This window comes from Pistacia vera, unplaced genomic scaffold (genome assembly GCF_008641045.1).
Source record: "Pistacia vera cultivar Batoury unplaced genomic scaffold, PisVer_v2 Contig66, whole genome shotgun sequence".
Lineage (NCBI taxonomy): Eukaryota > Viridiplantae > Streptophyta > Magnoliopsida > Sapindales > Anacardiaceae > Pistacia > Pistacia vera.
Genome location: NW_022196512.1, coordinates 63,699 through 123,188, shown reverse-complemented (window position 1 = coordinate 123,188; position 59,490 = coordinate 63,699). Strand labels below are relative to the sequence as shown.

The 59,490-nt window shown below is 32.3% G+C and overlaps 4 protein-coding genes and 1 pseudogene across 5 annotated transcripts; all 5 read left to right on the top strand.

The window, feature by feature from the left end:
• The first annotated feature begins 10,477 nt into the window (after positions 1-10,477).
• Positions 10,478-11,548, top strand: LOC116112286. Its single transcript, XM_031398441.1, has one exon. It carries the CDS (start codon positions 10,478-10,480, stop codon positions 11,546-11,548), a length of 1,071 nt encoding a protein of 356 aa, XP_031254301.1.
• A 5,012-nt stretch (positions 11,549-16,560) lies between these two features.
• On the top strand, positions 16,561-22,461 carry LOC116112297 (probable disease resistance protein At4g14610). The gene is made up of 3 exons (XM_031398454.1): positions 16,561-16,702; positions 17,655-17,988; positions 22,391-22,461. The coding sequence occupies exons 1-3, from the start codon at positions 16,595-16,597 to the stop codon at positions 22,420-22,422; spliced, it is 474 nt and encodes a 157-aa protein (XP_031254314.1). The 5' UTR covers positions 16,561-16,594; the 3' UTR covers positions 22,423-22,461.
• A 2,431-nt stretch (positions 22,462-24,892) lies between these two features.
• On the top strand, positions 24,893-27,987 carry LOC116112284. The gene is made up of 5 exons (XM_031398440.1): positions 24,893-25,218; positions 25,402-25,499; positions 25,592-25,851; positions 26,796-27,482; positions 27,838-27,987. The coding sequence occupies exons 1-5, from the start codon at positions 24,893-24,895 to the stop codon at positions 27,910-27,912; spliced, it is 1,446 nt and encodes a 481-aa protein (XP_031254300.1). The 3' UTR covers positions 27,913-27,987.
• Positions 27,988-30,397: 2,410 nt separating this feature from the next.
• LOC116112299 lies at positions 30,398-41,643 on the top strand. Of its 2 annotated transcripts, none has more exons than XM_031398455.1 (6): positions 30,398-31,022; positions 38,623-39,321; positions 39,688-40,486; positions 40,842-40,941; positions 41,221-41,415; positions 41,507-41,643. In XM_031398455.1, exons 1-4 carry the CDS (start codon positions 30,438-30,440, stop codon positions 40,883-40,885), a joined length of 2,127 nt encoding a protein of 708 aa, XP_031254315.1. In that variant the 5' UTR covers positions 30,398-30,437; the 3' UTR covers positions 40,886-40,941; positions 41,221-41,415; positions 41,507-41,643. The 2 variants fall into 2 exon arrangements, with proteins under 2 accessions (XP_031254315.1, XP_031254316.1); XM_031398456.1 differs by having other exon boundaries at positions 41,221-41,424; positions 41,507-41,637.
• Positions 41,191-47,065, top strand: LOC116112283 (annotated as a pseudogene).
• The last annotated feature ends 12,425 nt before the right edge of the window (positions 47,066-59,490 follow it).

Genomic DNA, 59,490 nt, shown 5'->3' with positions numbered 1-59,490 from the left:
CAGAAATGGAAGAGGGGCCTATTCAATCCTTGTTTGTTGATTAGTTACTAGTTCTTTTCTTCATCGCGGGGTAGAGCAGTTTGGTACTCGCCAGGGCTCCCTATAAAATTATTGACTCTAGAGATATAGTAATATGGAGAAGACAAAATTGTTTCAAGCACCAACAGAACCAGAAGCACCCCTTGTTTCAAAGAGAGGAGGACGGGTTATTCACATTTGATTTGATGGTCAGAGGCGAATTGAAAGCTAAGCAGTGGTAATTCTAAAGATTTCCCCGGGGAAAAATAGAGATGTCTCCTACGTTACCCATAATATTTTCCAGTGGAAAAATAACGTCGATGAAGACGTGTAGGTGCACTATTGCGTGGTGGGGATTGTAACTTTCCATGAATTTTCCATTTATCACTCAACAACGTAACTTTGTTTATTTCTTTTTTTGAGGATCCACGAATCAAATGATATTTTTGTTCCAATTTTTGCCTTTTCTTCTCTCTATGAATCAAACCTTTCCATGCCATAACGGTTCAATTCCTATTATTATCAATGATACTTTAATACTTTAAAAACATTAAAATTTGTATTATATAAAATCATTCTATACTTTAATATTTCTTTTCCATGTTTATCTACACAAGTAAAAAAATTAATTTAATTAAAAAAAATTGATTAAGTGATATAAATAATCAAATCAATTGACACAAGACAGATCATGGTCCAATGAACTAATCGTACAGTCAAAATTCAAGCTTATTTCAATCTAGTCCCCCCACATCGTACCAGATTTGTTTACATTTTGGTCAGTAAAAAGAGCACAATAATCATTCTCAAATACATCATCCATATTTTTTAAATGAGGTACGTTTCTACTAACGTGTCATACTAGTGCGCTATGACATTCATCCATATATCATATGGTTGTAAATAATCTTCTTGCATGGCCTTAATATGTGTTGATGGAATTATGTTGCAAATAATCCTTCTTAATTAGCCTTAATATGTGTTAATAACTGATGTCGCTTAATATTAACATTAATAATCATGTGATGTTGTGATCGTCACTTAATATGGGATTGACAACCTATTCCAAAAAAAAAAATGGATCGCTTAAGTGATCCAGTGTTTATAAGCCTTCGTTGCTTAAGTGATCTTGTGAAATACAGAAGAAAGATCATCCAAATATATTGGATCGCTTAAGCTATTTCAGATCTCCCTTAAGCGATCCAGTGTAGTTAGCCTTTAAACGATCACGTACAAGCCAAAATCAAGATCACTTAAGTGATTCTTCGATTTTACCCTTCATCGCTTAAGCAATTAAGTCCAAGGCAGAATCAAGACCACTTAAGCGATTCTTTACTCTTACCCTTAATCGCTTAAACGATATAGGATCACTTAAGCAATAAGTCCAAGATAGAATCAAGATCACCCAAAGCCACGATAGCTTAAGTGATTTAGTGTCTCGCTTAAGCGATTCTTCACTTTTACCCTTGGTCGCTTAAGTGATGTTGGATCACTTAAGCTATCAAGTACAAGGTAAAATCAAGATCATCCTAGATGCATGATCGCTTAAGCGATTCTTCACTTTTACACTTGGTCGCTTAAGTGATCAAGTCCAAGGCAGTATCAAAATCATCCCAAGTGTATAGCCTTTTAGCCAACATCGCTTGGATTGCTTAAGCGATCAAGTTTAAGGCAAAATCAGGATCACCCCAAGTGCATGATCGCTTAAGCAATTTAAGGTCTCGCTTAAGTGATCCTATATAGAAAACCCTATATGTAGTCACTTAAGCGATCATAGGCAACACATATTATTTCCAGCTTTTCTCCTCAATTTTGACAGACTAAAACCACCAACACATATTAATTCCATCTTTTCTTCTAAATTTGACAACCTAACTGCATCAACACATTAATGCCATTTAAGAAGAATACTAAATAAACTCAAAGTCAAAAGAGGGAAAGAAATATTGAATTGCTTTCGTACAAATTTGAAATGTGTCAATTACATTAAATTACAACATTATAAACAACAAATAAATGTCCTATATACACCCAAAATAAAAGCAGCGTCGGCAGCCTTCATCCTCCCTTTTGATCATTCTCTTCAGCCACTTCCCTATCCTCCAAAATTATCTAGCACACCTTCAACATCAATAGCATCAACAGCAATAGCCTCTTCATCTTCTTCTACAGCACCCTTTCCAACATTATCCAGTCTAGGCCTTGGCCACAAAGCATATATAACACCACAACTCAAGTATCAACAGTCGAACGCCTAACAACACCAACTGATCCAATTCAAAACAATCCAATTATTCAAGATAGCTCAATAAGAAATGCATTTCACATAAACTAGAAAACTCTAAGTCCAACTTCCATACCTTTTGACGACGGTATCAACAATGACTTGGATTGGGTACTGGTCAGTCAAAAGGGATCCATATGCCTATGGAAGTACTCAACAACCAAGCGCTCCCGAAAGTTGCTTATCGTATCATCATTCAGCCTACCCATTGAGGTGTTAGTCATGTCAAACTCAATAAATTTTAGTGCATATACCCCGCAATCAGCATTACAATAGGAGGAAAACATTAGCATTAGAATCAGCTTATAGAACAATTGTATTATGTAAGTTTTATACAAAATTTATCTTGAGTCATTTATTAGGACGGGAAGGCACTTGAGTGGCCACTTTCCAGTCAGTAGTTCATCACCCAAGTGCTGAAATATCCAAACGACGGTTATCCAATGCATGTCCTTGATGTTCACGATGTCCTTTAACGTTTGCCCAACTGTTGCCATATTTGGGCCTTTCCCCCCATACATACTGCATCATCCTGTTATCAAACCGAAAATCATCAAGGACACCGTCAAAGTCATCTGTGGCCATTCTTTTCCACTTGCCTACCATTGTTGCACCTCCACCATTGGCCTTTTTCATTAACGTGTCATATGTAGTTACTAGGCTTTGGCCAAAGGCTACATCGGTGATGGCACAATGCGAATACAAAATATCACCATTACTGCTCTGTTGTAGCCTCATAAGTGCCAATACCTCATCAATGTGTTACAACAAATAAAAACAACATGATAAGTATACAGTATCTAATGGAAAACATAAGCAAAAATAAGGAAAAATAAGGGAAAATAACTCACCAAGTCGTCGAGCCACCTGCCCATTGTCAACATCTTTTCAGTCCACTCCTAGTAATAATCCCCGTCTTGCACTTCACATGCCCATCACTTCCAGAATCATCTACTAGCCTATACAAATTGCCCTTTAACTCCTCCATTTTCACTTGCCCACTTCCTTCGCCTTCCTCCTCGCCTTCCTTCATTTTTACTACCCCAATTCTTGAATCATTGTAATAGGCATAGAAGAGTTTTTTCTTTTCCTCATCTACTAGCCTATACAAATTGACCTTTAACTCCTCTGTTTTTCACTTGCCCACTTCCTCCGCCTTCCTCCTCACCCTCCTCCATTTTCACTACCTCACTTCCTTTGTGTCCCGCCTCACCCTCCTCCATTTTCACTTCCTCCACCTTCCTCTTTACCCTTCTCCATTTTTGCTTCTCCACTTTCATGGACTTCCTCATTTATTTTCTTTGTTTTCCTCTTCTTTACATATGTTATTGTCGTGTAAGGAGATTTTATATGCTTACTCTTTCAGCTCTCTCTTTTATGCTCAGGTTACACTTTAACCACTTTCAATACCCCACCAATTTTCTCCACCACCCTACCAATTTTCTCCACCACCCTATCAACTTTCTTTTCCACCCTTTTCATCCGCTCTTCCATCTTCTCAAACCTCTCATAAATGATTGTTGTAAAACTATCAAACATAACATTTATGAGGTCAACCACCTCACTCTCTTGACCCCGACGCCTCGGCAAATCGTTGCTTGTTATATCGGTTTGCCAATTGGGTGGAGGCATACGCACCTCTTCATCCTTCTCTTCCTCCCTCCTACTGATTGGAACTTCATCCTCCTCAGCCTCAAACACATTCTCAAGTAGTGGCCTTGCAACTGCACTCACATGCGTGACCCTTTTTAGGTCCCACATTAGGCAGTCTATCCCTTCATCTGCTACATCGTCCAGTGCTCTAAACGATGTAACATACTCCTCTTCCGCTTCACCCCTAATAGAAGTGAGGAATGGACGGACGACTCCCTGCAATAAGAAAAAAATCAATCAAATTTAAGCACATTTAAAAGCAAGTGCATATTCAAAAGATTAAGCCTTTAATCTTACCCGAGTTGTTTGAATTTCCATTTCTATTTTGTCATAACCCCAATTGGCACACTTCTCGATGTGCCACTGTAACATTTTAGGAAATTGCAGTCACTCATCTGAAGTCTATATTGCCCATGGGAAGCCAAACAAATTTTACGTGCTCAATCTATCCTTCTCGATAGCTTAGCGATGCTTTATCGCTATATCTTTTCCATGTAAGGACTCAATGGTTAGCTGAAATGATAACTGTCCCCATGGATAAGCATTAAAGAAGTCCATGTTGCTTGCAAACTTCACATAATCCTTATTAACGACTTTTGTTAAGTCAGAAGCCATTAGGATAGAATGCACGAACCATACCAGACACATTTTGAACTTCTCTGAAGATGTATACCCTTATTCTCCTAACCTCTCCTCTAAATCGCTTTTGTAATAGATGTATTCTCTCCCCCCCCCCCCCCCCCCCCCCCCCCAAAAAAAAAAAAAAAAAAAAAACCTTTTTAGCCAAGTATCGGCTGCCCTACTCTTTGTTATTCTCTCTTGCTCTTCTGCGTCTAGAAATGCCCTACATCTTAAGCCTGTCATTAGGGCGTATATATTCCATCATCCCAAAATGTAGTGGCTTCCAATCCACCATGAACCACATTTCATTTTTTTTTTTTTTTTTTTTGCTTTTAACTGAGTGCAGCAACATATAATGCACTCTCTGCCCCCAGAACGCCTTCTTCCAATTTTCTTTGATGTCTGCAAAATGACCGAAACAACTATCTTTGAATTGGTCATACCCTTCCTTTGTTTCTCTAAAATCTCCTTTATTCTCATAAAAATTTGTCAACTCGACCTAATTGTCACCCTTACGAGGAAGTACGGTATCTTATCGCTTACAACCTCCAACCCATAGTCTTTATAATTTACACTTCAAAAAATCTACACAATCGATATAAACTAAATATCAGCAAAAATAGAAACCAAAACAACCAATAGGCTGCCAATTTAGGGGATAAGGGCTTCGAGGGCATCGGGGAGTGGGTATTTTTGGCTTTGAGAGGACCAGGGAAGCCAATGCAGGCCTTCCAGAGGCTGTTGTGGTAGGTTCCATGACTGGAGATGGCTGAGGATGGCAGGAGGTGGCAGAATAGGGGGGCGGAGGGCTGCCCTGCATATTGCATGCCAACTGCTCGACAAAACGCCACAACCACCGTAACAATCAAAACCAACTACATATCCCCCAAATTCACACAAACCAATCAATTTTTTTGTCAAATTCAAAACCACCAATAAAAAATGTACTTTTTGTTCACCGGCGTCCTCCTCTTCAAAACCATTTTCCGATTCTCCTCTCTGTTCTTGTGCCACCGTTGTCTCCTCTGCCTCCAGACCACCTTCACTTATTGGATGATCCATCGGAGCGTCTTCTTCGAAAACCTTTGAATAGCTACTGCCGCCGGAGTCTAGGATTTGCAGTGGGGTTGGGTTTTCCTCCTCTTTATGAATATCAGCTATGATTTTGCTTAACGAAACTTTAGGATTGAATATTGATTGGAAATAGGGAACTTTTATTGTCGGGAATCGCAAAGAAATGAAAGATGTTTCGTTGGTCGTTTTTTGGGTATATTGCTCGATTAAGCGATTTTACAATTTTGAAGGGAGGGGGTTGTTTTTTAATTTTCAAAATTTAAACAAATTTCCATTAATTATACTATTACCCATATACGTTTCAATCTTTTCACTCTAGCCCATTTTTGCATGTTTAGTTCCAATTAAGTGTGCCATGTTCGATTTTTAAATTTAAAAAAAAAAAGGGCCTCTATATTTCAGGGTTATTCTTTTAAATCCAAACTTGGGATGTATGGGGAGTTAAATTTCCTCAACATTAGTTATCCATTAAAACTTTTGACACACAGCAATGATATAGCAATGGAATCCCATATTTGCCCTTGTAAATGTGATATTAAAAGGGAAAGACTTAGGGTTAGAAAGGTAATTCCAAATATTAAATCTTATTTTGTCTTTTTGTGTATGTCATTTATACTTTAATCTGTTTTATTCATATTTTTAATCTGATTTTTTAAAAAGTAATTTAATAACTGTAATTTTTTTCTTTTTAAATTCGTAACTTCTTTTTTCTCTCTCTCTTTTTATTCATTTTTTTTAATCTGATTCTTTTGAAAAATAACCCAATAACCCTTTTTTCTTTCTCATTTTTAATTTCGTATTAAAACCCAGCAGTTACAAACCTCAGCCACATCGTGCCCTACCCTAAGGCCCAATCGGCAGCCATTGACAGCTATCGTCGTTCCCATTAGCCTCCCGTGCACCACACACTGCACCCAAATCGTTGCCATCTCCTCCATTGCATCCACACCAAAACCACTGCTATTGCATCCATAACACAACCATCGCCATTGCACCCACACCACAGCCCACCCTTTAGGGCAACACCACAACAGCCACATCAAACCAGATGACAACCATTGCCGCACCCATTGGCCATCAGCGTACCATCAGAACATGCAAAGTGCAACACATCTCCATTGCACCTACACCACAACCCATTACCCCTTAAACAATCACCACCACCAAATTAGCCACAACGAAACCAGATCACCAACCAACTCAACTTCACAAGATCTGCAACAACACCATCTAGGTTTAAAACAAGCTCCCTAGCCAAATTGATTATGAAAAAACCACCCAAGGCGTCAACATTAGGGTTTGAATTGAGGTGAGGCGGCTTCACTCCTCTAGTTTAACAGGAATTTCATGACACACAAAAATTCATTAAACGACAGTTAATAGTTATGGAACCAAACATTGCTTTTTGACTTTACCGGACCTAACTTACTGAGACCAAAATGTAGTTACCTCTCTTTTTCCCCTTTTATTTTTATTTATTTTTATTTTTTCATAATTTTATTCATCTCATTGCTATATATAGGATTATTCAAATAAAAAATAAAAATAAAAATTTAAAAATCTGATAAATTGTGCAAGTATATATATAACACAATATAAATTTTTCTACTAATCAACACATTTAATAGTGTAAATTTTTAAACTTGAATATACAAGTTTCACGTACTAATAAATATCAATATTTGCTACTTTGAGTGACACTAGTTGACCACTTATCTTTATCTTGCTAGCCTCCAATTATAAATTTTTACATAAATACGATTTTATCGATCCTTCAGCAAAATTTGTTACATCTTAAATCCTCTTAATTTCTATTTCTCCATCCTCAATCTTGTATTTTAAAATTAGTTAATTAAAGTGCTTAGCATAATTCCCATTATTTTCAGCCTAAATTCACAATAATGCTTTTGCTATTGTACAAATGACAATGGGTAAATCTCAACATTCTTTACATACATCATTTGGTAAAGAATTCCCATTATTTGGGAAGGAGATTTTCAAGAGAGATTTGGCCAAGTAAAAACTCTTCAATTGATTAAGGATGAATATGTAAATATTCCAATTCAAATCCTTCACAAATTTAAAAGTGCATTTCTCTTTCATTTAGACGGTTAATGTCTTAATTTATAAATAAAATAAAAGTATGGAAGGTTAGAGATAAAGTATTTAGATAAAACTCATATGACATCTTTAGTAAAAGATATTCATAACAAATCATTCTAAGGATCATCGATTTTTTTACTATTTAAGTGATCCAGCGATCTATATTTATAGGTGGGATATAATGTTTAACCCAACTATTAAAATTATGAGGTTAGATTTATTTTGCTTCCATACTAATTGACTTTTTTGAATTGTAAATGAAAGCCTACCCTCTCTTTCTGGAACACTCAGAATTACAATGAGTATTGAGACATAAATAATGTTATTCCAAAGACGCCTGTGTTTTCAACCCTCAAGTACACGTAGGGGTGGAAAAAACCGGTTAACCGAACCGGTTTATCCTATATTTGAACCGAACCGGATTCTGATTTAGGTGAAAAACTGAACCAAAATCGAACCGGTTTTTCACTTAAACCAGTTTGTAACCGAACTGAAAATTCAGTTCAGTTAACCAGTTTTAAACTGGTTTTTTAAAATAGTTTTGACCAGTCGGCCCAATTCAATAAAACCTTCCAATTTGGCCCAATTTACTATAGTTCAGAATGTCACTCACCCACTCAAGACGGTCTTTGATCAGACCAATAAAAAGGAGACCATAGTTTCCTAGGATTTTTCGGATTGGAGGTTGAGTGGTAGGTTGAGATGGTGAAACCAAAGACCAATAAAAGGGAGACCATAGTTTCCTAGGATTTTTTCAGATTGGAGGTTGAGTGGCAGGTTGAGATGGTGAAACCGTGGCTGATGGTGCTTGTACAGATAACTTATGGTTTTGATGATGAAGTTTTATGTGGAGTATGAAACTGAAGTTGCAGAGAAAGAAAAGATGGAGGAATGGATGCGTATTTGCAGAGAGAGAGAGAGAGAGAGAGAGAGAGAGGTATTTAATAAAAGTGAAAGATGAAGAAATCGAGAAAGAGAGAGAGAGAGGCATCTAATAAAAGAGAAGATGAAGAAATTGAGAAAGAGAGAGAGGTATTTAATAAAAGAAAAAGGTGGAGAAACCGAGAAAGAGAGAGTGGTATTTAATAAAATAAAACATGGAGAAACCGAGCAAGAGAGAGAGTATTTAATGAAAGAAAAAAATTATTTTAAAAAAAAAACCGGTTTAGCAATCCGATTCCGGTTAACCGGATTATTTTTTTCTAAAAACCAAACTGAATCCTAAAAAAAACCTAATTTCCAGTCCGATTTTTCGATTCGATTCAGTTTTCGGTTTTTTTTTTTTTTCCACTCCTAAGTACAGGCAGGCAACTTATGATTAGAAGTAGCATAATTTTGTTGGATTTGACCTTAGATTCTCTCGGGCAAAAAACACATAATTCTCATAATTTAACCTCTGAATAATTGAATTAGTATTATGGAATGCCATGTGGTTGGTATTATGGTGTGTTGTAGTAGAAATTTGTTGAATTAAACACAGCTTCATAGCTGGTGGGAATGTCGATGCCGGTTTTCTGATTTCCTAAAACAAGACTGTAATCAAGGACCAAGCCTCATGAGGCCCTGTATTATTGGTTGTACTTCGACTCTGGCTCCATCCAAACAGGTGAGTATGACTTAATGGTTGTTAGTATCGTACGATACGCGATACGAATCCTAGATATGATTCGATACGGGTCACTAACGATACGTATCAAAGGGTGTATCGCAAACCTTTCGATACGTTGATATGTATCCTACGATACGATACCAATCGGTCCGTATCCTTAAAAATATTGATACGGCTTTTTTAATTTAGGCTGAAGGCCCAAAAAAATTTGGAGGTCGGGTTGAAATAGATCGGGTCGGATGCAAGTCACCCGACCCGGTTCACTAAAACCCACCTAAAATTACCCCATCCCCAATTTTACCCTAGCTAAGATTCACTCATGGTGAAGAGAGCAGTTGCACACACCTTAGCCTTTCGGTCCCCACTCCTTAGCAGTCAGCAATTAAGCTAAAAGTCAACAAGTTCAACACGATTTGTTCAGGTATACTACTCTTTTTCTCTTTTCATTTCATATTTGAATTGTAATATAGTATTATAAAACCCTTGATTTGTTTGTTTGCTCATTAAGAATATAAAAAGTTGATTCATCTTTGTTGATTCTTGAATAAAAGTGGAGACAATTAAATAATATAGAGCAATTGCATGCACCATAGCCTGTCGGTCCCCACTCTCAGTAGTCAGTAATTTATTAAACAAATTAAGCTAAAAGTCACCCAAGTTCTACACGATTTGTTCAGGTGTACTACTTTTTTTCTCTTTTCATTTCATATTTGATTTGTAATATAATATTACAAAAACCTTGATTTGTTTATTTGCTCATTAAGAATATAAAAAAATGATTCATCTTTGTTGATTGTTGAATAAAACTGAAGACAATTAAATAATATAATATTAGAATACTAAGAAATTCCTAGTTGCATTGTTTTATGGATAACAATTTTACAAACCTCTTATATATGAGTTTTGATTTGTTTTCCTTATGTTATGCTTCTTCATTTGGTATTTTGCAGCCTCTTTTGGTCCATTAGATTAAGACTAAGATTTGAATCATGAGAAATAAGAAGGGAAAATTAGATGATATTACATGGGAGCATTGTAAAAAAGTGAATGAGGAAAATAGATTGCATCTTACATGTAACTATTGTGGTATACCATATTGGGGTGGTGTAATATGAATGAAAAATCATCTTGCTAGAACCCATATCCAAGTTAAGCCATGTGGTGAAGTTCCCGAAGATGTTAAAATGAAATTTCAAGAGTTGTTGGTAGCAAAGAAAGTTAATAAGGATGATGATGATGATGATATGGTTGACATTTTTAAACAGCAAGATGTTAATCCTAATACAGGTAAAATTGATAGTTTTCTTAGTAAGGGAAAAAAAGGAAGTGGTTCTAACTCTAAGCAAAGAACTTTAAATGAAGTTGTGAAGGATAGGGAAAAGGTAATTCAAGGTATATGTAGGTGTCTTTATGGCAATGCATTACCATTTAATTTAGTTAAAAGTCCTCTTTTTGTTGACATGTTAAAGTTAGTGGGAGATTATGGAAGGGGATTGAAACCTCCTACTTATCATGAAGCAAGAGTTTCTTATTTGAAGAGAGAGGTTGATCTTGTGGAAGAAAAACTTGGAAAGTATAAAAATGAGTGGAAAAAGAATGGTTGCACATTAATGTCAGATGGGTGGATAGATGGAAAGGGTAGATCATTGACTAACTTTCTTGTCAATAGTCCAAGTGGGACAGTTTTTTTGAAATCTATTGATACCTCCGAATTTATAAAAAATGCTCAAAAAATGTTTGAGTTACTTGATAGTGTTGTGGAGGAGATAGGAGAAGAGCATGTTGTACAAGTGGTAATTGACGGAGCATCCAATTATGTAGCTGCCGGTAGAATGTTAGAAAAGAAAAGGAGAAAGCTATTTTGGTCTCCTTGTGTGGCTCATTGTCTTGACTTGATTCTTGAGGATATTGGAAAGATTACGGTATTCTATGACACCATTGCAAAAGCCAAGCAAGTCACAAGTTTCATTTATAGGCATACATGGGTGCTTAATTTATATAGAAAATTTTCAATGGATAAAGAGCTAGCAAGACCGGCAGTAACAAGATTTGCAACATCTTTTCTCACATTGAGTTGCATTATGGATAGTAAACTAGCTCTTAGTCCATGTTTGCATCAGAAGAATAGGCAAATAGTATACATGCTACTACAGTTAAGGGGAAAAAAGTGGTGGATATTATCTTGAGTGATACAAGATTTTGGAAATCCATCCAATTTGCCTTGAAATGTGTGGATCCACTAGTGGAGGTTTTGAGGCTTGTAGATGGTGATGCGAAACCAGCAATATGATACATCTATGAAGCCATGAGAAGAGCAAAGAATCAAATTGCAAAGAATTTCAACAAGTGGAGCATCGATATAGAGAAATATGGAAGATAATTGACACTCGTTGGGATTTTCAACTTCATAGGCCACTTCATGCAGCGGCATACTACCTTAATCCTAAGTAAGTGTTGATCATTTTTTTTAATCCATATAAAAATTGCTTGAAAATTTGAATTTAGAAATCTAATTTATGTTGATTTTATATATTCGGTACCATTATGATCCAAACTTCAATCCGGACAAAAAAGTTAAAATTGGATTATACAAGGTAACTGAGAAGATGTATCCGGATGTGGAAACAAGAGTTGAAGTTGATGCTCAACTTGACAAGTTTAAAAGAGGAGTAGGATTATTTAGAATGGATATGGCCATAATAACAAGAGACAAAAAACAACCGGGTATGTTTGCTTATATGTTTGTTATTTATTTATTTATTTATTTTGGTTATAACTTACTAATGTGTTTATTATTATTATTATTATTTTTTAAAATAACTTTATGGTGGGACAGCTATGGAGAAGAGTGCAAAGAGTTGCAAACACTTGCCATAAAAGTCTTAAGCTTTACATGTAGTGCCACGGGTTGTGAAAGAAATTGGAGCACCTTTGAACATGTGCATTCTAAAGAAGGAATCATTTGGAGCAACAAAGATTGAATGCTCTTGTCTTTGTTAAATATAATCTTCAATTAGAAATGAGGCAAAAGCTTGGGGAGGAGAAAGGAGAGGCATATGATCCAATATGTTTATTGGACATAGAATCCGATGATGATTGGATTATGGAAAAAGAAGATCCTTTCTTGTCGGATGATAATTCATGGATGGATGTTCAAGAATGCTTCAACATAGATGAAGGTGCTCCTAGCAATAAAAGAGCCAGAGGTATATCTTACTTTGATATTAATCTAGCAATTCTTTTAATAAAAAATTGAATTTACTATGTATATTGATGGTTTGATGATTTCTTTATAGGACCAAGGAACTTAAATGCTAGCAACAAAAAAGCTAAAGAAAAAGTTGTTGAAGAAGAAGATGTACTGCCCATTTTATATGATGAAGATGGAGAAAGTGAAGAGAAAGATATATTGCCTATTTTGCATAATAATAATAACACTAGTGGAGATATAGATATTGACATTGATCTTGGAAATGATATAAATGGTTAAAAAGAAATGATATAGATTCTTAAGTTTATGATTAATTTCGATTATGTAATACCATAATTTAAAGCCAATAGTATCACAAAATTTGTTAATTAATCTTAGGGATTATATTAATTTTTAGAAAAAATTTATTATTTTATTATTTAAAAAAAATGTGTATCTTACGATACGATACAATTCGCGATACACGATTCGAAAAATTAGGTTTTCGATATACGATACGATACGCGATTTGACAACCATACTCACTTATCCACCTAATGGGCCTCACTTCAAATAATTGGTTTTCATTGCGAGCGCTTGTTTTTTGAACTGATAAAAAAAAAAAAAAAAAACCCCATATTAAATAAAATTCATTTAATAAAGTAGTATGCACATCATCTTCAAGAATTAATCTTATCTTCTTCTAATATTTTAAAATTATTCTCAATGAATTAACTTCCTCCTCAAAGCTATGAAATTTCAAATAATATTGAATATATACCAAACCAAACCAAAATAAAAGATTGTTAATCTACAAACATAAAAACAGTAGGATAAAAAATAAAAAATATTAATTTGTTTATGTACAAGAAGGAAATGAAAGGGTTTCAGTAATCAGATGAATGGTCAAATATTCTACTATATCAAACTTCTCTTTCTTACTTTAATAAATATTTGTGTTTCCAACTCCCAAAGCTTGCGTAAAAGAGTCTATGCAGTTGATTTTAAAGGGATAATTTCCAACAGGAGCAAATTTGTTTTAATTGACCAAATCAATTTTGAGTAAAATTGTTTGAATAGATAAAATCCACTGTGATCATAAAACTGTGAATTATACAAAACTTAATTAAATTTGTTGGTAGAAAAAGCAACAAATTCGGGTATCCAATTGCTATTAATAATTATTTCATAAATATATATTAACCAAAAGAGAATATCATAAATTCAATTGATTATTGTCAAACGTCTATTATTTTGGATTATCTCTCAACTTTTTTTTTCCAACCTCATTAATTTCCACCACAAAATTCTATGATAATAATCACTGTTGATGGTTTAGCGGTCAACTAAGACTTTAATGTATTATTAAAGAGCTCTTAAATTCAATCCACTTAGGTTGTTAATAAGAGTGATAATTGAGAGGATTTACCTAACCATTAACTTCAAGATTCTAAAGGATTAATTAAAATACACATAAACTAGTCCAAACACCCTGGATCACAAAAAAAAAAAAAAAAAATCATAAACAAAATTGATGGATAATAATCTTGGGCCAACCTCAATTGTGGTTGGTAGAAAATAATTAATTTGGAGAAAATTCTTTTCACATGCATCCAATTTTGAATACCCTCTTTTCATGTACCTTTCTCTTTAATAATCATGGCTAGAGCTGGGCATTTGGGACCGGGTCCGAAAGCCTAGCTCCAAAACTTGGTCCTAGGACTGGTCCTTAAGAGGATCAGACCTAGGAGGCCTGGTCCCATTTTCCTTGAGAGGATCGGACCTAGAAGGCCTGGTCCCAAAACGGGACCAAGCCTAAGGAGGAAGGCCCAGGCCCTCCTCCGGTCTTAGGCCTGGGCCCAAATTTTTTTGTATTTTTTCAATATAGTCCCCTACTAAATTACATAAAAACCCCTGTTAATTTTAAAATAAATATAAATTACTAGGGCTAAAATGAAATTTTATAAAATTTATAAAAAAAAATCTTCCAGATCTAAAAAATTTATAAATTTTACTCCTAAAAAATACTAAAAACCCCCTATAAAATTTCATTGTACCCCCAAAATATAAAAAAATTTGAGGGAAGAAAATAAAATTATCCAAGCCCCATGGGACCGGTCCTAGGCCCATAGGACCAGTCTCGACTAGGCCTAGGGCTTGGTCTGGTCCTGATTTTTCTCATGGGTCTGGGACCGATCCCAAGCCCATGAGTGACAGGTCCCATTGGGGACCAGTCCGAAGGGACCAGTCCCAAATGGGCCCAGGCCTGGGCCTGCAAGGGACCGGTCCCTGCCCACCTCTAAATTTATTCATGGCATAATTTTTACAACTATTGGCACATCTGTAAAGCAAAAATAGGTTCCTGTCTGAATAGCATCTTATCATAGTCTCGATTTCTCCATCTTTTGTTTTTCTTGCCCCCTTAATATTTGTACTTTTGTTGATGGTTCAAGTGGCGGGTCTCCACCATAATCAATTCATTCACAGTAAAGTTAAAATCAATGGATTGATTCTTTTCTGTAATTATTTTCTTTTTAGACACCTCGTCTTTAGTTTAAACTTTAATTTAAATTTTATTTTATATTAGAATAAGTAAAAAGTTCAAAGATGAAATTACTTTTATGTATCATATCATATGCAGATCAATTATTGATGCCCAAGCGGTGGGGTTCCACTGTTATGGAAAATAAAATTGGGAATAGCAGAAAATGCTTTCACAAACACGTTTTGGTCAATTATAAAAATATTTACTCGGAAACTTTATATGAAACGCCTTTGGGTCCACCTGGAATTAGCAGTACTCAACTGCTTTCTTCGTCTTTTCTTTTCTTCCTCCCTTCCATCTTTTAGACTTTTATTCATGTTCACGTGGTGGGTCTCCACTGTAATCAATCATTCACATTAAAGTTAAAACCAAATGATTGATGTTCATTGTAATCTCTCTTCTTCTTCTTCTTCAGTTTTCAGTTTTCTTCTATCGCTCAATCTTTCAGAAATCACTCAAAATCCCTTTCACTCAGAAACCTCTCTCACCCCTTCAGATACCAATAAAAATACTTTTACTCTAAAACCAGATCGCTTGATTTTTCACTCCTTTCCTGTTCCGTTATTTCTTGTTTATATACCCCAAAAAAAAAAAAAAAATCCATTTTCCTTACTTCTTGTTTACCAAAAAAATTCCTTTCCCATTTTCTTATTTTTCCTTTTGAAAAAGGAACAAAAAAATCTTCTTTATTTCAGCCATTTTCACCTAACTTTAGTTCAGTTTGCAGTTGCCCTATTACTTTCTCTGTTTTATTTTCTTTCTATTTTTCCCTTTTCCTTATTTCTTGTTTAAAAAAAACAAAAAAAAATTTCAGCATTTTCCCTGACTCTTGTTCTGTTATTTGATTTTGCACCTGTTTTTATCTCTGTTTTAATTTTTACTTATTTTTTATATTTTTCAAACTTGAGCAAGAAGTGAAGGAGAATTTTTTTTTTTAAAATGGCCCAACTTGCTGCATCTATCGAGGGTATCGGGAGTTTTGTTCTCCAACTTGGCCAGTGCTTGGTTGCTCCGATTGGGCGTCCATTTAAGTACTTGTACAATTACAAGAAGAACATTGACAGCCTTCAAGGTGAAGTTAGGAAGCTGAAGAACACAAGAGATGAAGTGCAGGTTAAGGTTACTGCTGCTGAAAGAAACGTGGAAGAGATCAACCAGAGTGTTAAAGACTGGCAGAAGGATGTTGAGAAGACCATTACTGACGCAGAGAAGTTGATTGAAGAGAAAGAAAACAATCCTTGATGTTTCAAGGGATTGTGCCCCAACTGGATCACCCGCTACAAGCATAGCAAGAAAGCATTCAAATTAAAGGAAGAAGATATCAATCAACTCCTAGATAAGAATATTCTTCCATTCCTGCCGCAAGAAGATAAAGTTGCCCATCCTACTATTCACAAGGAGATATGGCTTAGATCTAATGAAGATTATTTGGCTTTCGAATCAAGAAACTCCACTGTGAAAGATGTATGGGATGCATTAAAAGATGAGAATATCTACATGATCGGTGTATATGGGATGGGTGGTCTTGGGAAGACCACACTTGTGCAGGAAGTTGGTAAGAAAGCGGAGAAGGATGAGCTATTCGACGACTTTGTTTTTGTTGACGTAAACATTTAGGTCCGTTTTTCGTTATTTTGGGTACGATTTTTTATATTTTTAGAGTCGGTGAGAATAATAAGATAAAATTTAAAAATTAACAAAAATACATCTCTCCGTTTACTAATTTATTAAACACTCCAATATATAAAAAATTTATAAAGTGATAAAAATACTCCTATCTATAGTTGTCAGATTCCGGTTACCACCGTCGGAATCTGATGTTATGGCACATGATCGATTAGATTTGGTTGTTCGTGTGTCGTTATGATTGTGGATCTGATCGAAAAAGGTTAGATCTACGATCATTTCTGGTTGTCAATGGATAGCTGAAGGCCAAAGATCTGACCGAAAAATGATAGATCAGTATACTACTGACCACATCCAGTCGGTAGAATATCATTATATTAGATTTTAGTCACCTTATGACGATGATGGTCAGAATCTGACAAATATGGATGGATGAGGGTATTTTGTTAATTTTTAAACTTTTTTTAGGGTATTTAATTAAATTAATAAATTTAAGAAACTTAAAATAGTTAAAGAAAATATAACAGTATTTTGAAGATAATGAAACTAATAGTTATTTTGTAGATAGGAGGGGGAATATGATGTGAAATATGAAAACAAACGGACCCAGGTTTCATTTGTTGAGGATAAGCTATTCGACCACTTTGTTTTTATTATTATCTTATTCAAAGTTTATTTATTTATAATATTTATATATTTGATTGCACTTATTTAGACTTTTGGCTTCTATACAAGGATGTATGTTTGCGTTTATAATGAGAAGAAAGCTTTTAATAAAATATTGTTTCTTCACTTTTAATAAAGACATCCTTATTTTCTTTATTTTCGTTTTTAATAAAAAGCACAGTTAATAGTTTAACTTTCTTTTGTTTTTGTATTTTCTTTATTTTGTGGTTCCTGGTTAGCCATATATTTTTTTTTTCTCTTGCAGGTAACAGAAACTCCTGATATCAAAAAAATTCAAACAATAATTACAAAAAAGTTAGGTCTTAAATTCGAAGATGAGAAGGAAGATGAGAGTGAAAGAGCAAATAAGTTATATTCTAGAATGAAAGACAAGAATATCCTTTTAATTATAGATAATATTTGGGAAGAGCTAGATTTGAAGACGGTTGGAATTCCTTCTGGAGCTGATCGTGGAAGAAGCAAAATGTTGATGACAACAAGAAAAGAAGATGTGTTGGAGAAGATGGGTTCCACATATAATTTTAGGATGAACATTTTAAATGAAGTGGAAGCTTGGAGGCTATTCAAGATAATGGCAGGTAATTGTTATAGCTCATAAAATTTGGCATTATGGTTTGACATGAATAAATAAAAAGTTAAAAGCAATAATAACATGAAATAGTTTCAAAATCTGTATAATTAGTGGATTGATAGAATAATAGAGTTGGCTTAGGGGCATCCTATAACATCACATTAAAAATAAGAAATCTAATTTAATTGTTTTTTTTGAAAAATCCTTTGACATAAGTTTAATTAATAATCTAATTAAAGATTATGAAAATCAAATTTCTTTGGGGTGGGGATTTGGTTGCGGCTTGCCAAGGGGTTGGGGCTGCTCGATGGGGTTTGGCTGGGAAGTGGGGTGTGTGATCTTTTTTAATTTTTTCTAGTATTTAATTTTGTAATATTTTTACTTTTATTTTTGGTTTTTTGTCATCCCCTAAGATTAAAGCTAATTCCGAAATCCCCTGTAATATTATAAATAACAAAAAAAAAAACCCAACATTAGTTAGCCATTGAAACTTTTGACACCTAGCAATGAACAGCAATGAAATCCCACATTTGCCCTTGTAAATGTGACATTAAAAGGGACAGACTTAGGGTTAGAAAGGTAATTCCAAATATTAAATCTTATTTTGTCTTTTTGTGTAACTCATTTACATTTTAATCTGTTTTATTCGTATTTTTAATCCGATTTTTTAAAAAGTAATTTAAATACTGTAATTTTTTCTTTTGAATTCGTAACTTTTTTTGTTTTCTCTCTCTTTTTATTCATTTTTATAAATCTGATTCTTTTGAAAAATAACCCAAATAACCCTTTTTTCTTTCTCATTTTTAATTTCGTAACTTCACTTCCTGTTAAAACCCCAGCAGTTACAAACCTCAGCCACACCGTGCCCCACCTCAAGGCCCAATCGGCAGCCATTAACAACTATCGTCTCTCCCATTAGCCTCCAGTGCACCACCACTGCACCCAAATCGTTGCCATGTCCTCCATTGCATACACACCAAAACCATTGCCATTGCATCCATCACACAAACCAACACCACAATAACCACAGCAAACCAGATGACAACCATTGCCATACCCATTGGCCTCCAGCGCACCACCACAACATGCAAAGTGCAACACATCTCCCTTGCACCTACACCACAACACATCCCCATTGCAGCCACACCACAACCCATTACCTTTTAAACAACCACCACCACCACATCAGCCACAACGAAACCAGCTTACCAATCAAATCAACTTCACAAGATCTACAACACCACCATCCAGGTTTAAAACAAGCTCCCTAGCACAAATTGATTATAAAAAAACCACCCAAGGCGTCGCTATTAGGGTTTGAATTGAAGGTGGGGCGGCTTCACTCCTCTAGTTTAACAGAAATTTCATGATTCTTGGCCAAACAAAAATTCATTAAACGAAAGTTAATAGTTATGGACCCAAACTTTGCTTTCCTACTTTACTGGACCCAACTCACTAAGACCAAAATGTAGTTACCTCTCCTTTTTCCCCTTTTTTATTTTTTTTATTTTTCATTATTTTATTCATCTCATTGCCATATATAGGATTATTCAAATAAAAAATAAAAAATAGTAATTTAAAAATCTGATAAATTGTGTAAGTATATGATAGAATTTGAGGTGAGTTCGACTATTTACCCAATAAGGTCTTGTTGAATTGGAGGATTACTCTCTCATCAATAGACTTGAGCATGTCTTGTCGGTGTGGGAATCTAACACTCCCCCTCAAATTCTATCATGGTATCAGAGCTCAAGTTCAATTGAGCTGAGTGTTTGACCAGTGGGTGAGGAGTTAGAGCCAACAACTACCTCAATTAACAAGTATGACCCAACAAATGGGCTTGATCATGAGGGAGAGTGTTAGAGTCTCACACCGACTAAGCACGCTCAAGCTTATTAGGTTATAAGAGGGGATAATCCTCCCATTCAACAAACTCTTATCGGGTAAGGAGTCAGACCCACCTTAAATTCTATCATGGTATCAGAACATGATAGAATTTGAGGTGAGTTTGACTCTTCACCCAATGAGGTATTATTGAATGGGAGGATTACTCTCTCTTATAAACTCCAACCGTATATATATAACATAATATAATTTTTTCTACTAATCAACAAATTTAGTAGTGTAAATTTTTAAAATTGAATATACAAATTTGGCGTACTAATAAATTGCACTATTTGCTACTTTGAGTGATACTAGTTGACCACTTATATTTATCTTGCTAGCCTCCAATTATAAATTTTTACATAAATACAATTTTATCGATCCTTTAGCAAAATTGGGACATCTTAAATCCTCTAATTTCTATTTCTACATCTTCAATTTCTATTTAAAATTAGTTAATTAAAGTGCTAGTGTAATTCCATTATTTTAGCCTAATTCACAATAATGAGAACTGAATTGGCAGCTCATTTTCATTCCTCATTCTTATCAGCTTATTTTTCTTTTCTATAAAACTGTCTTAAAGTCTAGAGCTCTTGATAAGACAAATGTGTTTGGAAAGAAAAAAAAAAAAGAACAAGGAATAATTTTGGAGTTAAGTGTAGTTTTTTAGATTTTCAAAATTTTTGTGGCTTTCTTTAGAAAAGAATCTAATATGATAGCTAGAGAGAAAATAACAACACTTGGAATTTTCTTGTTTTTAAATCAAAAGCATGTGAATAGAAAATGCAAAATGTAGCTTCTTGTGTAGGTAATGTTATTCAAAGACGTGAACTGCATTCTTTACCAATGATGTATGTAAAGAATGTGGAGGTTTGCCCATTGTCATTTGTACAATAGCAAAGCATTAAGGAACAAGAGACAAGAATCTCAATGGAAAGAGCCTTGCGAGTACTAAGAATGCCTTCTCCAGCAAAGTTCCCGACTTTGGAAAAGAATATTATAAGATTAAGTTGAGGTGATTATTTAGATCATGATGAGCTACGAAAACTTTCATAATTTCTAGTCTAATGGAAAATAATAACTTCCATTTCAGACTTGTTCAAGAATATCGTTAGTTTGGGGATACTTGAAGGAGCTAACCTTACAATAGAGCAAGCACGAAACAGACTAGATTTAGTGGGCAATGAACTCAAAGACTCTTGCTTGTTACTTGATGGCTATACCAAAGATCGATTTTCTATGCATGATGGTGTTCGCATTGTGCTATAACATGTGGATATTTAGATCACCTGTGTTTACACAGAGAAATGACATTGAAAGCGAATGGAGAATAAAGATAAACTTAGAACATGCACAATTATCTCTTTAGTTGGTAATAACATTATTACTCAACTTTCACATGAAGGATTAGATTGTCCAGAACTTGAATTTTTTGACACGAGTAAAAGGGGTTCTTCTTTCAAAATCCAAGAGGGCTTTTTCAAGTTGATGCCAAAGCTAGGGTATTGAATTTATTCAACTACATCAATCATGTTGCCGTTGTTAATTGATCTTTTGACAAACCTTCAAACATGTGGTTAGACTATGGCAGAATTAAAGATGTTACTATTATCGGAAAGCTTAAGAAGCTAAAAATCTTAGCTTGCGAGATAATGATATTGAAGAGTTGCTATAGAAATGGGTCAATTGATTGGGTTAAAGTTTCTAGATTTAAGCTATTGTAGGCAATAGAAGTTATTGCGCCAGAGTGATATCAAAATTATCACAACTAGAAGAATGTATATAAAGGGACGCGGATTTGGTGGAAGGTTGAAGTACTCAAGGAGTTCAAGTACTTGTCTCAACTGACCAATTTAGAAATAGATATTAAAGATAAAAAAATGTTGCCTAAAGACTTCTTTCCAAAGAGCTTAAAAGTATAAAATATCAATAGGAGATGTTCATCATATCAAAAATTTATGGAAATGAGATTTTGAGGAGTTGGAATTTAAATTTAATCTCCCATCTCCCTAGAAGAAATTCTTGGATCAAGGATGTTGAACTCTTAAACTTAGCTGAATCTTCAGATGATGAGGAAGATCTTGCGGGTTCAAATTTAATTTGCAATCCAATGAAATCACACACACTTTTTAATGAAAAGGTTTGATTGATGTTAACCCTCTTGTACTTCTTTATTAGATTCTTGTTTTTCTTTATGCTTATTTCGTTTGTTAACACATAACTGTGGTATGAATTATTGTTCTTCTCTTTTTTGTTTTTTTGTTTTTCCTGTGATTTAAATTTCAGTTAAATTTTAAGATTCTTTTAATATTTATACTTTGTAATTTCTATCAAATGATTTAATTAATTCATGCTTGATTTCATGACGAAACTTTTTAGAGAGACAAAGAAACATTGTTAATACTAATGGCATGTCAACTACAAATCCAACATTCAAATATGATCAATTATTACTTCTTTTTTTTTTTTTTTTTTTTTTTTTTCATATGAGTAAATATTGAAACATCAATTATCTTTGACTTCAGGTTATTTTCTCCAATTGATGGCTTGCAACTGAAAGTTACTAGTTCTAGAAAGATTTGGGACAGCCAACCTCCAACATCATGTTCTTCTGATACATTTGAACTTGCATGGATGTGGAAACAAAAGTATGCATTTCCATTTCTGTAGCCAAAAGTCTCTCCACTCTCCAAGACCTTCATAAGCGATTGTACGATTTTAGAAGAGATATTTGCAGAAGAAGAAGGAGCAAAAGCTGTTGTTAATTGTCTTCCGCAAGTAACCTTTGATGCTTCAAGATTTACCAAAACTACAGCTTTCTATCATGGGATTGACACTTGGGAATTGCCAATGTTAAAAAGGTTGGTGGTGTGGGGATGTGACACAATTCACTTCAAAATACCTAAGCTTCCATGAAAATCACTTCATATTTCAGAGCCAAAATCCTCTGGTTGGAAAATAAGGTACGAATCTCTTGTTTACTTTTTTATGAAAAGAAAAAAAAAATCTTTATAATTACATAAATTGAAACTTAATAATGGGATTTTATCATCTGTTTCTTTTTTTTTTCTTTTTTCTTTTTTTTCAACAAAAAATTAGAAAAGTAATTATAGGAATCATCAAATGCTATAGAAATCATCAATATATAATTTTCTATAGGTTGTCATTAATTGGAGGACAACCTTTTGTGAAACTATAAGGAAAAAGACACAAGTTTTTAATAGCCAAAAAAAGAAAGACAAACTTCGTTAGTAGTTACCATTAAATCTAAGAGAAAAAATTATAAGACATAATACCCTATATAATAGGGACAATGACAAAAATTGACACTTTTTTTCTTGAACATGCGGAAAAGAAGACACAAGTTTTTAAAACAAAAAGAAGAAACTTAACTGCCCAAATACGTTTAAATTAATTAAAAAAAGTTGGCGATACAAAATGTCAAAAATATGTTTATTTTAAGAGAATTGATCCAGAAAACATTTTAAAGATAAAAGACTATTTAATGCCTTTAATGTACAAATGGAATATCAAACTGTCTCGAGAAATGCCAATAAAAAGAAGGCCTTTGATGATCCCATAGGCGTAAAAATCGTTTCCTTTTCAGGTTATCTTCGTCCTTGTGAACTAATTTACAAACATCTCAGTTCTAGTTCATTCAAGCTAAACAACCAAACGACAAATTTACCATAGCACCGAGCTTAAGTTTATTTTAAGCCTAATATCAAACTTGAGTTTATTTTAAAGTCATATTAAATGCAAGTCTTGCCATATGTTTAGTTTTCATAGGGTAGTAGTGTTTTATGAAAAAAATTTGACTATTGATTTATATATTTAAATGTCAATTACTTATCAACTAAAAATACTTTAAAGGATATAAAATTATAAAATAATGAATACCATTTTTACCCTTACAAAATGTTAAATCTAATTGTCTCTAATAACATTTTATCTCTTTTAAAACCATCCGAACTTTTGTCTCTTTCTTATAGTTTCATAATACATTATCGGCATGATAATATTCCTTTTATTTTACTAGAAACGTGTCTAACAAGTGAACCTTCTTATATTGGAAACATTACACAAAAAAAATTTGCAACTTGAAACCCAATTTCTTTGTAAGTAGAGAATTTATACTAATTTTTGCAGAGTTATGTTATGGTAAGACATTATCTAATTTAATAGTATATGCCTATATGTTATAAGACATTGAAAATTTTAATTAAAAAGAAATTGTGCCAAAGTCCAGCTTATCGTTAGGATGAGCGATAGGAGATAAAATCTAACAATGTTTAACAAATAGATATTTTGTCTCTGGCCAAAAATAGTTTTGTTTAAGAAAATAACAAACTAACTAGATTTTGTTTTGATGAATTTGTAGATCAAGTTGGATTTGAAGTTATTGAGATGTTTAATCAGTAGTTTTCATAAATGGTTTTCGAATGTTATTTTAATATTGATTAGAAATTTAAAATAATAATAAAATGTAATTCTAGTTTTAGAGATATTTGTTATTAAATTATCAAAAACAGTTAATTAGATTATTTATTAAAAAAATGTCACCGTAATTTGTGTTTAATCTATGAATTCGCAACCATTAAACTTTTGTTTTAAGAAAATAAAAAGCTAATTAGATTTTGTTTCAATGAATTTGTAGATCAACTCTGATTTGGAGGATTTAGAGTAAATAAAAGTTGAGATGGATTAAATGGCAGAGTCAATCTAAAACTCTTACAATTTATAATGATCACAAGTCAGCAATATTCAGTTGGACTCCTTCAGAGATTTGAAAATTTGCAAAAGCTTGAAATAGTTGCGTAGATCCAAAGGAGTATTCTCATACACAAAGGTGAGGAGAACAGATGCAAAACACTCTAGGGCCATCCTCAACTTCTTTCCCATATCTTAAAGTTTTGAGGTGTATCGTTGTAGTGGGTGATGAAGTTAATAACAACTTCAAGCTAGAAGCTTGAGGCAGTTGAGAGAAATGAGCTGAAGATGTGAAATGCTAATTGAAATAGTAGAAAATGAGGGAGAAGGAGATGCAACAACAACTGAAAAATGTTTTTGATAATTTGAAGAAGTTGTTACTTGAAGACTTAAAAAGTTCGTATGTTTTGCTCTGGAAATTACTCTTCACATTTTCCATCGTTGGAAGAGCTAATTATAGGAGAATGCCCAATATGAAGACTTTCTCTCAAGGAATCTTACGCACACCAAAGTTACAAAAAGTTGATTATGAGGAAATCAAGTATAGGAGCAGGGTAAGAAGGATGGAGTTGGAGAAGATAATGGAAGTAGAGAATGAGGGGAATGATCTTAATAAAACATACAAGGAGCATACAAAAAACAGGTATGTATTCTAGTATTATTTTGAAATCTTTTTGTTTAAGCTAGAGGATGCAAGTAATACAAGTGTACAACACTAAGAAGACACTTTTAAGTATTTTTACTTTAGCACACGTGGTGACTCAAATCAAAGATGAGTTTCCAGTTTTAACACTACTTGAATGGCGTTGATGCTGTGAGCTTGTAGGTTATGGGATGGCATCATCAGCTTTATAAAGCAAGACAAAAATGCAACTTTATATATTATTTTTAGTTTGGGCTTAGGCCTTTCAGAAATGATTAAGAGTTCGATAGACACATTTTTCTAATCCATCAGAAATAATTATTATTATTTAATTACTTTATATTGAAACAGCTATTACATAATTTTACTGCAGGACATTTCCCTGAATTGAAGTTTCTGACATTCCAAGATAGTTCTACAGAGATCTCCTACAACCAACATCCAAATTCCTTCTACCAAAATTTGACACACTTGATTTTGTCAGATTGTGGAAACTTAAAATATGCATTTCCATCTTTCATTGCCAAAAGCCTCCACCAACTCCAACACTTAAAGATACATAATTGTAAGGTTTTAGAGGAGATTGTTGCAAAAGAAGGAGCAAATGAAGATGACAATTTTGTCTTTCCACATGTAACCTCATTGAAGCTTGAATATCTACCAGAGTTTACAGGTTTCATCTACTTTGAATGGCCAATGTTAAAAGAGTTGGTGGTGAAATGTTGTGACAAATTCATGACTTCAAAGTATTTGAGCTTCCAAGAATAACGAGGAAGGTGAACTTCATTTTTCAGAGCCAAAAATCTCTCTTCTTGAATGATAGGATGAGTATTTAATTATTTGATTGTTTATTGAAAAATAAATTAACTTAAATTATGCTTCCAAGTTTTAATTACATTAAAAAATTCATTTGAAAACAATAAATAAAAATGAATGTAATCTATATTATATTTGTTTTTTGCAAAATAATGTAAACGAAAAACAAAATATCTAAAAAGTATGTTTAATTAGTAGTTTTTTTTTTTTTTTAAGTTTTGAATGCAATTTTAATATTGATTGACATAAAAAAAATAACAAAAATATAACTTGCTAGTTTTAAAATGTTGTAGTTGAACTATCAAAAACAAGAAATAGATTTTCTTTAAAAAAAAAAAAAAAAAGGTTGCCTCCGTTATTTGTCTTTGGCCTATGACTTCTAAGCCAATAATAAAAGTCTTGTTTTAAGAAAATAACAAGCTATCTGGATTTTGTTTTGATGGATTTCTAGATCAAGTTGGATTTGAAGGAATTGGATTTAAATAATAAAAAAAATTAAAAATTATATTTAATCAATAGTTTTCAAAATTAGTTTTGGAATGTAATTTTAATATTGATTTGAAATTTGAAATAATAATATAATGTTATTTACTAGTTTTAAAATATGTTGTAGTTGAATTATCAAAACAGTTAATTATATTTTTTATTTTAAAAAAATGCCTCCCTGATTTGTGTTCGCCTTGCGAATTCCAAGCCTAAAATTAAACTTTTGTTTTAAAAAAATAAAAAGCTAATTAAATTTTGTTTCAATGGATTTGTAGATCAACTCTGATTTGGAGGAATTGAAATTAAAGAATAAGTTGAGATGGACTGAATGGCAGGGACGATCTAAAACTCTTGAGATCAGATATGATTATGAGTTAGCAAATATTCCAGTTGGACTTCTTCGGAGATTTGAAAATGTGGAAGTGCTTCTACTAAATTCGTGTGAATACAAAGAAATATTCTCATGTAGAAAGGATGAGAAACAAATGCAAATCACTTCGGGGCCATCCCCAACTTCTTTCCAATATCTTAAAGTTCTGAGTTTATATTCTTGTACTGGGTTGATGAAGTTAATAACACCTTCAATGGCTGGAAGCTTGGTTCATTTGATAGAAATGAGCATAGAATATTGTGGAATGCTAATTGAAATAGTAGAAAATGAGGGAGATGCAACAACAACAACAACTGAAATTGTTTTTGACAATTTGAAGAAGTTATCACTTGAAGGGTTAGTAAGTCTCACATGCTTTTGCTCAGGGAATTACTATTTCAATTTCCCATCTTTGAAAGAGTTCATGATACATAATTGCCCCAACATGAAGACTTTCTCCAAAGGAATCTTAAGCACACCAAAATTACAAAAAGTCAATTGTCAAATATCCAACAACGACTTCCACCAGGGGGAATTAATGGAAGTAGAGAATGAACTTAATAAAACCATACAAGGAGCATACAAAAAACAGGTATATGTATTGAATTAATTAGTTTAAATATTTATTTTTAAATAATATTATGTTTTTAGTGTTAATTATAATAAGTTATTTTTTAAAGTTAGTTTGTATTTAGGTTGAGCATTATTGTTGAACTAGTGGCCAACGCACACTTAGACACCTCACTTTATTACTAGGATACAACAAATTCTGTCTATATTTTTCTAAGAAATTTCTAAAACTACACTATTTTATAAAATTATTTCTAACAATCATTAATTCATCATATATTTGTTTTTTCCTTGGTTCTTGTTAAATATATATAAAATTATTATATCTTTTTAAGGGAAATATTAATTTTAATTTGATTGACATGATTTTTCTTTAGGTTGACTCCAATTTGAAGGAATTGACATTAAGCGGAAGGGACATCATATCAATTTGGGAAGGAGAGTTTCCATAGAGCTTTAGCAAAGTAAAAACTCTTCAATTGATTAATGATGTATATGCAATTATTTCAATTCAGTTCCTTCATAAATTTAACTTTCTTGAATAACTCATATTGAAAGTGAGTTCATATGAAGAGATATTCTCATTTGGAGAGGATAAGGAACACGTTGGAGCACTCACAAAATTAAATATTTTAGTATTGAAAGGACTTTTTAATTTAAAGTGCATTTGGAAACAAGGCTCCCAGTTGAACTCAATTCTTCAAAATCTTCATTGGCTAGAGGTGGAATATTGTCACAATTTGACTACTCTGTTGCCATCTTTAGCATCTTTTGAAAATCTGAGGGCTTTGACGGTTTCGTATTGCAATGGAATGTCAAACTTAATGTCATCCTCAACAGCCAAAAGTCTAGTGCGATTAGAAGAGTTGAGGATATGTAGATGTGAAATGATGATAGAAATATTAGCAAATGAGGGAGGTATAGAGAAAGGTGAGATTGTTTTTGAGAAATTGAAGAATTTGAGTTTGGATGATTTAGAAAGTCTCACATGTTTTTGCTCCGAGGATTACAACACCTTAAAATTCCCTTTCTTGGAAAGAATATATGTGAATGAATGCTCCAAGATGAAAACTTTCTTTGGAGGAGGCTTAAGCATGCCAAGATTACATAAGTTGAATTGGAGAGATTGTTCGGAGAGTGACATTGATACAATCATACAACAATTACAAAATGGTAAGTATTAATTTACTTAGCAATATACTTTTTCCATAGACTTCTTTGTTCTCCTTCATTGAATTAATACTCGTTAATCCTCAATGGTCTTTATTATTAATTATGTCTTTACTAAATATCATTTAAGTGAATCAATTATAGACTATCAAGTATATGAAGAAAAAATCTACAATAGTATAATTTATTTTTCCTTAATTTATACGTGTTTTTTAAGCATACATTGATGCAATAGTTGAAGAAATTCCTCATTTTCTTGTTTAATTGATAAATTATGATTAATTTAGAGTTTGAAAATAACATTATTTATAGTTTTGCTTTTACTATTAATGTGTTGTTCTTAATGACTACAGATTGTTCAAAGTTATGGGAAAGATTCCCAGTAGAAGAATAATGTTCATCAACACACAACAAAGTCATGTGGTAAGTGTGTGGTATTAGATGACTTGACCTTTCTTTTTTAACATAATTCAAAAGAATATATATAACTTGCCTTCGCAAATTCAATTCAAAAGAATATATATATTTTAAGAAATTATATACTTAAATGTGATATTAATTAAACATTTAAGGGACTATTTAAATATTCTGTCAGGACAAAATTAAAATGATTTAAGCATATGAGGGATTTCAGTGATACCATCCAATCATGTAAATAAAATATAACGATGGTGATATCAGCTGCTCTGCAACAGAGTTACGTGTCTCTTCCTTGGTGGCTACCGACGATATCCGGCTAAATTCAAGTCCTCTCTAGTATCCGGCTGCGCAGCTGCAGTTTNTATTTTAACATGATTTGGTAGCAGCCAAGAGTAATAAATGGATAAACGGAGCCTGATATCCAATTTGATTTTATTTAGATGCAAATCTTGCCACATATTTGGTTTTGATAGGGTAATAGTGTCTTTTATTATTGTAAATTTGAAGAATCATATGCAATTGCCACTTATCCCTCTCATAGCTAATTTAAAAAGATTTTAAAGGTTACGTGTCCTTTTTTCTGGGATTTATGAAAAAACTCCTCCTTTTGTCATCCTCTCTATAATAATATTTATAGAAAATATGTTCTAAAGAAATTAAGGTTATTAAAAAACTGAAAAAAAAAAAAAAAAGCAGATAAAATATAAATTTAGTGAAAAATAAAAAAAAAACTAATTAATTTTATAGGAACTTTTTTTATTAATTTTTAAAAATTTATCATAAATCGTCCCTAAAATTTTTAGAAATATTAAAAAAAAAACTAATTAATTTTATAGGAACTTTTTTTATTAATTTTTAAAAATTTATCATAAATCGTCCCTAAAATTTTTAGAAATATTGTTGAAACTCTCATCAAATTCACAAAAAACCTCATTTTTATACATATGAATCTATTTTTAATTCTTTACTTAAATTTAAAACATATATCAAAATAGAATTCTCGTATAAGTTCATATTTAATATTTAAAGTCTTAAATATTAAAATATATTATCTTATTATTGAAAAGATTATCAAGAATAACAGTTTCAGATATCAACACATGAATCATGGGTTAATTATTAATCAATCCTCCAATGATTTGCTCAAGTCGTGACATATGTTTTGTTTTCTTTCTAAATTATCTTGTATCTTCCTCTTATGTAAAGCTTGTACTCACGTATATATTTCTGTAAATCTGATCAATGAAAAACAAAGTTTTCACTTATCTTCTTGTGAGATTTTGATTTTGCATTTATTTTCATGTATATATCAAGCCTATGACTTCTGAGCCAATAATTAACTTTTGTTTTAAGATTATGAAAAACTAGCTAATTTGATTTTGTTTTGATGGATATGCAGATCAACTCTGATTTGGAGAGAATCACAATAAGGGATAAGAACAGAGAGATTGAATGGCAGGGTCAATCTAAAGCTCTTACGATAGAAGATGATCAGTCAGGAGATATCCCATTTCAACTCTTTCAAAGATTTGAAAATTCGAGAGAGCTCTCACTTTATAGAAATGAATGCAAAGAGATATTCTTTCCAAATCTTCTAAATCTTGAAGTTTTGACAATTAACAACTGCAATAGGTTGATGAAGTTAATGACACCTTCAGTAGCTAGAAGCTTGGCCCAGTTGAGAGAAATGAGCATAGAGGATTGTGAGGCTTTAGAGGAGATTATTGCAAAAGAAGAAGGAGCAAATGCAATTGTCAATTTTGTCTTTCCACATGTAACCTCATTGAGGCTCGAAAATCTACCAGAACTTACATCTTTCTACCCTGAAAGACATACTTCTAAATGGCCAAAGTTGAAAGAGTTGGTGGTGATTAATTGTGACAAATTCACTTCAAAACATATGAGCTTCCAAGAATATACTAAGGAGGGTGAACATATTTCTGAGCCAAAATCCATTTTCTTGGATGATGAGGTACGAATATCTTATTTCATTGTTTATTAGAAATAATCAATATAATTTATTAGAAATAATCATCCAGTTTAATTTATTAGAAACCATCAAAACAACTAGGTTTAAACTCATCCAATATAATTTATTAGAAATAATCAAAACAACTAGGTTTAAAATCATCCAATTCAATCCTAGAAATAATCAAAATGTTTATTAGAAAAAATAGTATAATTTATTTTTAGATATATTTAATAGGAGGACAATGTTTTGTGAAACTATATTAAAAAAAAAAAAAAAAAAAAAAGACAGTACAAGTTTTGAAATAGTAAAAAAAAGGACAAAACATTGTTAGTGATCCTTGAATTTAATGGGAAAAAATCAAAAGATATAGATATTCATATAATGATTTAGATAACATTTTAAAGATAAAAAGACCATTTAACCTGCAAATGAAATATTAGATAACATTTTAAAGATAAAAAGACCATTTAACCTGCAAATGAATTTAGAAAAATTAATGGTTATTTAATTTGAACAATTTTACTTTAGGATCTTATCATTTAAACTCATTTACGTACTAGATTTAGAGAAAAAAAAAATCCAATATAATTCTTGAAATCAACAATAAAATTTTATTTTTACTAGAAATTGGTCTATCAAGTGATTTATTTTATTATTGAAAAAATTATTTACAATAAGTTTGCAGCTTGAAAGCCTATTAAACAAGATCATAAATTCAAAATTATTTTAACATGATTTGGTAGCAGCCAAGAGTAATAAATGGATAAACGGAGCCTGATATCCAATTTGATTTTATTTAGATGCAAATCTTGCCACATATTTGGTTTTGATAGGGTAATAGTGTCTTTTATTATTGTAAATTTGAAGAATCATATGCAATTGCCACTTATCCCTCTCATAGCTAATTTAAAAAGATTTTAAAGGTTACGTGTCCTTTTTTCTGGGATTTATGAAAAAACTCCTCCTTTTGTCATCCTCTCTATAATAATATTTATAGAAAATATGTTCTAAAGAAATTAAGGTTATTAAAAAACTGAAAAAAAAAAAAAAAAGCAGATAAAATATAAATTTAGTGAAAAATAAAAAAAAAACTAATTAATTTTATAGGAACTTTTTTTATTAATTTTTAAAAATTTATCATAAATCGTCCCTAAAATTTTTAGAAATATTGTTGAAACTCTCATCAAATTCACAAAAAACCTCATTTTTATACATATGAATCTATTTTTAATTCTTTACTTAAATTTAAAACATATATCAAAATAGAATTCTCGTATAAGTTCATATTTAATATTTAAAGTCTTAAATATTAAAATATATTATCTTATTATTGAAAAGATTATCAAGAATAACAGTTTCAGATATCAACACATGAATCATGGGTTAATTATTAATCAATCCTCCAATGATTTGCTCAAGTCGTGACATATGTTTTGTTTTCTTTCTAAATTATCTTGTATCTTCCTCTTATGTAAAGCTTGTACTCACGTATATATTTCTGTAAATCTGATCAATGAAAAACAAGTTTTCACTTATCTTCTTGTGAGATTTTGATTTTGCATTTATTTTCATGTATATATCAAGCCTATGACTTCTGAGCCAATATTAACTTTTGTTTTAAGATTATGAAAAACTAGCTAATTTGATTTGTTTTTGAGGATATGCAGATCAACTCTGATTTGGAGAGAATCACAATAAGGGATAGAAAGAGAGATTGAATGGCAGGGTCAATCTAAAGCTCTTACGATAGAAAGATCATCAGGAATATCCCATTTCAACTCTTTCAAAGATTTGAAAATTCGAGAGAGCTCTCACTTTATAGAAATGAATGCAAAGGATTTCTTTCCAAATCTTCTAAATCTTGAAGTTTTGACAATTGACAACTGCAATAGGTTGATGAAGTTAATACACCTTCAGTAGCTAGAAGCTTGGCCCAGTTGAGAGAAATGAGCATAGAGGATTGTGAGGCTTTAGAGAGATTATTGCAAAAGAAGAAGGAGCAAATGCAATTGTCATTTTGTCTTTCCACAGTAACCTCATTGAGGCTCGAAATCTACCAGAACTTACATCTTTCTACCCTGAAAGACATACTTCTAAATGGCCAAAGTTGAAAGAGTTGGTGGTGATAATTGTGACAAATTCACTTCAAAACATGAGCTTCCAAGAATATACTAAGAGGGTGAACATATTTCTGAGCCAAATCCATTTTCTTGGAGTGAGGTACGAATATCTTATTTCATTGTTTATTAGAATAATCAATATATTTATTGAAATAATCATCCAGTTTAATTTATTAGAAACAATCAAAACAACTAGGTTTAACTCATCCAATATAATTTATTAGAAACAATCAAACAACTAGGTTTAATCATCCAATACAATCTAGAAATAATCAAAATGTTTATTGAAAAATAGTAATTATTTTTAGATATATTAATGGATGACAATGTTTTGTGAAACTATATTAAAAAAAAAAAAAAAAAGCGTACAAGTTTTGAAATAGTAAAAAAAAGAAAACATTTGTTATCCTTGAATTTAATGGGAAAAAATCAAAGATTAGATATTCATATAATGATTTAGATAACATTTAAAGATAAAAGACCATTTAACCTGCAAATAAATATTAAACTTGTCTGATGAAGTCCAATGAAAAGAAGGCCCTTGATGATCCAATACACATACAATGTTTCCCTTCATCCTTTGAATAATTTGCAAACTCTTATTCTTAATTTGCTAAAATACTTATTACTGTCTTTTTTTTTTTTTTTTTTTTTTTTTTTTTTGCTATTTCAAGACACGTGTCATTTTTTGGAGTGTGAAACAATATCCTCTTTTTGTCATTCTCCCTTCAAAAATAACCTGCAAAAATTTAACAAAAAATATTTACTTTCAAGGAGCTTTTTTTTTTTTTTTAATTTTTTAATTTTTAAGATTTATCATAAGTCCTTCCTTAAAATCTTTAGAAATTGTTTTGAACCTCATCTATATTTTTCTAGAAATTTCTAAACTACATTGTTTTATATATATATTTATAGAATCTCTTATTTCTGTTATTAGAATTAATTAATCAAATAATTTATTTAGAAATAATCAAAACAACTAGGTTTAAATCATCCAATACAATTCTAGAAATAATAAAATATTAATAGAAACAATAATAAATTTATTTTTAGATATTATTAATTGGATGACAACGTTTTGTGAATTTAAGAAAAAAGACAGTTTTAAAATATAAAAAAAAAAAAAAAAACAAAATATCATTAGTTATCATTCAATTTAAAGGGAAAATTAAAAGACATAAATACCTATAATAATAGGAAGCATTAAAAAAAAATGACAATTTTTCTATAAACCCCGCCAAAAAAAAAAAAACAGACTTAGTTTTTCAAACAACAAAAGAAGAATACGTTTAAATTAGCCCGAAAAAAGATTTAGGCTATAAATTTAAAAAAAAAAAAATCCTATTTTATGATGAGATTATTTAGATAACATTTAAAAGATAAAAGACAATTAACCTTTAATTGCAAATGAAATTCAAACTTGTCTAATGAAGTGCCAATGAAAGGAAGTTCTTGATGATCCAACACACATACATATTGTTTCCCTACAAGTTGTCTTCATCCTTTTGATTTTTTTTACATTCATTCTTGCCACATTTTTAGTTTTTCATAGGGTAGTGCTTGTCTCATATGATGGTAAATTTAAAGAATCATATACAATTACCATTTCCCTCTCACCGTTAATTTAAAATGATTTACATGAAAATTTGTCCTTTTTTTGGGATTATAAAAAAAAAATCGCCCTTTTGTCATCCTCCCTATATAAATTTATTGAAAATATGGTCTAAGGAAATTAGATTACCAAAAAAACTTTAAAAAAAAAAAAATCCTGTAAAAATTTACCAAAAAAATTAATTTTCAAGGAAATTTTTTTTTTTAATTTTTAAATATTTATCATAATTTTCCTTAAAATCTTTACAATATTTTTGCCATTGTCATCAAATTCATCAAAAACCTCATTTTTAGATATGTCAATCTAGTTTTAAATCTTTACTCAATTTAAGAAAATATATAAATCAAAACAGAATTTTCATATAGGTTTCGTATTTAATATTTAATTTTTTAAATATTGAAATACAATTCATTTTATTTACAATAATAAAATATAGCTACAGTATGATATTTGAAAATTATTTTAAAATTTTGTTTAAGAAATATATTAAAATATTGTGTTTGAGTGGTAAATTTTATCGTCATGTACATATATTTTTTTTTCATTGAAAATTACGTTAATTGTTACAAGTGTGTATGGAATTCAATTTGAAAATATCTCAACAGTATATTAAAATAATTATATTAGGATAAAATTAGAGGATAAGAGTAAAAAATCAGTTCAAATTTGAAACAAATTATATTATGATTAATGTCAATAAATAAGTGTCTGCAGAGTTATGTTATGGTAAGATAGTATCTAATGTAATATTATATGTCTATAATGTTATTAGTTATAAATCACACGTTTTTATTATGTTAAAAAAGAAATTTGTCCAAAGTCCAACTTATTGTTAGAATAAGCCGGATAGGAGTTGGAATCTAAAACAAATTTGTCTTTGGCCTACCACTTCTAAGCATTTTGTTTTAAGAAAATAACAAACTAACTAAATTTTGTTTTGATGGTTTTGTAGATCAAGTTGGATCAAGTTGGAAATGATCAATACAAAGAAATTAAGTGCCTACCAGATCTTCCAAGTCTTGAAATTCTAGACGTAGACCATTGTAGCAAATTGATGACTTTGATGTCATTCTCAACTTCTTTCTTGAATCTTAAAATTTTGGAAGTTACCCGTTACAATGTCTTGAAGTTAATAACACCTTCAATGGCTAGAAGCTTGGTGCAATTGAGAGTAATGAGAATATCATACTGTGAAATGCTGATAGAAATTGTAGGAAATGAAGGAGATGCAACAACGAGTTATACTGAGATTGTTTTGGATAAATTGGTGTTTTTGTCACTTGAAGGCTTAGAAAGTCTTATATGCTTTTGCAGTGGGAATTATTCTTTGAGTTTTCCATCTTTGGAAAAGTTAGACATAAGAGAATGTCCCACTATGAAGACCTTTTCAAAAGGAATCTTAAGCACACCAAAGTTACATGAAGTTTTTTGTGAGGGGGAAACAAAGGATTTAGAAAGTGGAGGGAGTGAGCTTAATAAAATCATACAAGGAGCAGACAGAAAACAGGTATGTATTCCAATAATTATTTTAAGAATCTTATGTTTTAGGTAGAAGATTCTTAAAATCTCTCTTCTTGAATGATAAGGTATGAGTCTTTAATTATTTCATTGTTTATTAAAAAAGAAAATTAACTTTCTTCATATATATTACATTTATTTCAAAACTTTTATTATGAAATTTTTAACATCTCTACTTTTCTTTGGAAAGAAAATTTAGAAAAATTAATGGTTATTTAATTTGAACAATTTTACTTTAGGATCTTATCATTTAAACTCATTTACGAACTAGATTTAAAATAAAATAAAAATCATCCAATATAATCCTTGAAATCAACAATAAAATTTTATTTTTACTAGAAATTTGTCTACTAGGTGATTTATTTTATTATTGAAAAAACTATTTACAAAAATTTTGCAACTTGAAAGCTTATTAAACAGGATCATAAATTTAAAATTATTTTAACATGATTTGGTAGCAGTCAAAGAGTAATAAATGGTTAAACGGGGCTGATATCCAATTTGATTTTATTTAGATGCAAGTCATGCCACATATTTGGTTTTGATAGGGTAGTAGTGTCTCTTATGATCCTAAATTTAAAGATTCATATGCAATTACCACTTGTCCCTCGCATGCTCAAATTAAACAGATTTTAAAGGTTACGTGTCCGTTTTTTATTTTTATTTTTTTTCTATTTCAAGAACACGTGTCCTTTTTTTGGGATTTATGAAATAATATCCTCTTTTTGTCAGTCTCCCTTTAATAATATTTATTGAAAATATGTTCTAAGGAAATTAAGATTACTAAAAAACTTAAAAAAAAAGAAAACCAAAAAATAAATCCTCTAAAAATTTAACAAAAAACAATTAATTTTCATGGAACCTTTTTTTTTTTTTGGTTAATTTTTAAAAATTTATTATAAATTAAAATCTTTAAAAATATTGCCGAAACTGTCATCAAAAACCACATTTTTATATATTTCAATCTATTTTTAAATCTTTACTCAATTTAAAAAATATATAAAAATCAAAACAGAATTTCATACAAGTTCCATATTTAATATTTAATTTCTTAAATATTAAAATACAATTCATTGTCTTTACAATATTAAAATACAACTACAGTATGATGTTTGAAAATTATTTTTAAAATTTTGTTTAAGAGATATATTAAATATTGTGTTTGAGTGGCAAATTTTTTCGTCATAAATATTTTGTTTTCATTGAAAATTACGTTAATTATTACAAATTTGTTTGGAATTCAATTTGAAAACATCTCAACAGTATATTAAAATATTTTTCTTTAATTATTAATTTCTTATACAATAATTTATTAATTGGGAACTCAACTTTAATATTCTTTCATCAACATTAATTGTTAATTATTGATTGCCAAGGCCCATACTTAATTTATTATTGTTTTTTTCGTTTTCTCTTCTTCTTTTTTGTATTTTTTTAAAATTTTGAATTATTAGTATTTAAATGTAAATTACTTATCAACTAAAATATTTTAAAGAGATATAAAATTATAAAATGATCAATACCATTTTTACCCTTACAAAATGTTAAATCCAACTACCGCTAGTAATGTTTAGCCCTCTTTAAAACTATTTCAGAACATGTCTCTCTTTTCTTATAGTTTCATAACATTATTGCTCAATTGATAGTATTCTTTTTATTTTTACTAGAAATATGTCTAACAAATGAAACTTCTTATTATTGGAAACATTATACAAAAAACATTTGCCACTTCAAACCCAACCAAACTAACATGATCTGGTAGTGTTATGTTAAGGTAACACATTATCTAATGTAATATTATATGTCTATAATGTTAAAGGTTATAAATCACACCTTTTAATTACATTAAAAAATTTAATTAAAAATTAATGTAATTTGTCCAAAGTCCAACTTATTGTTAGAATGAGCCGGATAGGAGTTGGAAACTAAAACAACTTTTAACAAAATAGGTCATTTGTCTTTGGCCCATGACTTCTATGCCAATAATTAAAGTTTAGTTTTAAGAAAATAACAAACTAATTGGATTTTGTATGTATGGCCTTGTAGATCAGGTTGGATTTGAAGGTATTGGAATTAAATAATTAATTTAAAAAAAATTATGTTTAATTAGTAGTTTTCATAAGTAATGTAATTATAATACTGATTTGAAATTTAAAATAAAAATAAAATGTTATTTACAAGTTTTAAAATATATTATAGTTGAATTATCAAAAATAGTTAATTAGATTTTATTTTAAGAAAAAAAATACCTCCATAATTTGTATTTGGCTTGTAAATTCTAAGCCAACAATTAAACTTTTGTTTTAAGAAAATAAAAAGCTAATTAGTTTTTGTTTCAATGGATTTGTAGATCAACCGTGATTTGGAGGAATTGGAATTAGAGAATAAGTTGAGACATATTAGATGGGAGAGTCTATCTAAATATCTTAAGATCGCTCATGATAAGTCAGCAAAAATTCCACTTGGACTCCTTCAAAGATTTGAAAATCTAAAAGAGCTCAAACTATATGGAAATAATCAATACAAAGAAATTAAGTGCCTACTTGATCTTCCAAATCTTGAAGTTCTAGAAGTAATAGAGTGTAACAAATTGATGACTCTGGAGCCATCCTCAACTTCTTTCCAGAATCTTAAAGTTCTAAAAGTAAGTGATTGCATCGGGCTTGTGATGAAGTTAATAACACCTTCAATGGCTATAAGTTTGGTGCAATTGAGAGAAATGAGCATAGAAGAATGTGATATGATAACAGAGATAGTAGAAAATGAGGGAGATGCAACAATAAGTACTGAAATTGTTTTTAACAATTTGAAGAAGTTGTCACTTGAAAAGTTGGAAAGTCTCACATGTTTTTGCCCTGGGAATTACTCTTTCAATTTCCCATCTTTGGAAGACTTAATTATAAGGGAGTGTCCCAATATGAAGACTTTCTCCCAAGGAATCTTAACCACACCAAAGTTACCCAAAGTCAAATATGATGATGAGGAGAAGGATTTAGAGAATGCGGGGAGTGAGCTCAACACAACCATACAACAAGCACACAAAAAAAAGGTATATGTATTCAATTAATTAGTTTAAATATTTAATATTTAATAATATTATTTTTTAGCGTTAATTATAATAAATTATTTTTTAAAGTCAGTTTGTGCATAGGCTGAGCATTATTGTTTAACTTGTTTAACAAGCGGCCAACACATTTAGACACCTCACTTTTGTAGTTTTGTACTATGGTACAACAAACTTCATCTATATTTTTCTAAGAAATTTCTAAAACTACACTGTTTTATAAAATTATTTCAAACAACCATTAATTCATCATATCTTATTTTTTCTCCTTGGTTCTTGTTAAATATATTAAAATTATTATATGTTTTAAGGGAAATATTAATTTTAATTTGATTGACGTGGTTTTTTTAGGTTGAATCTGATTTGAAGGAATTGAAATTAACATTAAGTGGAAGGGACATCATGTCCATTTGGGAAGGAGAGTTTCAAGAGAGCTTTGGTGAAGTGAAAACTCTTGAATTGATTAAGGATGAATATGCAAACATTCCAATTCAAATTCTTCACAAATTTAATAGTCTTGAAGAACTCATATTGAAAGTGAGTTCATACGAAGAGATATTCTCATCTGGAGAGGATGAGGAACACGTTGAAGCACTCACAAAATTAAAAGTTTTAGAATTGTGGGGACTTTTTAATTTAAAGTGCATTTCAAAACAAAACTCTCGATTGAACTCAATTCTTCAAAATCTTGATCATCTAAGCCTGATACATTGTCACAATTTGACTACTTTGTCGCCATCTTTAGTGTCTTTCGAAAATATGAGGATTTTATATTTAGATTATTGCAATGGAATGCAAAACTTAATGTCATCCTCAATAGTCCAAAGTCTAGTGCGACTAGAAGAGCTGGATATAGGATATTGTGAAATGATGATCGAAATATTAGCAAATGAGGGAGATATAGAGAAAGGTGAAATTGTTTTTGAGAAATTGGAGAAGTTGACATTGTATAATTTAGAAAGTCTCATATGCTTCTGTTCCGAGAATTACACCTTAAAATTCCCATTCTTGAAAGAATTGAATGTGTATGAATGCTCCAAGATGAAGACTTTCTTTGGAGGAGCCTTAAGCATGCCAAAGTTACAAGATTTGAACAATAAAGATTGTTCGGAGAGTGATATTGATACAATCATACAACAATTACAAAATGGTAAGTATTCATTTACTTAACAATATACTTTTTTCATATACTTTTTCGTTCTCCTTCGTTGAATTAATACTAGTTAATCATCAATGGTTTTTATAATTGATTTTGTCTTTAATTAAAATCCTCTAAGTGAGTCAATTATAAACTATCAAGTATATACAGAGAAGCTACAATATTACAATTTATGTTTCCTTAAAGTTAATTTATATGTGTTTTTGAAGCATATATTGAAGTAATTGTTGAGGAAATTCCTCATTTTCTTGTTTAATTGATAAATCATGATCAATTTAGAGTCTAAAAATAACATTCTATACAATTTCTGCTTTTACTATTAATGCATTATTCTTTATAATTACAGATTGTTCAGAGTTATGGGAAAGATTCCCATATAAAGAAGATTAAGAGTTTTAGTTAGACAAGAGAGTGCAACGTTCATCGGTACACAGCACAGTCATGTGGTAAGTGTGTGGTATTAGAAGAGTTGGCATATCTTTTTTAAACATAATTCATAAGAATATATATAAGTTGCCTTCGGAAATTCAATTGATTGTATAAATTTCGGGGTTTATATATTAAGAAATTACATGGTTAAATATGATATTTAATTAAACATTTAAGGGACTATATTAACATTCTGTAAGGACAAAATTAGTGATTTAAGCACATGAGGGACTTTAGTGACATTATCCAATCTTATAAATTTATATATGAAGAAAACTAACGATGGTGATATCAGGGTAACAGAGTTGGGTTTTTCTTTCTTGGTGGCTAATGACGATATCCGGCTAAAGTTGAGTCCTCTCGAGTATTCGGTTGCATGGCTTCAATTTACAGTCAATTTCAAACGAGTCGTATCGACTACGCGCGTCCTCTCCCTTCCGTTCTCCTTAGCCCTTTCAAAATCGTCGATGGTCCTGCCAGTTCAACCGCCGGTAATTTAGGTCATTTTCATCGTTTCAAATACTTACCATTAAAACTAATAGAACATTTGTATTAATATTTGTTAATTTTTTAATTTCACAGATGAGATTGCCAAGTTGTTCCTAAATCTGTTCGCAACGATTGGCAAAATTAGTGCCAAATGATGTCGATTACGCTTCAAGCAGATTAGAAGTTGAAAATAGGTGTTGTGTTTGTCTGGGCTCTAGGCGACAGTTGAACACAGTGTGATCATATATGAAGCTGTAGTTTTAAACGTGATTTGCTTGAAATGTTGTTTGAAAATGTGATTTTTGAGTTTCGTTGCTAGATTTCTTGCAGGATCGTGCGAATTGCGAAAGGTAGTATCCAATTTAGGAAAGGTTTAACAAGGATAATGAATTGCAAATACATTGAATGGCTCCTGAATATATTTATCTAGAAAGAAATCCGGAACGGTTTAAATTGTATTTCAACTTGTGCAAGTATATTTTGATAGTGTATTGATATGGAAGTATACTGTTTATGTTTTAGTAATTTGCTTTTGAATATATTACAAGTTCTAATAGTTTGCTATAAAATAATTATATCAATAATTAGAAAATGTAGCTGGTGGTTTTATTGAAATTGATAACTGTAGAATTTTAAGCATGTGTGCGTTGGGTTGGCTAAGTAGAAGTAATGCTCAACTTGCCTGTTAAGGTTACATGATTGAAACTCGTTAGACTCTTCACTTAATGGTTGGATGATTTGGATGGACTTTATTTTAAGAGTATTCATATATATAAGACTCGTTGATATAATGGTGGATATCTTAGCTTATAAAAGTCTTGTTTTGTTGGGTTTTTGGTTTTAGTCAGTTATGAGAAAAGCAGAGGAGAGGTGTTCGGGCAGTGACTCAATGTATTCTGCTGTACCAACCAAAGGTTCCTCACCTTTATATCATTGAGAAATCTAGCCTACTTTTTTTAGATTACCCTGTCAGTTTTTGAAGAAGGATCAAGTCTATTCCTAGCCATATGTTTATGTACATTTAGCTTGATGCAAGATGAAAACAAATAAATAATATTTTTCAGCTAATTTATTTCTCCAATGTGTGCTATATATCTTAGTTTGGTGTCCTAATGTACTCAGTTTTGCTTCTGTTTTCTTTAAAGGTGACAGGGGAAGTTTCCTACAATGGTTATCAGTTGGACAAGTTTGGTCCCAGAGAAAAGATCTGCATTAGCAGAAATGACTGTGAGAGAAACACTTGATTTTTCTACCCAATGTCTTGGTGTTGGAAACTGAGGAGGTAGGCTTCCTTAAATTTAATTATTGAGGTTTTAGTCATAGCGACCTTATCACTTCCCACAAGTAATTAATGGGTACAAAAGTATTTTTTTCTGCCTGTGCAGATATGATGATGGAGGTCAGTAAAAGAGAGGAGGCAAGAATTGTTCCGGATCCAGATGTAGATACTTACATGAAGGTATTTGTCTAGTTTCAATCTCATGTTTTGTTCTATTTGCTGTTGGTACAGTATGAAATGTTTGACAATGGTTGTTTTAACAGGCAATTTCTGTCGAAGGACAAAAATCTACCTGTCAAACAGATTATGTTCTGAAGGTATTTCTATTTATTGAAGCTGTAACCATGCTTTATTTGGTTGATTTGTATCTGTGCAAATGCTTTAAGTTTATATGTTAACTATCTTTGTGGCTTCCCAGGTCCTTGGACTTGATATCTCTACTGGCATAATAGTGGTAGATTAGATGAGAAGAGGCATCTCTGGAGGTAAAAAAAGGAGATTGACTACAGGAAATTTGTTGTAGAAAGGTTGAAAGTTTTAGCATTTTGTACAATACATCTGCTCCATCTCCTTTATGAAATAACTGATTTAGAGGATTAGATGCATTTGATGATAACCTTAGAAGATCAATTTTTCATTAAATTATGTAGGGGAGATGGCTGTTGGTCCCACAAAGCCCTCTTTATGGATGAATATCAAATGGTTTAGACAGTTCAACAGTATATCAGATTGTTGCTTGTCTGCAGCAGATGCTACCATATTTATTTCACTTCTTCAGCTAGCTCCAGAAACCATTGACCTCTTTGATGACATCATTTTGATGGCTGAAGGGAAGGTTGTGTATCAAGGACCACACAATCAAGTAGTAGAATTTTTTTAAGGACTGTGGATTCAGGTGTCCTCAAAGAAAAGGTGTAGCTGACTTTCTTCAGGAGGTAAGTACATTACAGCTTACAATCATTTCTTTTCCGTGCTCAAATGTTCGTGGTTCAGCTTTTATCTTAATTCTTTTTTCTCGCAAGTAATATCTAGAAAAGATCAAGCAAAATACTGGTATAGCACTGAGGATATTACCATTATGTTTCAGTAGATATGTTGTCAAAAATTGAAAGAATCTCCTCTCGGTAAGAAGCTTGAAGACGATTTGTCATTGCCATATGATAAATCCAAAAGCTACAAGGATGCTCTTTCCTTCAATGTGTATTCTCTTTCTAAGTGGCAACTACTTAGAGCTTGCATGTTGAGGGAATATGTTCTCTTGAAGAGAAATTCTTTTATCTATTTGTTCAAAACAACCCAGGTTCTTCTAAACATTCTACTAATTTTCCTTTTTTCTTTTTTTTTACGTCTATTGAGTGAATTTTTTTAATCAATATTTTGTATTCTTAAATTACTTGTGCAAAGGCTAGAAATTTTTGAAAAGTGTAAAGGAACTTCTTATTACAGATTGTTATCATTGCAACTATTACCATGACTGTATTTTTGGGGACTCTGATGGATATTGATGTTCTTCATGAACTTACTACATGGGTGTCCTGTTCTTTGGACTCATGATACTTCTCATTGATGGTATTCCAGAGATGTCTCTGACTACAACAAGGTTTCCAATGTTTTTTAAACAGAAAGAATTGTGCTTTTACCCAGTTCAGGCTTATGCAATTCCTGCCACTATTTTGAAAATTCCTCTTTCAGTAATTGAATCTGTGACATAGACATGACTTACTATGTCATTGGGTACAGTACTGAGGCCAAGAGGTGAGTTTCAATTCCATGGGCCATGTTTATTAGTGTGTTGTATCCTTTCGTACAGAAGTATCCATTTATTTTGTATCCATTTTTTCTGTTTAGTTTTATCTTATTTTATTGATTTATTACGTTGCATCACCTATTTTCGATCATCAATCAGTGCCCCAATATCTACAACTTATCATCAAGCATTCTCCAAAATGACAGCATACTGAATTCTTAGGATTAGTTTTGTTAATCTTGTGTAGCAAAGTACAAGAAAATGATTTCATACTTAGGATATAAATTCCTCAACAATATGCTTAAATTCACTGTTCAAATTATTTAGAAGTGGTGGCTGCAGAAGGCTTTTCATGTCCTGGTGGCAGAGGTTCTGATATTTAATTGATTGCCGTGATTTTAGGTTCTTCCGTCCGCTCATTCTACTTTTATCTATGCACCTTACCTCTATATCCTTGTTTCAGTTTTTGGGATTAGTCTGCTAGACTTTGGGAGCTGCTATGACAGCCGGTGGTTTTGCAGTATTAGTAGTCATAATTTTTGGTGGTGTCGTTATCACAAGTCGTAAGGCTATTTGGACCTTCTCCAATTTGATTTCAGAATCATCATCCAAAAAGGTAAATTTATGCTTTTGTTATTGGTTGCAGCCTCTGTGCCTGGGTGGTTGAAGTGGGGTTTTTGGGTTTCCCCTCTTTCATATGGAGAGATAGGCCTTTCTGTGAATGAATTTCCTGCTCCTTGGTGGCAAAAAGTGAGCTCTCAAAGGAACACTTTTGATTCCTCTAATCAAGAAAACTGTGCAACAATCTTGTAAGCTAATGAAGCTATTAGTTCTTTTAACTATTTGTTTTGTTGATAGCTAGATGGTGCTTTTATCTATGTTAAAATCTATAGGAAGTAACTCATTTCCTCTGTGTGCTTCTTAATGTTATTGTAGAAGCTGCTCACAAATACTACCATGGGGACCCCAATACTTGAAAGCCGTGAATTAAACTTTGATGAATATTATTTCTGGATAGCACTGGGCGCCTTGTTTGGCTTCACTTTACTTTCAACATTGGCTTTATCTTGGCTTTAAGTTTCTTAAAGCGTAAGCTCATCTGGTTATCATGTAGTAACTCAAGAAAAATAAATGCTACTCTAGTTTGTTCACCCAACTGAATACAAATGCAGCTCCTGGATCATCTCGTGGGATGATTTTGCAAGACAAGTTGGCCTAGATTTAAGGGAGTCAAGATTCCAATGATGGTAACTTGTGGAAGAAAAGTCCAAGTATTCTCCTGCGAAAGGTGAATTTAATTTCTTACTTTCACTTCAGATTGTTGTCCATTTTTGTTCCAGTTGTATTTGTTTCACTTTAATGTTTGACAATATTTTCTGTACTGTCTTATCTTAATTAACTGGCGGGATGGTCTTGCCTTTTGAACCCCTATTAGTAGCATTTTAGGATGTCCCTGGGGTACTCCTTATTAACCAATCTACATTCACAATTATTTGCATTGCATGATATTTAAAGGCATAGGATCTCACACACTCATTTCTGTATTTTTTTTTTTTTTTTGTCTTTAACTTTCCTTTACTGCCCTTTGGTTTTAGGAGAAGAAGAATCTCCAACTACTTTCTGATGTTACTGGTGCATTAAGGCCTGGTGTTCTTACAGCATTAATGGGTGTTAGTGGAGCTGGAAAATCCACTCTTCTAGATGTTCTGGTAGGAAGAAAAACTACTGGCTCTATTGAGGGGGAAATAAAAATTGGTGGGTATACTAAGGTTCAAGAACCATTTGCAAGAGTTTCAGGTTACTGTGAGCAAACCACTGTAGAAGACTCGGATTTTTTCTGCTTGGCTACGTTTGTCTCCTGAGATTAACACAAAAACTAAGACAGTAAGAAGACTATTAATGTTGTTTTCTTTAATTGGTCTGAGGTAACATATAATAAAGTTGCTGACTTTTTTTAATAGGAATTTGTGAATCAAGTCCTTGAGATCATTGAGCTTGATGAAATTAAGGATGGCGTTGGCGTACCAGGTGTTAATGGTCTATCCACTGAGCAACGTAAGCGGCCTACCATAGCTGTTGAACTTGTTGCCAATTGCTGTATAATCTTTATGGATGAACCTAGAAGTGGTTTAGATGCACTTGTTAAGCAGTAACCCATTTCTTCAGATCAGGGTCAAGCATTGTCCGAACGAGGTCTTTTGCGATATCAGAAACTTTAGGCCAAGGATCCATCTTAAAATCTATAACAGACCGAATAATTGCCGGTTCAACGCCCTGCTTAGTTTCTACATAGAAAGAGAACAAAATTTCAGAGAAGAAAGTTAGAAAACAATGTACATTAGACACTGCAAAACACAGATACACAACGACTTCAACGAGTGAGACGTGAACTCATCAGTTGAGACATTGGATAATTTGAGTTTACAAGCATTTAAATCAAAGTTCATCTTTTAGTTCTAGATTGTTTATTTGATGGTATTACTTATGCCTATCCTCTGATTTCAAACTAGTGTTGAATGAAAGACAAATTGTTTTCATTTGGATTTCATTGTATATAAGTAAAATTGTATGCAATATATATGTATTCTGACGCAGCCTTGGCGTTGAAACAAGGCTTTTCTACTAATGCTGTTTCTGGCATAGTTTGTTTGTTGTGGTTGTGTGTATTAACTTAATTTGGTATTGGATGACATTTATCCAAAATAGGACTTCACATTCATATGGGGCATGTGAACTTGAAAAATCCATTTTTTCGTTGTGTTTCTTAGAAAGACACTAGTTAATTAAACCATGGCCAACAATATTCTTTCATCAAACAAATTTGATCCTTTTCGTTGAAGTTAACGCAGGCTGGTGCTCGGCATTTCTAATTCACACATTGGAGTCAAGTATCCAATATCATATCTTTGATCCAATGCCTTGTGTTTCCTTTGGCTTCTTTTCTTCTGAAAAGGAAATTAAAAATCACCATGAATGGAAGATGGATAAGAGTTCTAAACCTGTTTGATTTAAAATGGTGGGTATATTAAAAAATACATGTTTTTTATTTCAAATATTATTCTTATCAACGGTCTTCTTGCTTTCATCAATAAGATTCAATACTTGGATACTTGTTTTTATTTATGCTGCTCATCATTCAACACTAGTTCTGGTTTTATTGCATATCATTTTGTTACCCACCCCTTTTAAACCATTAGAAAAATCATGTCCCCTGAATAGTAGTAGCCAAGTGCAGGTCGTTCAATAATTCGATAAAGTTGGAAGAGAAGATTTTTAATGAAAGACTAACTGAGAAAAATTAGATGGGACATGTGTGTTTCAAGAGAAACCTGCTATTGATTCTTCAACTTTGGCTTGTATAAGTTTAAGAACAAGGATTATCCCCTTCAGTGTGCAATTGAGGTTTCCATACTAACTTCAATATACTAACTCTTGATAAATTATATCCATCATATTCATGTGTAAATTTCTCATATACAAAACATAATATTTGGGCAAATAATACAAACTAATGATACAAAACATAAAACTTGGGCCAAAAACATAATTCATATGATCGTGTCTAATATGAAGGGAAAGTTGAAAGTTAAATGATCTAAAATCAAGTTTACATCTCAAGAGATAATTCACAAATGAGACTCGTAAAATTTTTTGTTAGTTATCTAACCATTAGTAATCTGATTTTTTCCCGAATAAAATATAAATATATGACTAAAAAATAAAAAAAAAAAAAAAAAAAAAAAAAAAAAAATCAAAACCATACATTGTCATTAATGCATGTATCATAAAATATTTAAAAGCTCAAGAAAGATAAGAAAATGATCATAATTCATTCATTAATTACATAGAAATACTATTGACAGGTCAAGTAAATTAAAAAAAAGCAAGCATTTATATCTCCTACCGTTTTGATACCATGAAGATCTTTAGAGAAAAATAAAAACAGGTCCACAGGAGCAATGGTAGAAGCGGACATATTTAGAAACTACACACGGCAAGAGAGATTGGAGAAAGTTTAACAGGATTTGTCTGATGGTGAGATCCTCTCCTTCTCATAAACTACTCAAGCTACGGTGCATAAAACAAAGAGGTCATGTGGTCGCCGTCATTGGGAATGAAACAGAAGATACACCATCTCTGAAGGAAGCGGATATAGGACTATCCATGGGAATTCAAGGCACTGAAGTGGCGAAGCAGAGCTTGGATATTGTCATCATGGATGATAATTTTGCTTCTATCGCCAAGGTTTTGAGATGGGGAAGATGTTTCTATACCAACATCCAAAATTCATTCCATTCCAGCTTACAGTAAATATTTGTTGCTCTTATGGTCAACTTTTTGTCGGAAGTTTTGGTCGGAAAACCCCTTTTACAGCCATCCAATTATTGTAGGTAAGCTTGATCATGAACACATTAGGTGCTCTAGCTCTTGTTACCGAGCAGCCAACCAATGAGCTCATGGATAAACCACATGTGGATCGAGCCCAGAAACTGATCACAAATGTGATGTTAAGGAATCTTCTTGCTGAAGCTTTTTACCAGATAGTCCTCTTAATCTTACATATCTATGGTAAATCAATATTTCATATACATATGAACGTGAATGACACTTTGGTATTCAACATATTTGTGTTTTGCCAAGTCTTTAATGTATTCAACGCAAGGAAGCAGGGAAAAGAGAAACGTCTTTGAGAGAGTTGAGAAGAACAAGTTGCTCTTGGGGATCTTTGGGATTACCATTGTTCATCAAATAGTGATTCTAAATTATCTGAAGAGGTTTGGAGATGAAGAGAGGTTGAACTAGGGCCAATGGGAGCCTGTATTGGAACTGCAGTTGCCTCTTTGCCAATTGCTTGGGTATCAAATGCATACCTGTCCCATAAAAATCAATTTTCAGATGAAAATATAAAATGTATAACACCACTCTTTTCAGATATCTCAAGTGGAAGAAACATAGCTGTAAATTACATCAATATAATCTTTTCACTTATTTATATTTCTTAAGTTCCATTCAAGCATGTGAAAAAGACAGCCCACAAAAGAATTTGGTTAAGTTAATTTTCTCAGAGCATGATTCTATGGTACAATTTTATCGAAACAAAATTCGATAGTAATGTAGGACTGGAACATCAATAATATTAAGAGCTCTATCATTCTAAAAATTATCTTCATTACTCTGCCGACATGATTACATTAAAATTTCAAGTCAAGGGGGCATAAGAAGCATAGTAATCTCTCCAATTGAAGCATCTAGAACCACTGGAAATAACTTTCCACAGCAAGAAGCATACCATCTGCTCTATAGAATCAATAACATCTTCTGCTATGTGAAATAATCATGAAACCTTTCTAGCTAGGTTCTTATATACGCATCCCACACATGTAACTGTCCCTGCTAAAGGTGGAAAAGTAACCCGCCCGGCCTGACCCGTGGCGGGTTATGAACTTTGGCGGGCCGGGCCTAACCCTCCCGCCAACAAAGGCAGGCCGGGTTAGGCCCGCCATTTTGGGGGAAATGGCTGGCCCAGCCCGGCCCCCCAACCCTAACCCGTCGGGTTAGGCGGCGTTCCGGGCTGGGTTAGCCCGATTTTTTTTTTATTTAACTTTTCAAATAAATAATAAACAATTTATAAACGAATCAATTATAAATGTAATTTTTTTTAATTAACTTTTCAAATATCAATAATTCAATTCAATTAATTTTTTTTTGTTAACATTTCAAATATTAATTCAATTTTAATACAATAAAATTGTAATATAATAAATATTAGATTTATTCATTTATCAAAAAATAAAATAAGAAATTACAACAATTATTGCCTCGTTAAAAATCTCACCAAGAAAAACCCAATGGGAGAAAAACTTGGTAAAGAAAAAAGAGTGCAATAATTGACAATTAATTTACAAATTACATTTTACAAAACAACTAATTTGGGGGTGGTTCACTAGGACCTCCCTCATTGACAATTATTCATTCAATTGATGAAACTTTAGCATAAGAATGAATTATATTTTATACAAGACATGGAAATTTGAGAATAAGACTTCAGTATTTAATTTTTTTTTATATTTTACGTGCCATAAAAAATAATAATAACAATGTGTCAAATATTACGAAATTTTATACATTTTAATATTTATGATTTAGAATTATAGTTTAATATTATTGTGTAAAATTATTTATAAGAGTTCAATCATAATAGTTTAATTAAAAGAACTAAAAAAATGGGAGAAACTTGAAAAAATAATTAATTTTTTAATTTTTTTTGGGCCAACCTGTCGGGTTGGCTATTGCAAAAAAAAGCAACCCGATCCGCCTGAGGGTTGCTGGCGGGTTGGGTTTAACCCAGCCCGTCGTATTGGCGGTTCGGGTTGAACCCTCTTCATTGCGGGCCAGGTTAGGGTTAATCCGCCTAACTCGACCCATTTGTTTCACCTCTGGTCCCTGTTGATGGATCAGCTCTAATGTCAAATGTAACACCAAGAAAATCTTCATCAAATACAATATCAAGGCTAATCATGACAATTTCTTGGTGATAGGATTGTAGAATTGGCACTTTCGATTGATCACTAACACCAAGAGTATGCCCACTAATTCCAGCTGCCTCTTCTTTTGTTTGCTGGATATCATCATTAACCACCGTGCTTTCTTCTTCTTTTTGCTTTTCCTCTGGATCCTCAATCACCCTTAACCATGAAGCAGCGCTATATTTTCTTGTAGACAACAAACCAGCCAGCACACATATTGAAAGAAGTAGACCACCACATTTTCGCAAGATTTTCTTCTGGAGCTCTTCCTGAGAAAATACTTTCCTTCTTGCGTCTCTGCTGACCTTCTTTAAGAACAAGGTCCAACTCTCTTCGTCAGTTAGTGGCCTTTGTCGGAGAAGATGAATAGATGGACCAATAGGGGAGGCTACATTTGGGTCGTGGAAAATTAGGATCACCCTGCTACCATTTGATGCGGTTGGAAAGACGACTTTGAGTTTCTCCCAAATATCAGATGTATGAACATCATCCAAGACGATCAGATATGTCTGGGTATTCAGTAAATTAGCAAGCTTCTTCTGCAATGTGGCAAGTGGCAATTTCTCGTCATCCCCAATATGCGTAACCTGCTCCAGTATCTTAACTAAGACATTTTTCTCTTTAAAAAATTTAGAAACAGAAACCCAAGCACGGACGTGGAACTTTTTCTTTATCTCTAAATGGTTGTAAACATTTTTTTACTAGAGTTGTCTTGCCAGAGCCTGGCACACCCAGCACTGATATCAGAGGCTTGTCACCAGTAAGAACTAATGTTCTTAAATGCGAACGTTCAGAATAGAAACAAACAAAATCTTCTTCATCTGAAACTTCTGGTACAGTGGTCTCAGTACCATCAGTGAAATATTGGCTTTGCTTGTCACCAGTAGGAACCAATATTCTTAAATCCGAAACTTTAGAAGAGCAACCAACAATTTCGTCTTTAACTGAAACTCCTGGTCCAGTGATCTCAGTACCATCAGTAAACTCTTGGCTGTGCTTGTCACCAGTAGGAAGTACTGTTCTTAAATCCGTTACTTCAGAATGGAAACCAGCAATATATTCTTCATCTGAAATTTCTGGTCCAGTGACATCTATATCATTACTGAAATCTTGGCTTTGGACTGTTGACTCTTGCTGCATTGCAGACAAATTCACACAGGACCTTGCATTTGGAGTAGTACTCTCTGGCTTTTCGTAATCAGCTTCAGAAAAAAGTGAGAATCACCCGACTGCCATTTAATGAATTCGGAAAAACAAACCTGGGAAGATTTTTCCAAATATCAGGTGTCGTAAGATTATCCAAAACCACTATATATCTCTTCCACATTAATAAATTGTGAAGCTTTAGTCGTGTTGATGTTTGAAGCAACCACCATTCCTGCTCTGCTCCGGTAACAATGTCCATTATTTTGGTGAGAAGTTCTGTTTCTCCAATAAATTTAGAAACGTCAATCCAGGCGCAGCACTGAAATTGCTTCTTGACATCTGCACTACCGTAGATCTTCCGTAGCGTGCTTGTATTGCTAGGGACTGAGGCAATGTCCCACATGAGAAAAAGTGACGAATTTCGGTCGAGGATTAACTTTTTTAACTGCTCTTTAGTCTTTGGTATATCCTCGGTACCAACACTAGAAGTTGTCAGCAGATCTACTGGCTCCGTTCTGGTTAGCTGATTCATAAGAAGGCGAATCTCTAAGCTGAAACGAATTTTCAGTTTTGATAACCTCAGCAAGTTGATGATAGACCGAAAACACGTAATGAAATCCTTCTTTTTCTCCAATCCTGTTCGGAGGCGGAAGGTGTCTACGGCCTCCTCTGCCAGATAAACATTTTGCAGAAAGTTGATCTTCCAGTCATCAATTTTCAGAAGACTTCCTTGGTCATCCTCTGAACCTTCGAAGATTTTCAACGACTCTTTTAGCTTCTCGATGTACTGTGATACTCTTGACTTCACTTATTCATCTCCAATTTTTAAACCAAGAAGCTGATCTTCTAGTTTCTTTATCACAAGAAAAATGGTTATTTTGTCCACCTGCTTCTCTCTTTTGTTTTACAGTTTTTATTCAGATGCGAGATTTTATGAAGTAACTGATCCGTTATAGATATGCAGAGTTTCAGATCTACAATTTGTGTAAATTTATTTTAGCCCCTGAGAGAGAGAGCTAAATTTAAACCCCCCACAATTTGAGAAAAGTACAACCCTGCCCTGACGTTAATAACTTAAAATGGTATTAAAAAAGGTCAATTGAAGTAAAATAAACAGGGTTCTTTTCGTCATTTCAAGGAGCAGATATCCAAACCCTTGAATAAAGGAGTATTATGGTCTTTTAAAATTAAAAAATTAAAAAAAAAATTAGATTTTTATTTTTGTTTTGCGAATTTATGGTGATTGATGATTGTGGATTCATGGAGGTGTGTGGGTTGGTGGCCGCATAGTCCTTTTGCTTCAAGTTTTTCTAAGGTGGGCCAGCTCTAATGATCAGTGGCCAAATGGCAGGTTTTGATTAGTTTGGGAACCCCTCCCTCCTTTACAATTTTGCTTTACCAATCTGAGAATCAAGTGAACGAGAAGGAAATTAGACTTGAGAACTTCTATTCTTCTCTTATTTCAGGAGTCCCTTATCTTTTATCTATTACGTTTTAGTCCTCATTATTGTTTTATATTTCCGCAGTTAAGAGGAAATTTTTGTTATATATGTTTATCTCCTCCATTGTTATAAAATCTGCCATCACTCTTTGCAATCATTAACTCCTTCAGGAAACGCTTGGCTTATTTTTCAGTGATACTGCCGTTAGTTCATCCCTCTGGTCTCCACTTTCACTTAGACTCTCTTCTCGTCTATTGTCTATTTCAGTTTTCTTCTCTCTCACCACTTCAAATACTTTCAGACACAAACCAGATCACTTCATTTTTCTCTCCTCTCCCATTCTCATATTTATTGTTTCTAAGAAAAAATCTTCTCGTTTGTTAAAAAAATAATAATTAAAAAGAGGTACCCTATCTTCCCCTTATTTCTCAGTTTCACCATTTCCTGGTTGTCCTGCTATTATCTCTGTTTTCAAACTAATAAAAAAACAAAAAACAAAGGTTGAAAATGGCCGAGGTACTCGTAACCCCAGATCTTGTTTAGGACTTTGGCAAGTCGTTGGTTGCTCTGATCGGGCGTCGATTTATGTACTTGTTCAAGTACAAAAGGAACATCAAAATTCTCGAAGAACAAGTTAGGAGGCTGAAGGATGCAAGAGACGAAGTGGAAGCTAGGGTCGTTTATGCTGAAAGAAACCTGGAAGAGATCAATCATCAAGTTATCCTTTGGCTAGCAAATGTGAACTCCGTCATTCTTGAAGCAGGGAAATTGATTCAAAAGCAAGAAAACGACACGCGAAGGTTCAACCAGTTGTGCTCCAACTTGATAACCCGCTACAAGGACGGCAAGTAAGCATATGAAATTAGGTGGGCTGGTGAAGTCATTTGGCGCGAATTCAACTTTGAAGGATTTGACTATCCTAATAATCCACATGGGTTGCTTTAAATGATGCAAAAACAGACATGATTGGGGTTCATGGGATGCATGGTCTTGGCAAGACCATGCTTGTGCAGGAACTTGGTTGGCAGGCCAAGAAACACAATTTCTTTGACGAAATGGTTTTCCTAAAGGTAACAGAAACTCCGAATGTAAATAAGATTCAAACAGAAATTACAGATAAATTAGGTCTACAATATGATAAAGAGAGTGCAAAAGTAAGTAAGTTATATAAAAGATTGAAGAACAATAACAAAATCCTTTTAATTCTAGATAATATTTGGGAAGATCTCGATTTGAGGACTATCGGGGATTCCTTTCGGATCTGACCGTGGGGGTTGTAAACTACTGCTCATAACAAGAAAAGTAGAAGTAGACGTGTTAGAGACTATGGATTGCACAATTAAAATTTTTGAGATGGGTTTTGTAACTAAAGAAGAAGCTTGAAGACTATTTAAGAAGATTACAAGTAATTAAATCATAGAATTTTTACTTTTCGTTTTTGGCTTTCAACATTTTATCACTTATTTTTATAGTCTTGGCTCTTTTATATCTTTATAAAAGTTTTATTCAATTTTAATTTATTCACACATAATTTCTTCGTCTTGGGTTGTGGTTTGATGTGAATAAATACAAATCTGATTTATTACTTATTTTATAGTTTTGGCCCTTCTAGAGCTTTAGAAAAGTTTATAACTTCACTAGTGTACTTATAGATAACAGAATCGGCTTACAGGAGCCTATTTTGTAATTGAATGTTAGTCAAATTTTCTAAGCTCTTAGAAATAAATTTTTTCAGTGGTGAATGGATATGGATGTAGAAGTTTTAATTAATTTTTGAAGTGGTTTTATTTGCTTTCACAATAAAGTTAAAAAGAACCTATATCCATAACACGATTTTAGGTATTCAAATTAAGGGTGAAAAGAAACTAAGACTTAGTTTGTGATTGTTTTAGCTTCTTCCTTCACTTTTGGAACAATTTTACAAATAATCAACTTTTAATAAAAGTTTTTAGGTGTTTGTTTTGTTAAATTTTTAATTTTTTTTTTTTTTTTGATAAATGATAGGTGACCAAAATATGTTTCTTTTTTATATTAGTTTTTTAATTAACAAAATATATTAAAAATAGATTATTTAAAACTAAAAACAAAAAATTAATAAAACTGTAGAATGGTCGAAGTATCGTCGAACGATAGTTGATGATGCATTTGATGACATCACCCTCTCAATTGGGTAGATCATTAACCGATCTACCCAATGGAGTAGTCAAAATGGTTGGAATATGCACCGTTTTGTCGTAGTGGGCTGGGAAATATCCAAGCAACCTTTTCTAGCCTAATGCGGTGAAACTGACCAATATGACTACTCCATTGGGTAGATAGACCGACTGGCGATCTACTAAATAGAGTGGGTGGTGTCGTTGGACACGCCTTCAGTGACGGTGTCTGGCCACCATCGACAGCCAATGTTTGGTCACCACTCCATCGGCTAGTTCTAAGGTTTTTTTTTTTTTTTTTTTTTTAATTTTATTATATTATTTATTTAACTAAAAAAATTAGAATTTATGTTAACTTTAGGGTGTTTTGGTAATTACCATTTCAAAAGCAGTTTTTGAAATCTAAAAGTTACAAATTACTGCTCTTGAAATCATTTTATAGAACAAATTATTTCATAATCAGCTTGTTCTATAATCATTTTTCAAATTAGTTTAGCTAATATTTTTTGGGTTTTGGATTATGAAATAAGTGATTATGTGAGAAGTTACAGCAATTCCAAACTTAGCTTACAAAATAAGTAACTTATATATATTTGTAGCTATATCAGAACATCTATTGAATCTTTAAGCTTAGAAAATGAGATCTTTTGGGGGACTGATGATGAAAAATTAGATATATAGGTTATAACTTAAATGTTAGGAAAAAAAATCGAGAAATAAACTTATGAATTGATATGGTGGTGACATGGTATATCCATTGCAAAACTTTTTTCTTCATTAAAAATTATCATTTAGTTCTTAAAAAAAAAAAAAATTCAAATAAGTATATAAGAAATTAGATTCTTGGATATATAGGTGGAGCCTCAAAAGAATTACAGGTGAGAAGAAATTAAAAAGTAAATTTAATAATTCAATTTAAAGATAAGTTTATAATTTTAAAAAATATTAAAAAGTAAAATTCTTTAATTCAGAAAACCCCTAAAGATAGAAATAATCCAAATACCTTTCACGCTGTAAAATTTTAAATAACGCCCTGCCAATTCTTAAGAGTCCTACTGATTAAGTAAAATGTCAGACACCCCCTCATTATATAACCTAACCCGGGCCTAAAGCCTGGTTGGCCCAGCCTGGGCTGGGATTTTGCAAACCCAGGCTTTTTCTCAGCCCAGGCCTCCATTTTTAGAAAAACCAGGGCCTGCCTCGGGCAAGCCCAGGGTATTTACATCCTTATTAATTATATTAACTAACACTGACTTTGTCAAAAATCTAGGATTTACATTATTTTCGACTTATTTATTATCTTACAAAGCTCCAATTATAAGTTTTTTTATGTGCTGTTAGATAGATTTTCATTAAAGTTTGAAAAGAGAAATTATAATTCTGATTCTAATTCTTAAAAGTGTTCCAAATTACTCCATATACTTGATAAAAACTTATGCTCCCTCCTCTCCCTTTGACGTATAATCCTTGCCCCTGTGCAGGTAATGTTGATGAAAAACTTGTATCTAATACTCTTCAACATAATGTATTAAATGAATGTGGAGGCTTGCCCTTAGCCATTGATACTATAGCAAGAGAATTAACGGGCAAAATAATTCAATCTCAATGGGAAGATACCTTACAAAATCTAAGGACAGTTCCCCGAAGATTTTAGGCTTGCTGGAGAAATGGAAATAAAATGTTGAACATAATTTGAAATGCTATTACTGATGTTAGCTGTTGTTAATTTTTATTAGGATACAGTGTGGTGACCTGCTAAACTCGTGCCATTTGAGTCAGCAATTGAGTCAGTTATGGATTCCTTGATTCATGAAGTAATTTCAAGAAGCTGTTGGTGTTTCATTATGTCATTAACAGTATATAATATAAGCATGCGTTTCTGTATCTTGTTAATTCAATGAAAACCAAAGCCATTTCACTCATTATTCTTGCTGAACTGAAAGCAATTACTGATGCAGCAGTTTCACAGTAGAGGCCCTAATACCAATATAATGCAGCGTGGACAGAGATCAAAAATCAGTAACTAACTATAGCTTTAGATCTATCAACTGAATTGCTGGGCTCCAGCTTCACACGCTTTGAGTAGGTTTGCTTCATCCAGTCAAGGCAGTCCTCCGCAGTCCCAGAGGGATGGGCAAGCTGCCATGCAAGCAGTTTTTGTTGCTGCAAAGTAAAGAATGAATTAGCCTTTCAAACTTCAAACATTTTCTTTTTTGGGCTCTTAGATGCATAAAGATTGCCTTACCCACTCCCTAACAAGTGGCCTTCCGGATTTAAGCTGCAAAACATTCATAATCTCTTTCCCATTAACCGAAGGTTTCACATCCCACACTTTCTCAAGACCTGGACTCCGACAAAAAAATTGAACATCAGACAAGACATGTTGAAACTTTGTTTCATGTTTAATATCAAGCATCATGCTTGTATGCTTGTATTCATCCCAAAGTTATATCTACAGAATGATGAAACTTTATTTTGTTTCATTTCTAGAGATGAAGGGTCATCTATTGGTTTCAATCTTCCAATACTCTCAAACTTCAGTTTAACCATATTCTAAAACCAATTTAAAACATTTTTTTCTTTTTCAAATCAGCCATCCAAGCAGCCAGCCGGCTTACTCACATAGTGGCCATGCTCAAGTATCAATGAATTGTATTTCTTGAACTTTTGGCTTACAGATACAACATAAAAGAATATGCATTTAGCAATCTATATTCCGGAGGATCAAACAATAATTACAAGTAAGAATTAACAGTGAACTGTAAGGACTACAGAAAGGAACATTTGCCATACCTAGTTTCGTAATCGAATTCTAAACTGCCTCAAATAAATCTCTACTTTTGTCCAGTTGAAAGTTCTCGTTTAGAATATCATCAGTGTGGTCAACATCAGTGGGATATAGCAAGGAAGAGCCAACAAGGCAACTCGACAAAAATCTTTGATTTCTATGAGAAGAAATCCTGCATAAGAATAAGAAGTCAGCCATAAGGAATCTATGTAACTCAAGGTATATCATGCAAGATAATGTGCTTGGAATAAAAGAAATACAATGATTATGCAAATACCAAGTCAAGGGATGCTGTATGGAAAAAAAAAAAAATAAAGTTAGCGTTGTCTTTGCTATTGTGGATGCTTTGTCCACATTCTTCATTTTGTTCCTCAATAATGCATATCTTTTTTATTTCTATTAGAAATATATATAAATAATTTTCAGAAATTTACACAGAATTACAGAAGGCTTTCCCCAGAAGAATTGTCACTGGCAACTAAAAGCAAGACCTTCTCAAAAATCACTAACATTAGATAAAACAGCAGAAACTTCATACCTGTCAAAACTCTGAATTTCGAAGGAACAGAGTCATTAACCAATTCTCTACCCCAATCAACTTCAACAAGTTTGATCTCCTCAGTGGATATGAGAAATGGAATCAAGGATAAGAATTTCTCCAATGACTTGTGAATGTTCATTACCTAGAAAGAAACGAAAAACCTAAGTTAAGGTACAACAAGAAAGTATATTTTGGCATACGGTTTCAGCATCACTGCATTTTCGCTAGAGAGAGTCCCTGAAAATGTAGTTGACAACAGGTATCTGCGTGGACAGAGGTTTAGCCTTCAAGCAGCAGATAAAAGAGATTTTTTGAATTCATGCTGAGATATAAAAGCATAGAAAGCAATATTAAAACTTATGAACTGTCATCTGCTTTCTTATTCACTCTAGTGGCACACTTTAGGTTTAGGCAGTTCAAGCCAGGGATTATTCAAGGCATTCAAGATTGTTCT

What these genes read in the sequence shown, in the direction of transcription:
- LOC116112286 (XM_031398441.1), top strand. Translation starts at nt 10,478, where the DNA reads ATGAAAAATCATCTTGCTAGAACCCATATCCAAGTTAAGCCATGTGGT.
- LOC116112284 (XM_031398440.1), top strand. Translation starts at nt 24,893, where the DNA reads ATGAGGGAGAAGGAGATGCAACAACAACTGAAAAATGTTTTTGATAAT. An exon ending in AAGGAGCATACAAAAAACAG is followed by an intron (nt 25,219 to 25,401) that starts GTATGTATTCTA and finishes GTGAGCTTGTAG; the next exon opens with GTTATGGGATGGCATCATCA. An exon ending in AAGGAGCATACAAAAAACAG is followed by an intron (nt 27,483 to 27,837) that starts GTATATGTATTG and finishes ATTTTTCTTTAG; the next exon opens with GTTGACTCCAATTTGAAGGA.
- LOC116112299 (XM_031398455.1), top strand. Translation starts at nt 30,438, where the DNA reads ATGGATATGCAGATCAACTCTGATTTGGAGAGAATCACAATAAGGGAT. An exon ending in CCATTTTCTTGGATGATGAG is followed by an intron (nt 31,023 to 38,622) that starts GTACGAATATCT and finishes ATGGATTTGTAG; the next exon opens with ATCAACCGTGATTTGGAGGA. An exon ending in AACAAGCACACAAAAAAAAG is followed by an intron (nt 39,322 to 39,687) that starts GTATATGTATTC and finishes TGGTTTTTTTAG; the next exon opens with GTTGAATCTGATTTGAAGGA.
- LOC116112297 (XM_031398454.1), top strand. Translation starts at nt 16,595, where the DNA reads ATGATCGGTGTATATGGGATGGGTGGTCTTGGGAAGACCACACTTGTG. An exon ending in ACGACTTTGTTTTTGTTGAC is followed by an intron (nt 16,703 to 17,654) that starts GTAAACATTTAG and finishes TTTCTCTTGCAG; the next exon opens with GTAACAGAAACTCCTGATAT. An exon ending in GCTATTCAAGATAATGGCAG is followed by an intron (nt 17,989 to 22,390) that starts GTAATTGTTATA and finishes CTTTGACTTCAG; the next exon opens with GTTATTTTCTCCAATTGATG.